The 62,874-nt window shown below is 36.2% G+C and overlaps 4 protein-coding genes across 10 annotated transcripts; all 4 read right to left on the minus strand.

Moving 5' to 3' along the window:
* Positions 1-10,661: 10,661 nt before the first annotated feature.
* On the minus strand, positions 10,662-25,179 carry LOC109238913 (sn1-specific diacylglycerol lipase beta). Of its 4 annotated transcripts, XM_019405405.1 has the most exons (15): positions 24,667-25,179; positions 22,559-22,697; positions 22,148-22,367; positions 21,957-22,057; positions 20,942-21,063; positions 20,777-20,868; positions 19,721-19,826; positions 17,846-18,000; positions 16,891-17,015; positions 14,302-14,411; positions 12,110-12,207; positions 11,770-12,017; positions 11,226-11,622; positions 11,069-11,158; positions 10,662-10,934 (listed from the first exon to the last, which is right to left on the minus strand). In XM_019405405.1, exons 1-14 carry the CDS (start codon positions 25,066-25,068, stop codon positions 11,083-11,085), a joined length of 2,391 nt encoding a protein of 796 aa, XP_019260950.1. In that variant the 5' UTR covers positions 25,069-25,179; the 3' UTR covers positions 10,662-10,934; positions 11,069-11,082. The 4 variants fall into 4 exon arrangements, with proteins under 4 accessions (XP_019260950.1, XP_019260949.1, XP_019260951.1 ...); XM_019405404.1 differs by having other exon boundaries at positions 10,662-11,158; XM_019405406.1 differs by lacking the exon at positions 24,667-25,179 and having other exon boundaries at positions 10,662-11,158; positions 22,546-22,635.
* A 569-nt stretch (positions 25,180-25,748) lies between these two features.
* On the minus strand, positions 25,749-29,204 carry LOC109238915 (V-type proton ATPase subunit e1-like). Of its 4 annotated transcripts, none has more exons than XM_019405412.1 (4): positions 29,066-29,204; positions 28,848-28,977; positions 27,506-27,553; positions 25,749-26,128 (listed from the first exon to the last, which is right to left on the minus strand). In XM_019405412.1, exons 2-4 carry the CDS (start codon positions 28,943-28,945, stop codon positions 26,062-26,064), a joined length of 213 nt encoding a protein of 70 aa, XP_019260957.1. In that variant the 5' UTR covers positions 28,946-28,977; positions 29,066-29,204; the 3' UTR covers positions 25,749-26,061. The 4 variants fall into 4 exon arrangements, with proteins under 4 accessions (XP_019260957.1, XP_019260954.1, XP_019260953.1 ...); XM_019405409.1 differs by having other exon boundaries at positions 29,076-29,203; XM_019405408.1 differs by having other exon boundaries at positions 28,848-28,995; positions 29,076-29,203.
* Positions 29,205-31,868: 2,664 nt separating this feature from the next.
* On the minus strand, positions 31,869-35,303 carry LOC109238916 (CRIB domain-containing protein RIC4-like). The gene is made up of 3 exons (XM_019405413.1): positions 34,953-35,303; positions 34,613-34,744; positions 31,869-32,419 (listed from the first exon to the last, which is right to left on the minus strand). The coding sequence occupies exons 1-3, from the start codon at positions 35,095-35,097 to the stop codon at positions 32,190-32,192; spliced, it is 507 nt and encodes a 168-aa protein (XP_019260958.1). The 5' UTR covers positions 35,098-35,303; the 3' UTR covers positions 31,869-32,189.
* Positions 35,304-52,448: 17,145 nt separating this feature from the next.
* Positions 52,449-59,022, minus strand: LOC109238917 (leucine-rich repeat receptor protein kinase MSP1-like). The gene is made up of 3 exons (XM_019405414.1): positions 58,802-59,022; positions 56,825-56,876; positions 52,449-56,558 (listed from the first exon to the last, which is right to left on the minus strand). Exon 3 carries the CDS (start codon positions 56,507-56,509, stop codon positions 52,691-52,693), a length of 3,819 nt encoding a protein of 1,272 aa, XP_019260959.1. The 5' UTR covers positions 56,510-56,558; positions 56,825-56,876; positions 58,802-59,022; the 3' UTR covers positions 52,449-52,690.
* Between the last annotated feature and the right edge of the window lie 3,852 nt (positions 59,023-62,874).

Below are 62,874 nucleotides of genomic sequence, written 5' to 3' on the forward strand. Positions count from 1 at the left end.
TTTTTTTTTTTTTTTTTTTGACAGTATATATATATATATAAGGGCTAAAGGTTATATTGCTCTCTTGCTTTATAAGCTATATCATTATATTGCTGAGGCATCTGAATTAAGGGCGGCTCAAGTACATGTGTGACCTAATTAAGCTAAAGGTTAATGTGAAGCCTTTTTTTCTTAAAGGTTATAATATATATTTTTATTTGAATCTATCCTTCTATATTTTGAGACGTAAAGTTGTATTTTAATATTTTTATAATTAATTTTTTCAAATAATTCCTTAATTACAACTAATATAGCCAACTCATTTAATCTTTCTTGATATATTATTGATCTTAGCTAAGATTCTATCAATTTAATTTCAAAAAAACTTCTTTCGCTGAGGCATCCGTTATAGGAATTGTAAGCAATATAAGTATTTGGAAAAGAAAAGTTTTTTTTTTAATTGTGTATATCAATTAGAGTAGTATCTTTTACTTGCACTATTTTCCTTGTCAAATCAATTCCAATTCACGCGCTAACTATTCATACTACCCATTTTTAAGTAAGCCAAACGGTTACTTTATTAACATAGCTAAAAGAGATTTCTTTCCTTTATATGAGAAGTCTACTTTTATACTAAAAGTATTAAATATTATTTTTCAAAATACCCGTAAACCTATTATGTCTAAAGAATGGGACCTCCCAAATTTGGGGGCCTAAGACACAAGCCTTACGAACTATAACACTAGAGCCTGCCCTGATTTGAATGCAAGTTAGGTTGTTTTAACCATCTATTAATTTTATTTAGACATTAAATTACTTATCTTAATATGTTCTAACTGGAAAAAGGTCGAACTAAGCACAAATGGAGAGTAGAAATCAAATCCCGCAAGAAAAGGAAATATTAGGAGAAGTAATAACTATTGAACGGCAATTTTAATTTTTTGGTTTGATTTGATCGATAAGAAGGTCTTTTTGGCGCTCTCCAAATATATATCCTTGTAAATCAAGGGAAAATGTTTAATTAAGTCATCCAAATGAAGGAAGGAAAGGTTCAACATGATTAGAGTGAACCTAAATAAGTGAAGAAAAAACAATACAGTTCGCACAAGCACATAATAAAGAGAATTAGTGTTGTCTTTGTGTATATGTACAAATCACTAGTTCAAGTCGTCGAATCAAATCACTGACGTTTGTATCAGAATAAACTAGCTATATCATTCATTCCTTTGGAGTGCGTCCCTAGTTCTCTTACTGTTGACTAGATCTCACAATTAAAGCCACGCTTCCTTTTATAAATTATGCACTAGCATAGTTGCATTAAATTTTAGCGTCTAGACTAAGTTTTCTGAATCTTTAAGAATATTAGTGTTTGGTTAGGTAACTAAAGCATTAGCAAAAAAAAAAGGTAACTAAAGCATGCACATGATCAGAAATTGTATAATTGGCTTAAAAAGAGCTTTCTAGTTTTGTAGAATAATTAAACTTTAGTCTAACAATTGCTGCGTAGTCGCCATAAAAAAAACAAGTTCTAAAGAATAACTAGCATGAGAAATAGATTACCTTTTTCCTAGAATATAAGAATTGGATTTAAAAAAATCCATATATAAGCTCTAGCATTTTGAACCTAGTGCTATTGAGCTAAGCTAGCCCGAAAACACTATCAATATGGTTTATATTATCTGGTTTTGATTAATCCTGCAAGATTTTTTTCTAGAATGTCTCGTATAATTAAAAGCGTCATAGATATTTGATGATAGGCTATAATTAAGTATTTTAGTCGCTTATTACACTCAAAATTTACTACACTTTAATTGAGTTTGAGCTTTAATCGCTAGTGTCTTGCACTAATTGTGTGTTTTATGCCTTGTAGGGGTGATTCTGAGCTATGTAGATGTTATGGAATGAATTCAAGTGATTTGGAGCTTTGAAGTCTGAGTAAAAGCCCAAGGAATTAAGCCGGGATCGTATTCGGGGATCAACGGATGATAAAGCAACAAAACGAAGAATCGAGTAGGCATATTGCGTACTGTCTAGTACAATGCACATAACTTTTAGCTCGGAAATCCATTTGGGATCCACAATATATGGTTGGAAAGTTAACTCAAAGGGTTACAACTTTCATGTTTACATTTTTGCAAATTCCAAATGGAACAGGGTGAAAAACGCGGTCGAAACCGCAACCGTGGACCTGACGCGGACTGAGGCAGTACACTGGAAAGTACCGCGCCCGTACCGCGGCCGCGGACGTCCAAGCCTAGAAACTTGTCCTTTTTCGCGTAGGAGAAGGTATAATTATTTGGGCCCTACCCTACTTGGTATATATACATGGAAAAACCGTATTTTGAGGGGGAGGAGACCAATTTTTGACACAGATTCGACCTAAGGAGGCAGAGACACAATAGGAGCAAGGCGGCAAATTCTTCTACGAGTTTTTCCTTCCTCTTCCTATTTTTTCATTTTTGGTTATGACTTTTAGTATTGTAGTTTTACATACTATTATGAATAGATAATTTGTTATCTAGGGTTTTGATGGAACCTTTTGAAGGATAAATTCTTGTTATGTTTTTATGTAATTGAGCCATAGTATTTTCTCTATTTGTTCAACTATATTATTCTTGCGGTTGATTGAAGGCCCTCAATTAGCTGTTCCTATTTAGTATGTATTACTCGGGAGAGAGTGCATATTTAGGTAGTTGTTGAACAACATCACTCCCGACGTATGTGAGGAATCAATAACCAAGGATTTAAAGGTGGGATTAGGGATAACGAAATCTTGGGTGCGATCTAAGTGAGATGTAATTAAAGCCAGCTAGCATAACTCGGGAGAGTATGTCTAGTAAATTGTTGTAATTACTCGGGAGAGAATGACAACACGCAGAGCGCTCATGATCGGTAGAGAATACTTAGGCGAAATTATAGAAGACATAGCGGGAAGGGTTCCGACAATTGAGGAAATCATAACTCTAGACCTCCTTAATCTTTTCTCCAACCTGTAGTATCTTTAGTGTTAGTTTATTATTTTAATTTGTTAGTTAGTTAGTTAAACACAAGAATCTTAATATCTATAAGTTAGGAATTGTTCAAGCTTGTATTCTTGGTGATAGTGAACAACTGTAGCTAAGTCTTAGTTCTCTGTGGGATTCGACTCCGGACTTGTAAACCGGATTATATTTGCAACGACCGCTTTGTCATTTTTATAAGGCATAGTTGGGCGTGATCAAATTTTGGCGCCGTTGCCGGGGAACTAACGGTGTAGCTGTAGGTGTACATATTTCTAGGTTGCAAGTTTGAACTGTGATTTTTGTTTTCGTGTATTTGATAATTTATTTATTTATAATTTTTTTTTTTATCTAAGAGACATGGCATCATAGAATTATGAGAATTTTGATGTTGGTAATTCTGCTTTTAATCCTCCTTATGCATAATGTGAAGGAAACCACCCAGGACAAAATTATCAAAATATTCCCGAGAGCGAGTTTTGTGCACCAACTCAATCTTATATGTGGAATGTGTGTGATATGTGTGGTGGTCAAGATGGTCACTTTCATGGTTGTGCTTATAATTCTTATCTTCCCTCAACCCCTTACTTTGATGGTTCTTCTTTTTCTTGTGAAGTTAATAGGAACAAAGAACCCAGGGATGATGACCAGAAAAAGATCAAAGATATGTTAAAGTGTTGCATGGAACTATATGATAAGAGAACACGGGAGATACAAAGGCATGAGGCAACTATTCACAACTTGGAGACTCAAGTGAATAAATTAATTGAACCTTGTAAAGCGCAACAAGTTGATATTGTGGATAGTAGCCAATATGAGCATGAATTGGCTGCAGAAATTGCCATTATACTAGAGGATTTAAAAAAATACGACGATGAGCTAGAGGAGAAGGCCAGAGTAGAACACCAACAATCAATCGCACTAGATTTTGAGGTGTTGTAGAAGAGATACTAGAGTCAACCAAGGATATTGAGGATACATATTTAGTTGACTCTATTGTCATTAGTGTTGAGAATGTAGGCAGTCTCAATGTTCATGTAGTTGAGCGTATTGGTCCACACTCCAAGCATTTTTCCACATTGTGTATGGATGATGATATGAAAATAGAGTCGTTCGAGCCACTTTAGGAGTCAAGGAGTAAGGAACAAGATGCCTACATTCTGGAATTCTTCGTTCCAGAAAATCGGGAATATATATCTCATCCAAAGACCAAGAAGTGCAGAATGCTACATTATTTTATTGGGCCAGTCAGATTCGTTCTATCACCCCAGGAGCATGATCACAGAGCAGAATCAAAACTTGGGGTCCAATTTATAAGTTCGAAGTTGAAGCAAAAAGTGATTCGCGTCGTGCCGCGATGTTAAATCAAGCGCTTGTTGGGAGGCAACACAGCTTTACTGATTTGTTTTATTTTTTTGATAATTTCTTTTTATTGTATTATTTTTGTAGTGCCGATTTTTAATTTTCTAGGAGCATGGAAAGAAAAGCTATTGGAAGGATGCAACAGCAAACCAGATGGTTGGAACAAAGTGTGAGGTACCCGCACGAAGGACCAAGCCTGGGAGAAGTCTGAGTATCCCATGAACTGCTAGTGCTTCGGCCTTTGGCCTATCAGGGAGTTTCTCTTACCCTCTTATGGTTATGTTGTGCATTGGGGACAATGCACAATTTTCAATGTGAGGTGAGGAGATTGTATGGGTGACTTTTCATGCTACTTTAGTTGTGTTAGTTTAATTAAATAATATTTTTTTTAAAAAGATTGGACTTTTCCCGACGATGGATCTATTAGACAATTTTCTTGAGGGATTTAAGTCCAAAGAAAAAAAACAAAAAGATTTTTTTTTGTTAGGTAGTGTAGCAATTACTCCTTGGTTTTTCTTTAAGCCACAGTTCTTTTCCAAGGGTTTTGTTTGAACCGGGTGTAGTTAGTTTTTTTTTTTTTGGGAGTAGGAGCCATTGTGTTGTGTTTTGAATTGAAGCAATATCTCTTGACTTTGTTATGCCTTGAGAATAGTGAGTCCTTTGGTTGTGACGTTTAGGCTCAGTTTTTGACTCTTGTATAAGTACCTTAAATTGTATGATTTTAAATTTGCTTAACTGCTTTGAGTAGAGTGTCTTGATGAATCCAATCCTGAATGAGTTATGTGCCATATGTGTGTATAAGGTTTTGTGTTATTCTGTGCGTGCATTTGATACTTAGAACTTGTCATGTGTGTTTGCAAAGCGAAATAGTAGTTTTGTTCAGTCTTGGAAGTGATATAGGCGTTTCTTTGTTGAGCCAGATACGTATATTTTACCCGCCTAATTGTTATGTATCGTAGTTAACCCCTTTGAGCCTGTAATCCTGTTTCTTTGGCAACCACATTACAAGCCTTACCCATTTGTTTGAATTAACTATCTAGTTGAACCACTGTAACCTCTCATGAGCACTTGAATTGTTTATGAACTTTGTAAAAGTTAAAGTGTGGGGTGGTTGGTTTGGCTTTTGAGTGGAACTAATGAAATAAGGAGAAAGGTGCACTATTTTAAAAAAGTAAGAGCCACTTGAATTGAAAAAAAATAGTTGTATTGCTGTAAAAAAAAAGTATTCCTTAATAAGTGGCGGCTCTTGGTGTAATTGTGCTTAAAAAAGTATGGGGTAATATACAATGATGTCAAGGTGGAGTTTGGTTTGACGTAAGTATGGGGTTTGAATGTTAAAGTATATGTATTAAAGTGCTTAGGGAGGTGTAGTCACTCTTATATCTAAATGTATCCTACCCGTCCCGTAGCCTATATTATAACCAAATAAAGTCCTAATTGATCCTAGATTGAATGAGCTTGATTAGTGGAGTAGTACACTACGGGCAAGCTTATGGTGCATCTTTTGTGGTATATGAATGTTATTTCTGAGAGTGAGTGAATTCTTTCTATCTTGAGTTCCTAAGTGTTCTTAAATTTTATTGTGCGGAACTACTCTCTTTTGTTATGTGAGAGCACTTGATTCATGAAGGAAAGGTAATATCAGTGACCTCTATGTTAGAGTAAGTGGGTGAGTTGTGAATAATGCGTGGTACTTGTGAGTCAAATCTTGAGGTGAAGATGTTACGCTTTTGTGCTTAGTCTATTTTAAATACTCTTGGTGTGATGAGTTAGGAGAATTGTTTAAAAAGGTCGTGTCTATAAAAAATGTAGTTTGATTGCTCGAGGACGAGCAATGGTTTAAGTGTGGGGTGTTGATGATAGGCTATAATTACGTATTTTAGTCGCTTATTACACCCAAAATTTATTGCACTTTAATTGAGTTTGAGCTTTAATCGCTAGTGTCTTGCACTAATTGTGTGTTTTATGCCTTGTAGGGGTGATTCCGAGCTATGTAGATATTATGGAATGAATTCAAGTGATTTGGAGCTTTGAAGTCTGAGTAAAAGCCCAAGGAATTAAGCCGGGATTGTATTCGGGGATCAACGGATGATAAAGCAACAAAACGAAGAATCGAGTAGGCATATTGCGCACTGTCTTGTAAAATGTGCATAACTTTTCGCTCAGAACTCCGTTTGGGCTCCACAATATATAGTTGGAAAGCTAACTCAAAGGGCTACCACTTTCATGTTTTACGTTTTCCCAAATTCCAAAAGGAACAGGGTGAAAAACGCGGTCTAAACCGCGACCGCGGACCTGACGCGGACTGAGGCAGTACACTGGGAAAGTACCGCGTACCGCGCCCGGAGCGCGGCCGCGGACGTCCAGGCCTAGAAACTTGTCCTTTTTCGTGCAGGAGAAGGTATAATTGTTTGGGACCGACCCTACTTGGTATATATACATTGAAAAAAGGTATTTTGAGGGGAGGAGACCAATTTTTGACACAGATTCGACCTAAGGAGGCAGAGATACAATAGGAGCAAGGCGGGGAATTCTTATACGAGTTTTTCCTTCCTCTTCCTATTTTTCATTGTTGGTTATGACTTTTAGTATTGTAGTTTTACATACTATTATGAATAGTTAATTTGTTATCTAGGGTTTGATGTAACCTTTTGAAAGATAAATTCTTGTTATGTTTTTATATAATTGAGCCGTAGTATTTTCTCTATTTGTTCAACTATATTATTCTTGTGGTTCATTGAAGGGCCCTCAATTAGTTGTGCCTATTTAGTATGTATTACTAGTGCATACTTAGGTAGTTGTTGAACAACATCACTCCCGACGTATGTGAGGAATCAATAACCAAGGGTCTAAAGGTGGGATTAGGGATAACGAAACTTTGGATGCGATCTAAGTGAGCTGTGATTAAAGCCAGCTAGCGTAACTCGGGAGAGTATGTCTAGTAAATTGTCGTAATTACTCGAGAGAGAATTACAACACGCAGAGCGCTCATGATCGGTAGAGAATACTTAGGCAAAATTATAGAAGACATAGCGGGAAGGGTTCCGACAATTGAGGAAATCATAACTCTAGACCTCCTTAATCTTTTCTCCAACCATTAGTATCTTTAGTGTTAGTTTATTATTTTAATTTGTTAGTTAGTTAGTTAAACACAAGAATCTTAATATCTATAAGTTAGGAATTGTTCAAGCTTGTATTCTTGGTGATAGTGAACAACTGTAGCTAAGCCTTAGTTCTCTGTGGGATTCGACTCCGAACTTATAAACGGGATCATATTTGCAACGACCGCTTTGTCATTTTTATAAGACATAGTTGGGCGTGATCAATATTATATACAGCTTCTTTTAATATGAGATTTTGTTCGAACATCCGACAATCTTCCCACAAAATTAAGTATCACATGATCCAAACCAAAGGTAGTTTACCAACCCGTCGACAAAGTAAACCGACATTCTGTACGGCTTGTTTCTTATTAGCTCACACGATTTTCTCCTAAAATTCTCGCACCATTCACGAGTATTCATAACCTTGTATATAACTTCTATCTGTTATTATTGGATATGGAACTTTATTCTCACGTGGCCAAAGGATGCTTCATTTTGCTAGATTTCAGACATAAATAATTTTATTAATGAAATGACATGTTACAAAATTAAAATGTTTGGTTTAATTTATTTGCTTTTTCCTAGGAAGCTCTTATGCTAGGAGATATTAGAATGACATATTAGAATATTACATGGCCTAAAATTAAAATGACATATTAGAATATTCTCATGCCAAATGACATGAGAATATTCTCTCTTATCTAATCTACCTTTGTGTTCATTCTCAAGTCATTAAAAAATAAAATTAAAAAAATTAAAAAGAATGGGAACATTTTTCTAATTAGGCTGCAGCCCTTGTTCACTCTAATTTCTTAACTGCTACAGTTTGAACATCTGACCAAAGACACCAACATTTTTTGTTTTTGTCCACTCCAAAAGAAACATAAAAATTGCATTTTGAATTGGTCTATGTATTCTTTTTGACGTTATTGGATTTTTGTGTTGGGAAAAGATGCAACAAAAGGGTCCCAATATAGGTAATTTGGTCAATCTCTTTTTGAAATACAGTGGAGAACCATGCAAAATATGCTCATTGGGCATTTGGAAATACAAAAGCCTATAGTCTAAGATGTTATAGCAAGGGTAGAGCCATATGTGAACGTCATTTTTCATATAATTAATGTTGAACATTAAATTATACATCTGGATGTAACTTGTTGGTTACTTTTGAATTAATAAAAATTGGATCGCACATTTGAGTTGATCCTGATCTAGTTAAGAAAGAGTAATAAAGTAAGGTTAAAATTACGAAAAATGATATTGTATAGCCGCTCTCAAAATAATAGCCGAATTATATAAATTTTATATACTTTTTTGGCTACCGAATGTAAATAGTTTTTGGAGCGGGCTAAAAGTGAAGAAAAAAAACCCCAAATTGAAGTTTTCCATGATTGGGATTAATTTGCTAAAATATTACCTCCAACTCCTACTTCTAGCACATAACCTAACAAAGAACCACTTTATATATAACTTAAGAAGGTGTTCAATATTCCAAGAAAGATAATATTTCTCATCATTCAGATCTTCATAGTTTCTTAAATATTTATCATCATAGCTTTTATCCTTAGTAATAGTAAATCATTACACAGGGAAGATAACAAAGCTAACATGAAGAAAAAGAAGAAGTTTGCACACACTCGTTATATATGTTTTATATAGCAATCCTAAAAGTGGCTTCCTGGTGTCATTTTTGTGACATATCACCCATAAGAGACGGTATTAAAACGAGTGAGATGAATTTTTGAAATTATGCCAGACTTTAACTGTTTGTGAAAATAATCACATTCTAAATAGTTCAATGGAAATTATTTATTTATATCATGATACGAAATTTACATTGTTAGAAACTATTGGTCAAGATGTTTTCTTTGGCATATATAAATTTTGTAAATAACGTATAACTAACACGAAAGAAGGTGTGAGAGGTTGGCCATAACGGGTTTGAGGAGAGGTAGAGGCAAACCAAAGAAATATTGGGGGAAGTGATAAGGCGGGACATGATACATCTGCAGCTTACCGAGGATATGACCCTTAATAGGAGGGTGTGAAGGCCGATAATTAAGGTAAAGGGTTAGTAGATAAGCGAGCGTATTTTTTTTTAACTATCTGTAGCATTAATATTATTCTCGCATTTGCTTGTATGTAGATTTCTGTTACTAGTGATTGTTTCTTTTGCTTCGGTTATCTTAGTATATTGTTGTTGTTCTTGCATCTTGTACTGCTTCTTTTCCATGGCTTCTCCATTACTATATCTCTTTTCATCAATGTTCTGACTATGCTTTTCCTGAACCGATAGTCTATCGAAAACAGCCAGCAGTATTTCCTTCGTCATTTAATTTGTTCTCTGATGCCAATCTCGCTCTTGTTACCGAGCTAGAAGCTAATCGAAGCATGCAAAAAAGGTTGTCATCTTTTTTTCTCCCATGCTTTCCGTTGGTCAACAATCAACTAACCCATTTTTTACGACAAGTCTTTCTGAATTGGAAGAACGGGAAACGGAACTAGAAGAATTTTCATTAGAGATGGAAAGATTTCTTGATGATCACATCACATACACTTGGAGTCGAACTTATTCTTTCGATAACTATTTTTTGTGCTTATAAAGTTGTGTCCCCTTACGAAACTTTCGTTTTGGGTTAACCATACACTTAACATGTTTGTAGCGTATTTATTTAATAGTTAGATTGGAATTTACCCCGATGAAATCCTTATGGCTTACGAAAAAAAGATATCATTTCTACCTTAACAAGATAGGAGTAAGGCTTGCGCACACACTACCCTCCTCAGACCTCACTTGTGAAATTTCATAGGGTTTGTTGTTATTATTGTTGTAACGAATAACTAACACGAGGGATGAATTTTCGAAGTTTTGTTATCATTTCATATTTTCGATCAACTTATACAATATTGATTTTAATGCTTCACCTTATTGAAGTGCTTCAGCCAAAGGTGAAAAACTTTACTTGTTTAATTAGGCCTTGAACAGATGTACTTCAAAGAAACTACTTCCAATTTTCTTTAATCAGAACTAGGAAGAAATTGCTGCAAATAGCTAGTTCCTAATATCATTCTTCCGAATGAATAAATCCATACTTTGTGCTATTCTGATGCTCTTCTCTCAATGTTTCTTCGTCCTTTCACAGTTAAAAAGAAAAGAGATGACAAGATCGGCCACTTTTAATTGAACCCTCACAGAAATTAAGGAATCGTTCGACAGTAATCACAAAAGTCTTATATAATTACATAAAATGGTTCAACTGAATTGTTGCGACGCAGTTCTAGGTACGGTTCTTCTGAGGTTGTGATTCATCTAATACAAACAACAACTTATGCAAGGATATTTATGCATCGCATTTGAGGAATACATTGGAAACAATGATAAGCGATCTAATGGTGAATCTTCTTGGAAAAAGTGACATTAGACATGCTTCTGTTGATCTGTTACACCCTTGAAAGTAAATGCTTGTTCATTTAATTGTCCTGGTCATGTCTATGATGATGTTTGTTCAGAACCAAGTGGAGTGAATTGGTTTTCTTTTTAAAAAAATACAATGGAAGTACAAGAGATGGATAAACCATTAAGAACACATCAAGGACTACAAAGTTGACGATGTGACAACTGACCTTACTGTCGGCAATCACACAATTTCAGATGCCTCATCTGGAGTTTGAACGTTTCCGGTCTTCAGTATATTTTCCAATGCATTCTGACATCTGATGAAGTAGATATTAGTATGTCTATGAAAACATCTATTTGCAAAAAGAATGCTAACTCAAATACCTCCAAGGTAGATGGTCCAGGAACATGTATGGCGATACTATTATATCTTTGAATGCTTCTCTTTTCGCTACATAGGCTCTATACCTGCAGCTTCTCTCCCAAGTTCTCCAGCGTTTCCACAATGGTTTATGAAGGCCGTCCTTCTGTGGCACAATATGGATAACAAGACCAGGTAAAAACAACTCTGGGACATTCAATGATGACTTATGTTCAGAAGATGGAACAGCCTCCATAAATTCGGCTAAAGGATCACCAAATGGACTTGAATCAGAAGTAGAACAATTAAAAGGACTGTTGAAACGATTTGATGAATCAGTTGAACGGGTTTTATCATCAGAGCTAAAATTCGTATCTATATCATGCAAAAAAGAGGATCCTGGTTCGTGCTTTGCCAATCCTGCAGAAATAGTTAGCATTTTTGCATGAAAAAGTGAGATAGCTACAAATAGAACAAACTGCAGACAAATACAGTTAACTAAACACAACATGATTAAATGAGGCATGTATTCACATGGAATATTCAAAAAAAAAAGTCCTGTAGTACCATTTTCAAGCTGGCTATGGTTGATTTCGTTCGTACAACTTGACATTGCTGTCAAAGAATTCACTGACGATTCTCCATCGTTCATGCCTTTCTGACAGACACTCAGTGAAGTAAAGTGATGAGCAAGTTTAAAAATTGTTGTAATATCAACAGTGCCATCTTCTGATAGTGCCCTAAGTGCAGCTGCTTGAAGTCTCATAATTGATGCTACTGAAAGGCGCGCTGAAAATTCATCATTGTTTACAATACTGAAAAGATGTCAATAAAGGTGGAAGTTAATTTTATAGCATATGAGCAGCAACACTCAGTTGTGGCAGAGATAATAACACATTGGCAATACCTGGTAATGAATTCTGAACAAGCATCTGCTACCACCAGACCCACACATGGGAGAGCACCATATGTGTAGACGTGTAAATCCGGATATTGTTTGCGCAGCTGCTCAGCAAAATATAGTAATTTGATTTGTAAATAGGCTAGATGTACTAACTCCAGAAATTAATATAATTAAACAAAGAACTGATAGGTAATACATTGAGGTAAGCAAGCACCTTAAGAGATCAAAGTGACCATTAGGAAAATTAGAAGTACAGAGATGAACTTCACATATCTTGACATAACTAGGGTTTGAAACCAGAACAAACAGCAACAACAACAAACCCAGTGTACTCCTACAAAGTGGGGGGGGAGGGGGTAGAGGGGGGTAGTGTTTATGCAGACCTTACCCCTACCTTTGAATGTAGAGAGGCAGTTTCCGACAGACCCCCGGCTCAAGGGAAGATGACAATGAAGCAGAAACAACACTACAAACAACACCAAGATAAGATTTTGAATCCAGAGAGCATAACAATAAAATTCTTTTTTGCTTGAACAAATCTGGAACTGTTAACACAAAAAAGAGTTTATTCAAAAATTCAGGGTGTATAACCAGCAGTTCAGTTACCCATTAGAGAAACGGAAAAGGGCCTAAACTACCCCTATTGTTTGCTAAATGGTTTACTAGTACCCTCCGTCCATCTATCCGTCCGAAAAAGCACACGACGTTAATTCTATTAATAAAAATACCCCCACGTCTAATGGCAGAATTGGAGGGCCTTTCATTTAGTGACGTGGCAATTTTTTACTGGGCCACGTGGCATTTTCATCCAAAAGCCAAATATGGGTCTTATTTCTACCCAATACCTGATCCGACCCAATACCCAACATTGGTGTGACCTGCCATTTTTAACGAGCATTCTCCGAGAAACTCCTACAAATGCCCCTTCGCTGTTCCCAATTGAAGGACCATGGTGTCGAGTAAGTCTCTGTTTCTCCCCTAAAGAGGCCTCGTTAGCATCATGTATTGTATTAATTCTGTTGGTATATTATACAAGAATGTGCAGAAGTTAACTTTTTTAACCCCAAAACCAGGAAATTTTGGTGGATGAAATTTTGGCTAAAGAAATCCTCAATCGCAGAAGCGACGAGTATACTCGTCATAGTAAATCGGAGACACGATGATTTTGATGTTATTTACTGAAAATTTGAAGATTAGCACCTAAACTCGTGATGTGAAGGAGCTGGAGGAAAAGAGCAGGGATTTTGGAAGAAAGGGAGGGATTGAAGGGAAGAGAGAGAAGAGCGATTGTAGCGGCGACGATACTGTGCTGGTGGGGCGGTGGCTTGCGAAGCGAGAAATAAGAGAAGTAAACTGAAAATAATGAAGAAGGAGAGGGAATTGAAAAGCTGTCATTGTTGTTAATTTTCGTTTCAAGATTGGGAGAACAAAATTGGGGAGGGAGGGGGGGGAGTTTTTTTACTCGGGTTTTAACCAGAGGGTTGGATCAGGTATTGGGTAGAAATAAGACCCATATTTGGCTTTTGGATGAAAATGCCACGTGGCCCAGTAAAAAATTGCCACGTCACTAAATGAAAGGCCCACCAATTCTGCCGTTAGATGTGGGGGTATTTTTGTTAATAGAATTAACGTCGTGTGCTTTTTCGGACGGATAGATGGACGGAGGGTACTAGTAAACCATTTAGCAAACAATAGGGGTAGTTTAAGCCCTTTTCCGTTAAAGAAACTGTGTTTTCTACTAGATGGTCTTGCACGTTCAAGTAATATATATTTTGAAGATATGTAGTCCAGTTCAGATCATTCCTTAGGGATAGCTGATGATATCTATTGACATCATATTATTGGAGCTGATTATAATCCATCAAAATATCAAATTACTATATTTAGTTAAAACACTTTACCAAAGTTAGAAAGTGACTTTAACAAAGATGATCAGCTAGATAAACAAAGCAGTGGATTTGATTGGACCATACTCATCTATTATTCTGAATCCAGATGCTTAATGAAGCAAAAATGACACTGACAAAAAACCAATACAATTATCGCGCAATATATTTTTTTCTTTCGTTCTTTGGATACCAAAAGGGGAAGGGGTTGGGGAAAGAAAACGGCAATATATGTCCTATACAAAGAACGCTCAAACATGATGGAAGAAAAGTTCCAAGAATGCATTTCATTAGCTGACAATTGCATACCTTCATTCCTAGTAATGCAGCAATAGCTCCTCCAAGGGAATGCCCCACTATTCGCACACCATATCCCTCACACTCGCATCCTACTCCCAGCAATGACGAGAGAAATCCACCTGATATAGACGAAGCGCACATATATTCACAAATTATCATAGTAGATGTGGGGGATTGATTCAAAGAGGAATAAAGGAGCAATTCACTGCATGATGAACGTGTTTGAGTTTATCTCATAACAAAATATATCATAGCTACATGTGGGCACTCATCAGAGGCAGATAGTTATCAGCTACTAAGCATCTCCTTGAACTAATCAGCATAGGAATCAAGAAAAATAAACTGATAATAGGTGAAACAACTCAACCACAGCTTCCTTGTAAGAAGCAAAATAGAGAAATTTATGACACGCTGCCTAGCCGTCCGTAATAGCACCTTGAGCTCTATAAATTAAACTAGATTTGTGACAAATGGTATAACACTTCATAGGTGAAAAACCTCAAGAAGAATGAGCAAGAACTGATGCAGAGAACAGAAAATAGAAGTTATTTCTGACAGCGTAAGAAGATATTTGTTACCTTTAAAGCTGGAATTATAGCGAAAGAAAAGTTAAAACCAAATTTGCGTCAACCCTTGCAAAATGAATCTTTTATGTTAAAATACTGAAGCAAGTTGAAAGAGGATCACCAACATCATTATAGGTCGGTATTTAGAGAGATAATAGAGGGTACACTTTCAGGCATTAAATTTACTTTTACTTGGAAGAAGAGAATAGAGCCATAATTATTATGTCAGTATTATGTTTGAAATTCTGAAAAAAAATAATATAGGGGATAAAAAAACACCAAATTAAGCAGGAATAAAATATAATTGCCAAGATCCTCGGCGATTTGTTCAAAATTTGGTTTGAGAATAACTATCAACTGTGTTTGGATTGTACTACTTAACATATTATACATGGCCTAGAACTCCTAATATTGTATATTAATAGTCATTTACTACAGGGTAGATTCTCTTCTCCATCTTGTTGTTCTATACAGTCTAACCTAAAGAAAGTTTCACCTTCTTGGGCTTAAGTGACCCATTAGAAGTGTTTAAACATGGTCCCGTCGTGTTTAGACATTCAACCAGTCACTGCAATGTTGCAGTCTGACCCATTATGAGCCATTCCTCTATCTTGCTGGAGAAAAACGAATGTGATTGCTTATTAATCCATTTCGGCATATTTTTTTCAGCCCAATGGTCTTGGCCAAAGGAGGACCCAACTTAAACTTTCTTTCATGTTTTCCAATCCTCTTCGTACAGTAAATCTCTGCAAAACTCAGAGATAGTCGTTACTGGTAGCCATCTTCTCTGGAAGGACCCTCGTCCTTACCAGTCGTCTTCTATGGGAACTCGCTGACCAACTCGTATCCAACACCTCACTCTCATCCATCTCTGCATTGGCATCAGTAGGCATCCTGGTGATTTTGGTGCTCAAATCAAGTAAATCCAAGTTCTACAGCAAATGTATCCATCTTCAGTTAGCATACAACAAGAATTTTACACACCTTTACTTGATAAATTGACTCTTGACCTATGTTAAATAAACTCGTCTATGTCTACGAATTCAATACAGGTGTAGGCATATATCAAGTATGGGACAGTGCAACTTGTTTTCTATTTCTTAGTGCATTTAGAATCTGCATACAGTATCTACATCCATGCACATTTGACACTGGGTACATCAAGACAGATGAAATAATGCTGTAATTAGATCATGATGGGTTACTCGTGTTAATTTCCACATCAAAGAAACCATTGCATAAATTCCCAACTCCCCAAAACAAGTTCAGATGCAATAAGTGAATGGGTCCAACTAAGCTTATCACCACAAAACACTTCTTTTTGCAAGCCTAAACAGCCAGTTTTAGAAGACCCACATGTTGTGGATCATGAATAAATCGCTCATCCACCTCTCCCATTCCATAGCACTCTGTTAGTTTTAGCTTCCAATGGGAATAAAAACAAAGACACCTTCAAGCCTGTTATCAGGTTCCACATGCTAGAAACCCCAGTTACAACAGCTTCCGGAACCCTGTTTGACAGTCAAATCTCCAAATCAGGCATGACTACAGGAAATTTCCAGTGTAGAACTTCACTGATGGATAATCTTCACAGTGAAATACCGTTTTGACAGTCTTCAAGGAGCAATGATGGACGGTGCTCAGCCACCACCTCCCTATACAATTTCATTCCCCCTCATGTTCAGCAGTTCAGGACTTTAAAGTAATACCCATGTGCACAAGAACTTCTAGCTCTTGGTAAGTTTGTTGGAGCATGATGACAACCTTATATAACGGCCTTGGCTACATATACTCCTTATCAAACATATCAACCTGCAATTCTAGCACTAATAACTACTCTCAGTGTACTAGATGCTACGAATGATTTCAGGTCACAAACAAATACTAGCATTTAGCCCGTGCTTTCACCAAAATACAGCAAGAGATTGCTTGTAAGTTGTACAAGTGAAACAACAGTACAAAATTGGATGTTCTAAAATTGTTCCAGAGAAAAACAGGGAAAATAAATAGTACAGAAAACAATGCACTATACCATCTTCAGAATTTCCATCTACTTGCATGTAAAGATCACGTGCGGCCTCAACTACTCCTGAGTGTGCATAGTGTGGTTTGGATGAAACCACCCTTTGACGAATGCACGGGTCAAAATGACTGCCACTGAAAAAGAATGGTGTATTAAAAGAGGGAAAAAAACAGGAGAATCATCAACTAGTGCTGAATGCATAGATCCTATGCAGAAACCAAGTACGGCAAATTTAGGCAGCAATGGAAGCAAAAAGAAAATCACATCACATTACTACAGCGAATGTTCAATCTCTTCCTGGTTCCTCAGTGTAACAAACAGTAATTCTATTATGTGCTTATAGATCATTTTTCCTTCATCTTCTATGGTTTTAGCTTTAGGTTGAACAGTATAAAGTGTTACTACTCATTTGGATTTTATATAACATTGATTCTATAGAGAAAATGGACAATGGACCCAACTCAACTCCAAAAGTTAGCTCAAGAGCAATGATTACCTAAGACTATATAAGGAAATTACATCCTATACACTTAACTGACTTGGGATTCTGACACCTCCCCCTTCTCCGTACTATGAAAGAATCTAAACATCCAACACAAGATCTTTAGGCAATGGGTGGACCGATCCAAACCTTTTTAAAACTGTTTGGAAATTTTTACAGAATTTACGAACAACAATATACTCAATGCTCTCCGGCACGCGTAACTCTATTTTGAGGTTGACATGTGAATTTTAGTGCGGACTTACAGGAATGAACTCTAGCTTACGTAAAACACATTGATAGAAATGTAAAACAGACAAAAAACGATATAATGGTAAAAGGAAGGCAGTCAAAGGATGTCGGAAAGTGATGCCAGAAGCGGATTTGCGTGCATGTGCAACAAGAAAGGACCAAAATGAGAGAGAGAGAGAGAGAGAGAGAGAGAGAGAGGGAGGGAGGGAGGGAGGGAGGGAGAGAGATTACTGTAGCAGGCTATCTAAATCTCCTTCAGTAAGGCAGCATTCCCTGCCTAAACCATCAGTTATGAGGTCTTCAGGGGTCTCAGTTCCCCTCACAGCAATTACAACGGATTTCACATTATGCAAAACTACAATAAAGTATGCTGCTTTACACTTTCCCTGAAAAAGAGATATAGAAGATATTATTTCTCTGAAATGAAAGACAATATTTCTTTTCTGGATAAGAAAAATGAAAGACAATATCTAAGGAACAATAATATACATAACCTATTTCTGCCAAAAAAGAAAAAAAAATCCAAAATAAGACATGTTTTAGTACTCATGGTTCACTTGATTCACAATATTCAAAAAAATAGGCATGGCAAACTTTTGAGGGATGTAGAGGAATTGTTGCCTGGAAATCACTACTATGTTAATCGAAGCCTTTATATCGTCCATTCCTCTACTAAACTTCTTACTGCTCAGACAGATTCCATTCCCTTTTCAGCAGCAAAAAGGGATTAGAAATTTTCACTTGTGAAGTATTAAGTTTTATTAAATAAATGGGAGAGGAAATTCCCGCATACTAGACAAACATAAAAGTTAAAGAAACGTCATAAAAGGAACATTTTTTTGTAAGAGAGAAATGTCATACAAAAACATGATTCTCTACAAAAGTAACATGTCATCGCTGGAAAAAAATATTAAATGTTTATACTAATATTCTGCAAAAGTAAAGCAATATATAGTAAACACCGCTTCCTAGCAGATAGTGCTTCTTGGTCCGCTGGTCTGGGCTTGTAAAGGTCGTTGGTTTGAATCTGTACCTAGACATATTTTTTGAAGATCTTTGAGGAGCTTGTTGTTAAACATTTGAGGCTACGGAGGCTTTTAACTTGAGGTAAAATAATGTTAAATAATACTTTTTTTATTTATGTAAATACGACACCGCTTACAAAAAGTTCTGTGTACGCCCCTGTCTAGTACTAATGGAATGTCATATATGATCCAAGAATGAACATAAAATAAGAAGGTTTACTAATTTATACAAAAGACTCTTCCACTCCTTCAAACTCCCACAAGGAAATTTTTTTGGTATCTTTTCAACTTTTCAGTAACAGAAAGTGTGCACATGAGAGACATGTAATATGTTGGTATGCTAAACAAGGTGCTCTTGATTAGGACCCTCATGTTCCCTAAATATCTTTTCTTCCATCATGTTAACCTTTTCTCCACTTCTCATAACAGATTCCATATAGCAAACTTCGTGCGACGCTCCTAACAGCAGGCCTAGGTAAATCGAAGGAAGTGTTCCTAACACTTATGTTATAGTTCAATGTCGCCGATCTCCTCAACCGGGATAATCTAACACCCCTGCCTTATCTTCTTTCCCCGCATTTTACGATGAGATGGGCTTGCTAAAGACAAAAACAATGTTTTTTTATCTTGAAGTCTTGAGCTTCTCCTGTCTAAGCATACACTTCAGTGAAGTTGCATTGCCTCACACAAGCGGACGCTTTTCAAAACTAGGCTTAAAGCAATTCAAATTTATGAAATTACAGGCCTTAAATGACAAACTGACAGAGTTCAGACCTCACATGGTTTACAAATAACTTAGAATCAAAAATATAGTTCACATGGTAAGGTGATCACATCGTTTCAATATGACCTTAGAAACATACAACCAAATAGATAAGCGGACACAATATCCTGATAAACTGGTTCTTATCAAAAACTGGTGGTGATATTACAAAGGTAACTTGTACAATCAGTAAATAATTACACTAAACTCTATTAGCACCAAAGCTGGATGGTTAGGTGATCACGGATCAGAGCTTAGGAATGTCATTGCAAAATATCAGCAGCTTAAAATAGCCTATAGATCTAAAGCTAGACTTACTTGATTAACACGTCCTTTTCTGAGCATATGTGCTGACAAATGAACATGTTTCAAGAAGGCTGCAGCATGACCTCGCCACCAGTTGTCACCTTCGAGTAAAGGTCGCCTACATCAAAAGAATGTTATTTCAAAAAAGAAAAGAAGAATCAAGTAACCATGATAACAATCAAACAACAATTTGAAAATAACTTAGTGTCACAAAAATAAGGGTTCGTGATTTGTCCAATGAAGCAGATTTAATGAAGTCAATAATCCTTAGCAGGAACCTTCATTTGATTGTGCTGGATCTTAAATTATCAGATCTCTGAATATAAATCAAGAAAGCTAGAAGAATCTAGGTAATTATTCATCCTTTTATGATAAAATCAGTTGCTGGCACCAGTACTAGACTAGACACACATTTGAAGCCCCCCTGAGTGGAGCAAGCAGTTGTTATCATGCACCACGGATCGTACCGTGTATGTATGTCTGATACTCCAACTTGCTTTTAGGATACTTAAGAGTGATGAGCATCTTGATCTTTCAGATTTAAAAAGTCAAAGCAGAGAGTTCCTTTAAACCAAAGCTCTTCGAGGTGATCTGAAGAAGCTTACTTCTTTTACTAGCCACAGTTGGAGCTTGTATATGGTCTATTTAAGGGAATCATCATTTGTTTGTGTCACCAGATAGTGAGGATGAAAAAGCATAAACTACCTCGTTCATGCTCCCTCTATCCACATAGTACAGAGCTCGAGTCCCTTCCATAAAACATTAAACTCATATTTTCTGGCAACTTGTACAAAATTGCCGATCCTTTTTGCTCATAAATTTAGAGCATCTTCTATTTCATATTCCAGATCTTACATCCTGTCAACTCCTAGAGGAGTCCCTTCATTCTTGGTATTTTTCCCCATGTATAATCCAACCATATGCAAGCTTATGACTTGCGGCCAAATGAACTTCTATGTTTTTCCACTGAAACCCTTTCTTTTCAACTTTACAAAGCAAATGTTGCTTCATGCTTTAACAATCCAAAGTTGCTGATCGACAAACAAGATATAGCAATAGGTGTCTTACCTGTTCCATAGCCAGGGAGCAAGAATGCCTTGCCTATAGAGCCATGAACATGAAAAAAGTACAGGATTTCTTCCTATATCAAGTAATAGACCCTGCAATTGACCATTCCACATCAAAATAAGGAGAACGAAAATCAAGTCAAATTGAAATGCCTTGTTGCCATACCGTGTAGGCTGCTTCAGCAAACGGATGAAAGAAAGCAGCCTCGCGCATCCTTTCCATGGGTACGATCATTGACTCTTCATACAATTTAGAGAATGAACGTGGATTCTGCAATAAAGCTAGTCCTGAATATCAAGAAGAGATCATTTTCTTTTACCTTACTGATAGAAAGAGATAAGCTTTTTTCCAAAGTGAATAAGTACGAATCGAGCAAGTAGAAAACAAATCCAATACTTAAAGCACTTCTAGCATTCATCACTACATTTTTACTGTAATGTTGGAGGAGAAATTACCGAAGAAAAGGATCGCAAAACAATACACAAAACCTTGATCATGTCAAATGAACAAGAATTCTCCTCTTAGCTCCCTCTGATTAAAATCTCTAATTTTTTCAAATGACCTTTTTATTCTTTTCCATTTGATTTTCAACAAGAAACTTTGTGACTTCTTGTATAACTATTTCTTAATTAATACACCTTTTTCCTTGTACAAATCATTCCAAACATCTGAATTGCAACATTCTGAAAGAACTGCAGCACCCAAACATCCTAAAGGACCTAAACTAGTTGTGGATAAATGTACATAATCCTATGTCCCTTTTGCCCTTTTTTTGGGTGAGTGAAGGTTTGAGAGCGAGGAAAGAACCCATGATTATTTTATTTCTGTTTCTCTAACATCCCTACTGTCAGATATGCTTGCACAAGAATGCACGTAACAAACTAAAGAGGTATCCTCGTGAGTTTGGAAATTGGGGATACGCTTCTCCAGATATATGTTCAACCAGCATGATTTTGGAAGAGATGTTAGAATACATAATACAATAATAGAACAGCTTTGTTTTTTTAGAACCTTTCATGTCCACAATCAAGTATAAAAGGCATCCAGAAGGATTTTTTAAGGTCTTGCACCACCCTACATATTCTTCAACACTTTCTATAGAATGGTGAACTGTATACTTTACATGTACCAAATAAAGAATACGTAAAAGTAAAACACAGACCCCTACAACAGCACTAACCTGCTAAGAGCTCCAAATGACCTGTCCCAGATGCACGGTAAGTCACAAGATCACCAAGTAACTGTGCCACAGAACAAACTTCATCTTCCTCTAGCACAGTCCTATGCAGGAAACAGAGTAACAAAGAAAGCGGGTTAAACAATCTCAATGACAATTCAAATCCTGCGGTCAACATATGCAGAGAGGCCTACAAGTATTTGAACCGTCCCAGACAGCACAAAGCTTCACGAATGCCATGATCAAATACCTCCCTATAATGTGCCTTCCATGCATTATCTTCTGTTGCATAGAAAGACCTCCATCTCAAGACCTCGGCTCCAGCAAAACATTGTACTGGAGCCACGTAAGATATAATAACCATAAAAAGAATAAGCATGTTGCGTTGCCACCTCGAACCATTTGAGAGAAGCCCTGCAAGATACTTTCACAAGTATTTTCAGTTTGATGACTGAAATAAAAGATGTTGGTTAATTGTGTTATTTACAAACATAGTAGTCAGGTTTAACTAAGCAGGCAATAAAAGAATGAAAAAGCGAAGATAAGGTAAAATATTGTAATTAGATCGAAATTTTCAAGAAGGCACGCATACAATTCCATATCACCTCTCAGACAGTTGCTTGATGTTGTATCACGATGCAAAAGATTTGTGACACTGACCAAAAGAAAAACAGCCCCAAGAAGCTGCACCACTGTAATTACTGAGGCAATTCGGGTCCACAATAACAGTCTCCTATATTTCCTCTGTAATCAGGACGTAAAACCCAAAAATATGTTACAAACAAGAAATGTCTTTCAGAGGACTCTAATGATTTTACACGTAGAGAATACTTGGTAAAGGAGAATAATTTTATCACATGCCCATCACAGCAGATGAATATGTCTTGCCAAAATAAAGTAATAACATACTAAAGCAGCAGGCTGGCATTAAAATCTGTTTAAATCTTAAACAATAAACAAAAGTTGCATATGTCTGGCTAGATGTTGCAATTATAATCTTTATATTAGGAAAAAATCACATGCTCAAATATCTTGATGCCCTCCGATGACAGTGCCATTTCTTTCATCCATAAGATACAGTCCAAATCAACAAACATAAAATAAATACACATGCGAATGCTAAAAACCAGAGGAGAGAAAGAGCAGCAGATCTGTCTAAAAGGCTAATTATGACGTCTGGATCTGTTAAATAAATACTAGGCATGTCTAATCCAGCTGTGTGCGCAAATAAAATTGGGATTATTCAGGTAAAATTTTAAGCAGACCCTACCTTGCAGAAAAAATATAAAGGTGTATAGAAGGTGATACATCCAATTGTGTTAAGATGCCTACATGGAACAGATTCAAGGATCAACTAGCTACTCTAAAATACTCTTGTATAATAGGAAACCAACCGTTTAAATCCCCCTATTTCAAAAGGGAACTACAAGGAACTACCATACAAAGGAATAGACAAGCAACAACTGTGTAGAAACCTTTTAAGTCAAATTCTTTTCTCTCTTTTCTTGGTTTAGTTTTAACCATTATTATCATATCTCATAAAATATGAGTTATGATACAATTCAATACAAGCTGTAATATGCATTTTATGATCAATCCATACACCATGCGACTGACATTCTGAATACTCGTGGATTCACATCTGTATTGGGTCTTGGTGGTGGTGATGCTGATACTGATGATGGAGATGGATAATTAATTTATTCCAAATGTTACTGAATATGTTTTATTATATACAAGTAAGGTAATTTGTACAGTAGAAGCACCACGAATAATGTGCTAAATATCTACATCAAAGTAAAAGACTATAACTCCTTTACATATGCAAAGAGTCTATGAAGTCCAGAAAAGTGTCAAAGTTCATTCACAAGTTTCAGCGAACACAAAAAATTATTAGCCTGTGAACATCTAGACTCAAACAAATTGATGCCTCTGATCCTCCTTCGAAAAACTTGCAATTCCTTTCTTTCTGTGTTACCCAATGACGCACCTAGGCACCGTCATCCATTATGGACTTGAGGCATCACCTCATATGCCCTTGCCAACTAGTTACAGCAGCCTTTTAAGGTGTATGGCAATACTAAAGGAAAGCCACCAGCTTTACATTCTTGTATCCCAGCCAAGATCAAATATTGACTGAAATTTGTGGAACAGTGGAAGTAAATTGCTTTCAATCCAATGACCACCTTTCTTCTCTCATGTAATGCTTTTGTGATAATCTTGTAACATCACCTAAGAAACGAGTAGGTACAAGCCTCTTAACTCTACAATCGCTTTCTTCTTTGGATCAAAGCTATGAAAAAATACATTCAAATTTCTTTCAAAGTCTCATTCCGCATGAAAAATAGCTGAACTTTGATGTAAAGTTCTTCATCAAATAAACTTCTTAAAGACAACAACTACGCTTGAGTCTCAAACAAGTTGGGATCGTCCATATGAATCCTCAGTTTTCCATTTAAACTCAACTCATGTCATCATTTATTAAATAAAAACAAACCACTGCAACATTTTCTTCCACTGTCACTAATATAATCCCTAAACCAACTTTTTCCCATATCTAAGTCAAATTAATGCTTCAATTTCCAATGTTCAGTAAAACACCGCCACATGAAATGAAACATATACCATAATAGTACTAAAAAATTCGCATTTTTCACCATTGCACATAATCAAAACTACTGTAAAAGAAGGAAAAAAAGGTTAATTTTTATACCCGTCTTTGGTGTCGAATAGCAGCTTGAGAATCAGGCAAATCGGACTGAGAAGTTAAAATACTAGAAGCAGTATCTTGTTGAGCAATACCAGTTCCAATCATAGCACCAATTCTTACAAAACTAGCCATCATTATAACAAAAACAGGCGCAATATCCTTTTCTCCACACGAATAACGCGTAATAATTACAATACCAGTTCCCATTATTATTATAAGCGCATTGGAGAGGCCCAATACTAAAGCTGATCTCCTTAATTTCCTAAATTCCGGTGCCTGTAATAAAGGCACCACCATTTTGCGGAATGAATTGATTTTTGAGAATTTCAAAAAGCTTAACCCTAAGCCTTTTGATCTGTTCCGCAATTTTGTTGGATTGGGATACAGAGGGAGAAGAGGAGACATTCAAATGTGAAATTAATTGGACATTTTTAGGAATTCTGATGATTTTTCTGGTCGTTTTTTCTCATTTTTTTCGCCGCTCTGGACTCTAGAGGGAGGTGTCTTTGACGTGACCTCTTTTATTTTTTTATTTTTATTTTTCGAACAGTAAGTCCATGTGGTAAACGCGCCCTATCATTTTGCTTTTTCCTTTTTTTAAAATTGCAGAATTTTTGCATATTTATTATTTTCAGCATTATTATAATTTCTCTGTGACTATTCTGTAACAAACAACCTCTTAAGATTTTATAATTATGGATCTGGTTATTTCATAATATATTGCATTCATAAACTTGCACTTAAACTTGTCATATAATTCTTGTCTTTTTCACATATTTTTTTTATAGTCTTAACAATTTGATAAATTACCTTAGCATTAATATATTGCTAGTAACCTTCAAATATTATATAGGTGATCTGAACAAAAGCTTAATAATATTCTAAAAATTAAACTTCTGAAAAATATTTGAATAGGATTTTCTTCAACTAGAAAAGTGGAAAAATGTGAATTTGCCTTTCATTGACCATGGAAGGCGCCGTCATCTACCCAGTTTGCGTGCAGCTTAACTATTTCACCGAGTACCTTCTACTTTCTACCCGTTCAAATTACCAGGTAACTTTGCCCACAAAGAAGAATATATATGTTCTCTTAAAAGAAAAAAAATAATGCAGATGGAAAATGATTTTATTACAGCAGCAGAGGGTAAGTACTACTAGTTACATCATCCATCTGTTATTTTTGCCATTAGTCCAAAGCTCAGAAAAACATCCCCAAAAGGATTTCGAACTAGAAAACATGTTATGAATCTACAATACGAATGAAAATTACTTCCACCAACTACAAATACACAGAAATTTTGATACAACAGTATCTTCAGCTACTACATGCCACAAAATACTTCTTCCTCTCATCAATCCTCCTTTAATAACGGATGGCTGCTGGATTCCATAAGCATCTCATTCTCCTTCGCTCAAGATTGGTACGATGAGTGGTTTCAACTGTGCAAGATACACAATCGCCCACCTATCCATAAGAACAATAAAAGTGTTAGAAACAGTTAACATTCCATCGAGATGTCACTCATGTTGGTTGAGTGTCATTACTTAAACCTCTCACTTGTTATATCCGAACGCTAGCATACTAAAAGAACTTATGGTAATTCAAGCTGCAAGTAGCAGTAATCCAACTACTACTTTTTAAAGTCCCAAGTGAAAATGACATTATTTCAAGGCTAAGAAAGCATGACAACACCAAACAATAAGTAGTACTTTCTCCAATGCTGTAGGGCAACCAGAACTAGCGACATCTTCAAAAGGTGACTAATCCGTCAACAATACAGCCTTCCAGCAGGAGGAGAATTCCAGTGGCTTGTGCAGAAAACTGACCAAATTACACGGGGCTTTCTATTTAATTCTTTTTTACGCGATGCTTCTTTAACAGAAGAAAAGAGGTATATTCTGGCCATTATCCACTGCTAGAGTTCCATAAAGCAATCAATCTCAAACAAGCTCACAACAAGCCCATATCCACTCATTAAAAGGTTAACATGGCGCACTACCATTTGCAATCATCAGATGATGGAAAAAACCTATAAATGTCCTTATTTCCTCTGATTTCTCAGAAAACAAGCATTTCAAGGGGCTGTGATGAGCATAGAGTTCAACATGATATCAAAGCAAGCATAGGTCCTCAGTTCAAGTTCATAGCCACCCATTATCAAAAGAAACTTTCACGTGCTTGATACACAAAAAAGTATCAAGCGTGCATGTGAGAAGGTGTGTTGAAGACATAATTAAACAAATAAAAGTGTGTTCTCTCAAAAGTTTAAACTTTTAGATGAAATGGTCACAACAGTCATCTATCCTAGAATCATGATTATTGCGCACACAGTTCAATTACATAACCAGCCAACTCCTCAAATGACCATATGTTCTTCATTGTAGCATCAATATCCCAATATCGAAAACTAGAAAAATCAAACAACCCACTGTCTAGTTTATCAAGCGATATATAAAACAAGTAACCAACCAAAATATGTACGTATCAGCGGAAAGGTAGTCTACATAATACATATAATAAATGGGTGATTAACAATACAACCCCTTTAAACATCAAAACTTTTAAACAATGCAATGCGATGTAGAAAATTCAGAATAGGAGTTAACTAGTTTCTCGTTTCAGGTCAAACACGTGAAGTCATGCTTCAACATTCAAGAAATATGGCAATATGTACCATGTCTTGTTTTTTTTATTGACCCCATGCATGTTAAGAGTGTGTTTTCTTTTTCTTTTTTCCTTTTTTGTGTGTGGGGGTTTGTTCGCACTGTGTGTCTGAGTGTGGTGTGTGAATGAGAGAGAGTGAGAGGGGGGGGGGGGGGTGATAGAGATAGAGAGACTCACATCATCCAACAGCATACTGTAGCAGTTATAATCAATGTCAGGTGTAACCTGCACCACCAAACTTCAGTTAGAGATGTAGCAACAGAGCTCAAAGTTACTGTTCAAATGGTTTGTTCTATACTGATCTTCAAATACTTAACTCTGTAAAGAATATGCTTTTTGTTAGTTGCAATCTTAACATTAGGAGGTTTGAGCAAAGAAGTGATTATAATGGGACCATTTAAGCAATTAAACTGATATTTGACTTACTAATAATCATGCAAATTACAAAGTATTCTAAGGAAGCCTTAAAAAAGGGGAATTTAGAAATTTTGTGCTGCCTTTGATCCAATTATAAGCAACACATAAAACATATAGCATTTTGAATTAAACTAACTTAGAACTTAAACATGAGGGACCTCAATGTAAGGAATATTAATGTGTAAAATTTTAAAGCTTAAGTCTTGAAGGTTTATTCAATGTCACGATAGTCAGAAGAGCATGGGTGAAGTCGATGCTCTGACTTTTTCGTATAATATCTCCCCGAGTGTCTGTTATCTCAAACCTATTCAGAAATTCCCAGACTATTCCAAATCAGAGGTGATCAAAGGATCAAAAAAGTTTCAGCATAAATCATTCAACAATCTTGTGCTCAAATCATTATCACCGGATACAGACTCTAAAAATCTAGGTGATTTCCAATCCGCCAAAGTGAATAGTACACTTTGTATGGGTGAAAGGATGCAAGTACTTAGCGGAATAATGGAGCTGCGCTAAAGCTGGCTGGACACCACCATAACAAAGGTAAAAAATGGACAGACTTCTCCAATCAATCTGAGCAACAAACGAAATAGACAACTGATGCAATATCAAAGAAGCATAAAAAAGAAGTACAATATTCTAATTCTATTTCTGATCAATGATATCATATACTCCTCCTTCTTAAAAAGAATGAACCTATTTGACTAGGTAAGGAGTTTAACAAGAGCGGAAGACTTTTAAAACATGTGGTCTAAAACATTTTTGTGGCTGTAAATTATCTCATTAGGGGTAAAATGAGAAGTTTAAAGTTGCAGTTTTTCAAATTTAGAAAAGGATTTCTTTTTTAAATGGACTAAAAATGAAATAGGTTCATTCTTTCTTAAACGGAGGGAGCAATTAATCAACATCAATTAGTTCAGTTAAAACAAAAAAGTTACTAACTTTAGTAAAAAGTGAATCTCTAATACAGTAAACAGACACTAATTTCTGATAATAAAGCTGGTTTAATCAAGCAGCCTGCAGAATAATCAACAACAATAGGCCCAAAAATAAAAAACAATGTGAAGGTAATGTAGACAATGAGGAAGAAATTAGAGCATACAGATTAGTGGAAGGCCCTCTGTTGCAGCAGATTCCAGCACAGAAACATGCAATAACTCCCACCACTACAAATATTAGAGTTGTAACCAAGAACCCCATTTTCCTTCCAATCTCACAACTTTTTATATTTTCTGCAACAATATTATGAGCTGAAAACTGGTTATTTTCTGCAAAAAACATAACATCTCAAAATATAAAAGATAAATAGAAAATAAATACATTATAATACCAAATCCGCAAATGGGTTTTGCAAATGGGAGATAGAGAGAGTCTATGGAGAAAATTTTGTAAAATAGGAGGGGAAATGTCCCCTGGTATTGGATGAAGGAGAAGCGGAAACGGTGATCTGAAAAATATTAGTATAATACTACATTTGTTTTTGCCAAAATTTCAGGGTATAACCGGTTTTCGGACTGGTCAATCAAAAATAGCCAGTGTTTACCAAGTCAATGAAAAATAGCCACCGTTTTGCTGCAATAGAGACCGGTCCAGCATAATATACTGGAGTTCGGTGCACTTGTGTATGAACTCCAGCATATTATGCTGGACCGGTATATTTTGCTGGCTCCAGTATAATATACTGGAGACTGGAGCACTGGTGCTCCAAACTCCAGTATATTATATTGGACCATTATACTTGCTGGAACTATATTATGCTGGAGTTCTAGTGTATTTATGCTGGAACTCCATCATATTATGCTGGAGTTCCAGCATAATATCCTAGAACTCCAGTATAATATGCTGGAGTTCAAGAATACTTATGCTGGAACTCCAGCATAATATACTGGAGTATTTTCCGGGTTTTGAACAGTGTTTTCGCTCAGATTTATCTTTACATAAAAAGTGGCTAAATTTCGATTACTTTTGAAATTGGGCTATTTTTGAACGACCATTTGTAAATCTGGCTATTTTTAAAAATCACCCTTTGTTTTTGGTTTAATCGTATTGGAGTCCGACTATATCAGGATTCATACCATATAGGGCTCAATTCAGGGGATATTCGAATTCGTGCCGCGTAGGACCCATTGAGGAATATCCGGATTCGTACCATGTAGTGTCCCATTTCGGGGAAGTGCTCTCGAAACCACGACCTCTGATTAAGAAAGAAGCAGTCTCATGTATGCTTTGATGGTATAATACTACATGTATTAGTATATACAAGATATAGAAATTAAAAGTGTTTTGTTTTATGAGCAGTAAAAATTAATTTAACAGCAAATTGTTTTGTTGTGATCTATTTTTTAAACTAAATTATGTATGCTTCAATATGTAAATATTTCAAAATAAAATAAAATAAGATAAAACAATAAAATCATCTTTGAAAAAGAATATAACTGCCTTTGACATATTTAAGTCGACTATGATTATATATGGAATTGCCTATATTCATGTACTAATATGTTATAAGAAAGGGATTTTAAAATCGAGATACTTTTGTCTAAAATATTTTGAAAATTGTAGTCTTAATTATGGGTGTTCGTTGGTCGGTACAGTACGGTATTTAGACATTTCGGTTCGGTATTTTCGGTATTCGATTTCTTAATATGCTATACCAATACCGTACCTAATTAAATTCGGTATGGTTCGGTTTTTCTCTTTTTCGTTTCGGTTAATTCGGTTCGGTAATTTCGGTTTATTCGGTTTGAATACTACCAAGTGCATAGAGTCATAAACTATAATATTCTTAATTAAAGTACTCAAAAGTACAAAACAGAAAATGTTTGTTGACAAAAGTTTTGTCTAAAACCAGCAAATATCAACCTAGAGAGAGAAAACTACACATAAAGGAATAAATTTGATCATTAGAAATATCTTCTTACTTGCTTAGAGTTAATTGATGAATTTAGAGAATAAAGAAAAGTAAAATTTCGATTTTTTATATTTATGTTATAATTAATAATATGTGTTTTGTGTAATATAATATATATTTCGGTACGGTATGGATATTTCAGTATTTCATTAAAAAATACCAAATACCATACCTAATACCATATTTTTTTTTAAACTTAAACCAAATACCATACCGAATACCAAATACCAAAATTTTCGATTTCGATACGGTAATTCGGTATTTACCAAATTATGCACGGCCCTAGTCTTAACATCCTTATGTAACTTTTTTTAGAAATTTTAAGTTTGTCAAATTATTTGAAGGTTGTGAAGCAGAAACAACGAGGTTATTTATGTACTTTGTAATATCTCGTATATAATATCTATCCATCATGTAGTATGATCTCTTCCAATCAGGAATAATTTTTTATTGTTGTAATCTATTTTTAAACTAAACTATGTATGGGGAAATAATTAGTAAATGTTTTAAAATAATTAAAATAAGAAAAAGTAATAACATCATCTTTGAGAATGAACCTATGTAATGCTCGAGATCGTCTATTTATATTTCTTAAATCGCTTAAGTATTTTTGGAATCGCCTATTCATGTACTAATATGCTTAAACAAATTTATTTATTTTTAAAAACTTAAGTTTGTCAAATTAATAATTGTAAGGTTGTCAAGTAGAAACAATTAGGTTGTTCATATAACTAGAAGGGGCAACCAACCATGCCGACTTTTGATGGCAACATTATCTACTTTTAGTAGCAACTTTGGTCGCTACAAATGATATATTCTTTTTGTGATGACTTTAATAATAACGCCACTGAAGGAAAATGTCAAAATGAAATAGTTACTTTTAGTCCCGACTAGTAGCCACTAAAGGAAAATATGGCCACCGACTTTTAGGCGACTAGGTCGCTACTTGAAGGGGCGAGACCACGTATGCGGCTTTTGTGGCGATATTTTTTATTTTTAGTAGCAACTTTAGTCGCCACGAAAGATAATTATATAGAGGACCCTCATCGTAATTCTAATTATAAAAATAACTCTTGTATTTTTATATTTTTCCTGAAATTTATATTTTTATTCCTCTTTTTTTGTTTTTTTGCTCATCGTAATTGTATTATTCATCACTTTGTATTATTAAGGCAAAATACATAAACGGCACCTTTAACTTGTCCTCAACAATCAACCGAACACCTCAACTGAGGCCATTTCCAAATCCATTATGACACAAAAAAAAAAAAAAAATCTTCACGATCAAGAAATAAAGAAAACCTAATAAAAAGAAGGGCAGCCCAATACACTAAGCTCCCGTTATGCACGGGCTTCGGGGAAGGACCGGACCACGCAAGGATCTATGTAGCCTTACCTTGTATTTTTACAAGAGCATGTTTACACTGCTCGAACCCGTGACCTCCTAATCACAAGGGAGCAACCTCAAAAAAATCAAAAAAAAAACTTACATGAAGAAAAATGGAAGACAAAGGTAGATCAAATATATCGCTACTAAAACCTAGAGGATCCATTAGCCTGGGAAGCCATAGCATGCTCAAATTGTTTAATGGAGATTGAATTAGGAAAAGAAAGTAATTCAGGTGCTTTTGAATTATCCCAGCCTTTGATAGGGTTAATTATTTTTGTGGATCCATCATATCCTATATGTGTTACATGTTTCACATCTGTTGGATTCCCTATTTCCATCTCCATTTCCACTTCTTCAATCTCTTCTTTGTACACTGCAGGAGACACAAAAAAAGTAACATATGACAATCAAAAAAAAAAAACATGAAAGCTAATATTTGTTTAAATTATTAGCTTACGGTCTTTCAACTTTACATAATTCTAATCTCCAAATTTGAGTTTATATGTTTAAGTTTGGTTGTATTTTTGTTGATTATACTATTTTGACCCCATATGTCATTTTGAGTTCAATATGTTGAGTCAAGTCAATAAACGGCTCATTATTCAATTTGCTTAACTTTGGCGTGTTAGACGAGTTACTAAAAAATGAATTGATTTTGCCACATCCGTATCATTTATAGTATGATATACTTACTTTCTCGTTTTTAGTATCTCAGTATTCTCTTCCAACTATGTATTCTAACTTAGGTAATTATCATTTATTGTCATTTTCTTTCTTATTTTTATCCTTGAGTATACGTCACACTCTTCCAACCACATATGTTAATTCAAGGCCTTAAAGAATAAATTTTATTTGCTCAAGTACATTATATGAATCTTATTCCTTACTGAAAATACAAAAAATAAAAAAGACTCCATATTATTAGGTTTAACTATCATACAAATAATTTAATCGGATGGGTGTTGTTTAAACCCAACTACACGTGTTTTAAAAAAAAAATTATCATAAAAATTAAGGTAAAAAAATTAATATTTATTATTATCTTAACAAACATGAAGATCGTTATGTAATATAATTCTCAAAATGTATAAAATCTATTAACATTTCATGTACTGTGCATTCAGATAAATCATTATAAAAGTGTTTGCAATATTTATTTTTATACGCATATACGTTTTAATTTTTTGATAATATTTAGTGATGGTATTTGAATTCAACTGACTGGATATAATCTCTCTTAATTCACGAATAATTTTGCTGAAATATGATCATTTTAATTATTTTGATGGCTTTATCATGAGAATCTTACTATTAGTATTGATATTTGTCATGAGTTTTATAGTTATATACATAACTAAAGATCATCACGAGCCTAAAAACACACGAAGTATAAAAAGACAACAAAAATCCTAAACCAAGAAATTCTTTTTTAGAATTTCAAACTTTCAAAACTATATTAAAACTAAAATACATAACTAATGGCGTTTGAATCTTTTGATTTAAAGTTTTAAATAATAAACCTACTCTTTGTCCCTCAAATGAGTTCCACACTCGTCAAAGAATATATAATTCATATTATCTCAATATGAAAAGTATGTTAATTTAAATGAGGAAATAATTTAAATAAGGTAAACTTTTATTATTTTTAAAGTCCTAAATATTAAGAGTTCTTATCTATACTATATTAAAAGCACGAAGGCCCTTAGCGAAATGTCGTTTGTCTTTTTTGCCCTTTAAAAATAGAGTTCACATTGGGCAAAATAGTCATTCTAATTAATTTCCTAATATTTAGGAATAGTCATTTAATTATTTCGCTAATATCTAAGAATAGTCATTTAATTTTACTAGAAATCTTTCCTTATTTAAAATATATAAGAACTCTTACAATTTTTATCAAAAATTCATTTCTCGGGCTTAGGACCTCGGAATCTGATTCCGGGCGTACGCCCAGGTCCCATATTTTACTACGGACCTACCGGGACCGTCCAATCACGGGTCCGGGTCTGTTTACTCAAACGTTGACCGAAGTCGACAAAAATTAACTTTTTAGGCCAAAAATTATTATTTCTTCCATTTTTCATATAAAACATTCCGGATGCACGCCCCGACTGTGCATGCAAACCGAGGAGAGATAAAATGAGATTTTTAAGGCCTCGAAATATGGAATCGAATTCTAAAACAGAAGATGACATTTTAGGTCATCACAGTTTGCTCTAAGTTTTTTTGTGTATCTTCATTCTCATCGTTATCGATTCATATTATTTCACGGATAAGATGATTGAAACAATAGTCTTTTTTAATTATTAAAAAATAAACCTGCACGATTGATATGTAACTCGAACAATTGAGATTACATTTTTAAAACTAAATGACTATTCTTAGATATTAGTGAAATAATTAAATGACTATTCCTAAATATTAGGAAATTAATTAGAATGACTATTTTGCCCAATGTGAACTTTATTTTTAAAGGGCAAAAAAGACAAACGACATTTCGCTATGAGCCTTCGTGATTTTAATATAGTATAGATAGATAGTACAGTTGAGTAACCAAGCTGGTACTTACCAAATAATTGAGAGAAACCTTTGAAACTTCTTTTCAACGTCTGCACCCCTTGAGAAAATTGTCGTCTGGCCAAATATCCCCAAAATCCATTTATTTTCACCTTTGATGAACTCTCTTCTCCTACTTGTCTTTCTTAATAACATCCAAATAAACAATGTCAATAATACATAATTATAAAATCACACGCAGTTATTCACTCTTTTAGAACCTATTGTTTCTTGCTCGTACTATGTATACATATGCACTACCAAAAAAAACTGAAATTCGCCATGAGTTCGTCGTTAATCTGTCGCTAAATCAACAATGATTAAACAAATTAACTCAAAGAAAAGAAACATACTTGTTGGAACCTGACTTAATACTGAAATTTTAGTGTTTTCTGCAGGTTGGCTGCTGCTGGTTTTTGCCACGGCAATACTTGACTCAGAACCACAACCTATAGAGAATGGAAACACCACAAACTTCTCCATTGATCTATCCTTCATATTATTTTTTTAAAGTATATTAGAAAAAAATAACACCAAAATGGAAAAAAGCAGAAGAAGAGAGAAATACAAATCGAAGAAACTATGAATAAAGATGAATATAGTTAAAGAGAGTTATATTAGGAGATAGCAATTAATTGGCTTAGTAAAGAAGATAGAATGATTTAAGATATAGAAGAAGATGTAAGAGTTAGACACACAACCAATGAAGAAGGTTGGTGGAATGAGACATATGAGAGAGTGAGACAAACCAAAAAAGAGAATAATATGTGGGGCGGAGCCAAGATTTAAATTTTATGGGTTCAGGATTCTAGTTCTTTGAATTTACTAGGTTCTAACTTAATAATTTGTACGTATTCAATGAATTTCTTAGGACAAATATAAAGTTTGAATCAAAGTTACTGGGTACGGCCGAACCCGTAGCCGAAAGGCTGACTTCGCCCCTGGTGGGGATAGAGTAGTAGTTATAGGTTGTTAAACAGTAGCTAAGACATGCCTAATTTTGGCTGATTAGTTGTCCATTTTAAGAAATATAAACATAGAGCCCACAAACCAACTCAACCTCCTTACTCCTTTCCCATCTCTTTCGTCCTCCAAATGTTCTCATTTTATCTTTAATAATGAACTTTTATATTGTCATACAAATAAGGACAAATCTAGCTCATTACTTATGAGTTCATTCGAAACTGATAATTTGGCTCGAAACGCTGTATATATGCTAAAATATTCACTTAATAAGCATAAATAATATATTTCGAATTCAGTAAAACAAATGCAATATAATAGAATTCCGTACTTGAACTCAGAAATTTTTTGAATCTTGAATCCGCCTCTGACACAAATCTTATGGCATGTTTAGACTACAAATTTTGAAAGTTTTATATATAATTATACAAATGTTATGACATCGCCGATGACATAGTTATGATAGATGAGTCGAGAACCACTGTTAACGAGAGGTTGGAGTTCTGGAGACAGGCTCTTGAGTCTAAGGGTTTCAAGCAGAGCAGGACGAAGACGGAATACCTGGAGTGTTTGTTCAGCACTGAGCCGAGGGAAGTGGGCGTGGTATAATAGTGAGGCTTGAATCACAGGTCATCCCAAGTAGTGACAATTTCAAGTACCTTGGGTCGGTTATCCAGAGGGGATGAGAGATCGACGAGGATGTCACATACCGTATTGGGGTGTGAAGACATGTAATTTATGACCCTCCCAAAGATTTTACATATTTTAGCATTTAAATATTTAGTTTAGGCCTAATATTGCTATTTTAACTAGTTTTAACTATTTTACTTTATTTTATAACAAAAATGAAAATTACAAAAATATTTTCTTTTATTTATCTAATTGATATTTTATCTAGTTACTTTTAGTTTATCTACATTACATAAAATTCAAAAATACAAAAATAGTTCCACTTTATTTTCAAGGATATTAGTATTTTAGTAGTATTATTATTTTAATTTTGCGATGATTTTAATCTAATCCTATCCTATTTTTGGTATAATCTTTGGAAAAAAATATATAAAATAATTTCGTTTTAATTCCATTTCAGTTAAAGTCAATTGTTAATTATATTTTATTATCTATGATACTTTTATTTTACCCTTGAAAAAGATAAATGAATTTTGGGCTAATTTTGTGTCTTGATAGGTCCAATCTTAGGCCAATTTTCGGATTAGCCCATTAAGCCCAATACCCAATACCCACTAACCGTTCCCTAACCCTGGAGACCCTTCTAGAAAAAGTCACCTTCTTCTACACCAAAGACCTGGACTCCACAAAAACAACACAGTCGTTCCCTCTTCTAGGGACACCAACCAACGACCCTTTCTTCATCATCTTCAACCTAAGACCCCAACCCTAGAACCCCATCTCCCAGCCGTCGGCTCTTCTTCTTCAACCAAGACACAAAAACAAAAAACCCTAGAGAACACCCTCCAACCGTCGCCGCCAGCCCAATGCCAAAACCACACACAGCGACCACCGGCGACCCACCCCCATCTTTACCTCCACAACTCACTGTCGCCAAGCTCCTTCACCAACTAAACACACATACACACAGACGCTCCGCCAAAACCCCTCTGATCTCCAGCCGTCGCAGAGAAGCAACGACTACCACGACCACCAGCCGACTCGCCACCATCTCCTCACACCTTTCACCAGTCGTACCACCACCCAGTATAACTAGACCCCCCCCCCTTTCCCCCTATCGCCGACTTCACTTGGAGACTAAATGAAACAAAAAAAATGAAATGAGAAGGGAGGAACGATAGAGAAGAAGAACAGAAACGAACGGAAATTTTTAGTTTATTTCTTATCTCCTTATTTTGGGATTTCATTCTGCCTAAAGTCCAAAAGAAAAATATAAAACAATAAGATTAATTTCTTCTTTTGGAATTTTGTTTTAACGACGGAGTTTGATTGAGGTCGTTTTGGCTTTGAGGTTTCCGGTGCCGATGCGAATTCCTATTCTCGGTTCGTCCAAATTTTGAGTTCAAAACTGCCTCACAATTAATTTTCAGATTCATTTAAGGTTCATTTCTCATTCCTTCTACTCTATTTTGTTTAACATCGTGATCCCATTGTTTCATTAGTATATGCTCGCTCTGTTTCATTGATTGTATGAGTTAGAATATGGTTGCCCTATTCTTGAGTGTCTTGGTGATATTTGGTGTTCTATTCTACTGCTGATTGTTGTTCATATGTTGTCTGATTGTCTGGTGAATTTGTTTGGATGGGTTTGAGGGCTAGAATGGGTTCTTGATTCCATGTTTCACTACTTCATTAAGAGATAAGGCTTTCCAATTAATATTTTGACGACAGAAGAATTTAATTAACTAATTAATTGGATTGGTTGGTGGCTTAAATAGTGAACATGTACCATGGGAATTAGGCTCGGATATTAGAAATTTGGGGTTTAAGAATAAACGTTCATGGGATAATTTAGTTCTTGTTGCTTATTTAATCGGCCCGCTAGGAGCATGCTTAGGCCGACCACATATGGGTAGGCAAGTGATTAGGAAATTTACTTATTTCTTTTTGAGGTAAGAGGTCGCCCCATTAGTTAATTGATTTATCCGGGGAATGCCCCGCGAGATTTGTATATATATTTATCCGGGGTATGCCCCAAAGTATTTGTATTCGCAGGCTGAAAGTAGAACTCTTACTATCTTTATTTTCATTTTTCATTTTTCTTTTTATTAGGTAGGGACAACCTCGAGCCTCTTGTATCTCTATTTTTTTTGTGTTTATTTTTACCTCAATTTGAATATTCTAAAAGCCAACTTGATCATGTACGCAACGTGATTTTCACGGGACTTGGGGAGTGCCTAACACCTTCTCCCCGAGTCAAATGAACTCCCTTACCCGAATCTCTGGTGCAGACTTGGTTTTGGAGTCCCAAGTGTTTTAAAAGGAAAAATTATTTTTTAAAAAAAACGGTGACCTGGCACACCGAAACCAATGTCAGGTGGAGACTTTGAAAAAATCCTTTTGAACACAAATTTTTGTCACCTTCGAGTTTGAAAACCCTTTTGAGCTTTACAAATCTTTTTATTTATTTTTAAGAGCGTTAGTAAAGGTGAAAAAAAGGGTGTGACAGCTCTGGCGACTCTGCTGGGGAGTTGCAGGTCCGAGCTGATACTTGATCTTGGCTTTTAGGATATTCGGTTGAGGCGTTTGTTTTCTTTATTTGCTTTGTTTATTTGTTTTGTTTGTCTTATTTCCTGTTTTGTTGATTATTTGTTTATCGCTTTTCCTTATGTGTTTACCGCTTTATAACTGTCATCATTTGCATAAACATGGGTCTTCGTTCTACAACAAGTCTCAGAGTACATGTCGCGCACACGAACTCTTTGTTGAGTCACCCTTATTTTAGGAGGGGGGCCGTCGGACATATGGAGTGGGTGGAAAGCTTGAGCAGCCACTATCGACCATACGCTCCCCCGAATTGCCTTATTAGTGAACCCCAAACTTAGGTCAGCCTTTAGGTCATTTTTATTTGCATCATGTCATTTAGACCTAGCAGGGCCCGGTCCCAGGTACCGTGTCCCTTTGTAGGAGGCCTATCCAAATTTTTTCAAAATGGGCTCGTGGCCCAAAAAGATATCCAATCATCCCTCCGTGATACATGTTGCATCTTTGAGGGTAGAAAGGTGGCGGACTGATGTTTGGGAAAGAGGGTGAATATAAAGATGAATCAAGTAGGACCCAGTTATATTTTTCTTTCACAACTTTTTCAAGAAAAGACAAAAAAAATGAAAAATAAAAAAATCCAAAAAGATTTTGCATGTTTCATCAATTTTTTTAAAAAAAAAGTCAAAAAATATGTTTTCTCCAAATCACTGTTTTGTTTAATTCTCTGTCGTATCCAATCTTCCCGAACTACGCATACCTGATTCTCGTTTCTCGGGGCGGGATACGTAGGCAGCCCACATAGGGTCCGATCTTCCTAGTGTATCTTAGGTTCTTGGCTTCGGGGGTCGTAGCCAAATCTTACATGTTTAGCCACATTTGGCCACATCGACCATTTTTTGCAAAATAGCGCTATTCTCTCAAAATATTTTGTTATCCCATGTCTTAGAGCCCTAAGTCCACAACAAGGTGTCCTCTTAATTTAAGGTCCACTCCCGTTGAATTTGCATACTTAGCCATTTTTCGGCCACATAGGCCATTTCTGCAAAGTGGGTCATTTTTGTAAAGCAGTTTTAGGGACCGCGATTCCCGAGAGTTTATGGGCGTTAGTGAGGTATTTTCACGTCTTTGAGGTCACCTAGTTGAGTTTGCGCTAATAGCCACTCTTGGCCACGTAGGTTAATTTTCAAATATAGCCCAATCGTGTCTTGCATGTGTCCAATAGGAGGTGTTGTGGTCTCACATAGTGTCTCGAGTCACTAATCTATTTGGTCTTATTTTTCTCATTCAGGTTTGGATCCATTTACCAGAGCTCGAGCATGACAGATACCCCAGGACCACTGCATTCAGGAGCTGCTTAAGGAGCCTTTTTATGTTCTGAGTAGGGGTGTTCACGGTTCGGTTTGGGTCAGTTTTTTCCCTAAAAAGAAACCAAACCAAGTAAGTCGGTTTTTCAAATATTAGAACCAAACCAAACCAATTAATTCGGTTTTTTATCGAGTCGGTTTTTGTCAGTTTTTCGGTTATTTATCGTGTTTTTTCTTAAATATGAGACATACACTACCAAACGCATATTCCGGCGACTACATTTTCAATGTAACACTATCCAATCAATTGCTCTTTGAGAAATCTATCATTTACCAAGATTTATTGATGATAATTGAATCAAATAGTGATGAATAATTTAAGTACTCAATTAAAATTGATTATTTTTAACATGAAATAAATTCTTGTACTTAGCAAAAGAAAACTTCCAATCAAACTATAATGTAAAGGCAAATAATTAGATGATTATAATAGCAAAGAAATAGACTAAAAATGCAAATGACTAATATGTACCATAAAATTTTAGAAACTTTATATAAAAATACACACATATATATAGGTGTAATAATAAATTTAAATAGCTATTTTTATAGTCGGTTTGGTTCAATTTTTTTCGGTTATTTTTTGATTAAAACCAAAACCAAATCAATTTTGATCGGTTTTTAAAATTCAAAACCAAAACCAAACCAAACCTCAAAAAAGTATCGGTTTTTTTGGTCGGTTTGGTTCGGTTTTCGATTTGGTTCAGTTTTTCGGGTTTTTATGAACACCCCTAGTTTTGAGTCTGTTTTTATGTTTGTCTTTCACTTTGTAGTCTTGTCCAATAATATTGCGTCTTTTAGGTGATGTCAGAGACTATCATAGTCTAGTTGAGTTTGTCGAATCTTTTGTTATCGTACTTGCTATTTTGTATTTGAAAAACCAAAAAAAATTATAAATGAAAATCCAAAAAGATTTTTGTTTTTTAGTTTAATTTTTCCATTACTTTTCCAGAACTACGCTTGATCTGATTCATGAGGGACATGATATGTAGACAACCTACATAGGGTTCGATCGAATCATTATTTAAAAAAAAAAAAGAAGAAGAAAAGAAAAAGTGAATGAAGTTGTGGGATGTGAGGGATGAGACAAAGAAAATAGTGACAATTAAAAAGAAAAGAGAGGAAGGAAAATGAGCAAGCCAAGAAGTACTAGAAAAAAAAAGATTGAAATGAACAAAATTGGGATGATACCAAATGACCTTGTGACCCTCGAAGTCATTCTAGAACTGTTAATTGTTGCTAGGGGCATTGCACGCAATGTGATATTTCTATCTGATAAATGCCCTAACGCTAACATGTTGGCTTTGTTTTGCTCGTCTTTGTTACTTTTATTGATATCATAACAGAGGGTGGTTAGTTTGTGGCACTTTGGCAATTCATCCATACAACACAAGGTCAAAGAGCAAGGTAGCCATGGCTAGCAAAGACTTGGACACAGGAGTTGTTGACCCGTCGAGGGAGTTTGTGGAGTCGGAATCTGAATTGAAAGAGGAGGTCCAAAGGTTGAAACAGCAGATGACAGAAATGAATAAGTCTTGGATCATGGGGCATCCTCCACCTTCATTCCCCACTAACTACACTGAAAACCCTACAACTATCCCACCACTATCACAAGCCCAGGTTCCCACTACCGTTGACCTTTCCCCTCAACATGCGTCGGGCTTTACCCCTTACCACAATTACCCTGGCACTTCCTCCCAAACTTTTCACGCTCCACCAGCCAAAACAACCGCATACCCTGCTCCGACATCTGCTCCTATTTTTGTAGCCCCTCTGCGAGCTACCCTCCATCGATCTTCTAATGAACCTGCGTTCCAAGCTCCGGAACCAACTTTCAAAGTCACGGATCCTTATTCCTACACCCCTCACTTTGAACTTCCTGTTGAAATTGAGAAACCACACAAGAATGTGGAGCAGGATGAGATATTCGGAAAGTGAAAAGTTTAGAGCAATCTTTAAGAAACATGCAAGGGATAGGAAGCCAGATGAGTGTGGCTTACAAAGATTTGTGCTTGTTTCCTGACGTCCAACTGCCTGCTGGGTTTAAAATGCTAAAGTTTGATTTGTATGACGGACATGGAGATCCTGTGGCCCATTTGAGAGGATTTTGCAGTAAGATGAGAGGTGCGGGTAGGAAGGACGAATTATTAATGGCATATTTCAGCCAGAGTCTGAGTGGCGCGGCTCTAGAATGGTACACCCGCCATGAGACCAGCAGGTGGTACACATGGGACGATTTGGCTCAGGCTTTTGCTCGGCACTTTCAATACAATATAGACATCGTCCCAGATCGCCTGTCTTTGACCAAGATGGAAAAGAGGCCTATTGAAAGCTTTAGGGAATACGGGCTCAGATGGAGAGAGCAAGCTGCCCGAGTCAATCCCACGATGGAAGAAGCCGAGATGGTTGAGTACTTTCTTCAGGCTCAAGAGCCTACTTACTTTGGGCATTTGATCTCGGCTGTGGGTAAGCTTTTAATGATGTGGTAAAAATGGGAGAAATGGTAGAAGATGGGCTGAAGTCAAGCAAGATCATGAGCTATTCTGCCTTAAAAGCCACAACACAAGCAATATAGAACGACACGGGAAGCTTGTCGGGTCAGAAGAAAAAGGATGATATTGCCATGGTTATCTCAGGATCACGACATGGCCCAACGGGTCCACCTCACCAATATACTCGGCCTCGACCCCGACCCCAACCCCAAACCTATCCTCGATCTCCACATAATCCACCTCAGTATTATCCTCCGAACAACGTCCAGTCATTTGTTCAACCACTGGGTCACTCCTTATGGCGAGCACCAGCACCGCATAATACTCTTTGGACTTCACAACATTTTCGAGCACCCAACAACCCTAGAAAACAGGGGCATAGAGGGGAACAAAGGCAAAGAAATAGTTTCACGCCAATCGGAGAATCCTACACAAGCTTGTTTGAAAAGTTAAAACAGTCTGGCCTGATTGAGCCGCTCCTCGGCTATACTCCGGACCCATATGCAAAAGGTTTTGATCCAACTGTACGGTGCATGTACACTCTAATGTCCAAGGGCATAGCATTGAAGATTGTCGTGCTTTGAAAAGGGAGATAGAAAGAATGATTCAAGAAGGGATAATTGTGGTCCAGGACAGTGACACTCAGAATATCACGCAGAATCCTTTACTTGCACATGATGATGCACACTTTGTGGGGGAGATGCGTGGTGACAGGGAGTATGAGAATCCTCTTGGGAACTTGCTGACCGAAGTTAATGATATTGAAATTGGTGAAGGTCCCAGTAATTTTGATGTGCAATCCAGTGGCTAAGATGTCGAGCTTGGTAATTGGAAAGACACTCTTTTCTTGGCCAGCCAGTGAGGAGTTTTGGTGGTTTATTTTGTTGTCATTTCTGTTTGTCCGGGTTATTTCAGGGTTATAATCCGGATATTGTCTTGTGGCTCAAACCCTCCTTCTTCTTCTTATTTGCCTAGCTCGTTTAGTTGTGGTAATTCGTCTAGTGTTATCTAGGTTTGTTCCAAGGTTGTAACCCATGTCTATTTTGCTTGTTTTGTTCAAACCCTTTTCACCATCTGTCTAAAGCAATCTCCTATTTTCAGTTAGTTCTAATAAGTTTTGTTTAGGTCACTTTTCCTTTTATAGTTCTTTTTATGCCGACTCTAGTGACATGACATGCACGCATAATTCTCAGCCTGGTCTTGAAAGTTAGTCTAATCATGAAGCAATGACATAGTTTTGAATATGATAAAAGATGCACTTGAGGAAACAAGTAAAGATTCATGCATTCTGAGATAGCCTGAAACTTGAATTGAGTGAAATCGAGGCAGTTAGTCTGGAGAATCAAGAGGTTGATTAGAGCATACAATAAGGGAATGTCTCTCAAGTAGTTTGAGGTAGATCAGTCAGTTCTGAAATGCATTCTTCCACATCAAGATAGGGCTGAGTTAAGTCTGCTTCGAACTGGCCAGGGTCATTCATTGGGACAAAGGTATTGCCCATTGGCACTCTTTGTTTGTGTTGATGCCATCAATAGATACTATGTATGATTTCTTTGCTTATCTTCAATTGCATGTTTGTACTTGGCATTTTTAAAGTTTGGTATGACGAAGGCATTTTATTCTGCTACCCAAACACTTATCTTTTGCTACCCCTTTTGAGCCCTAACTTTTTGTTTCATACCCCTCTTTTGGAATCAGAAATAGATTAGGAACTAGAAAAGAAAAAGAAAAAAAGAAAAAGAAGAAAAAAAAGGGAAAAGAGAAAAAGAAGAAAAAGAAAAAAAAAAGAGAAAAGGAGAAAAGGAAAAAAAGAAAGAAAGAAAAGGAAAAGAAAAAGAAAAACCAAAAAAAAACCAACTTTGTGCTTGAACTACGTTCGACCTGATTCTTGTCACCTCAAGATACGTAGGCAGCCTTACGGTTCGGTCACACCAAATAAAATATTTCACAATCCCCCGAAGTCAAGAGTGGGGCAGATTTTCTTAGAAACTGGGGAAATGTTTTAATTTTGTGCAAAAAATCTGATTCCAAAAGTTGTAAATTAGAACCCTTTCATCTTAAATTATTTTGAGCCTTCATGCCACCCTTTCTTTCTAACCTGTCCAAAAGCCTACATTACAGTCCAAAGAAAGACCTTCCGACCAATCTTTGAGGATGGCAAAAAAAAATGTGTGGTAAAAGTATGGTCTTCTTGTATCATGGGTAATACCTTGTTCTCAGCACAAAGAGAGAAAAATAATAAAATGAGAGAGCCTTATCGGTGAAAATCCTCATGGGCACCGTAAGGCGACAGTAAGTTGAGAAAAAGAGCAAAATGAGAGAGGCTTGATGGTGAAAACCCTTCAGGGCACTACAAGTCGATTGAGGATTGTTGATCAAATAGGACAATTGGAGCGCTGAAGCCCAGTTTCACAACTTAGAGGCATAACAAGAGTTGAAGATTAGACTCGCTTGACAGATCAGGGCGCTTAATAAAAAATGCATGTCATGGTCAGTGGAGATGGCCTTCAAATCAGATTAATTTCTACTTTGTTCTTTTTCCTAGGTAAAAATATTTTCTTGTTAGATACCATCTCTTCTTGTTTTTCCCTTGTTTTGTTCCTCTTGTTTTGTTTGAATCCCTTTTGAGTCTGTTTTTTATCGAACAAGTGAGAAATGACTTCAAAATTTGCTACCAGCTTTCCAATTACACAAAGCGGAATCTGGCCTAGCACATCAAGTGGCATAAGTCAGGGAAAAGCGGCATGCGCATTGAGTTGATAACAATTGACATGCTTTGGGATTTATGTGAAATGCAAAGGTTCGGTAAATGTCAATTCATGAGCAGAGTGCAACCGATAGAGGATATTGGGCTCGAATGGATCGGAGGTGTTTTACGTGATAAGGGTTGATAGAAAATGGTTAGTCAATAACAGGCAAGGTCTTCCAAGTCGAAGTCCAAGTTGATCGTAACAAGTGCAAGAGAAATCGCCCTCGTAGTCAAGGCCACAAACTAACCACCATGTTTTAAACTCACAAGTTTTCTTTGTCTGAAACAGGGATGAAGGCTATGTTCATACCAAAGCTTGGAAGCTTGAATTTTTCAGGTGTAATGCTCCAATTCTGCTTACACAAAGGTTATTGAGAAAATCACACATCACCCCTAGGAGACGCACTTCCTAGTTTGTGTCTTTCAGGTTATATTTTTGTTTTAGGAGACACACTTCCTAAATTGAAGTTTTACCCCTAGGAGACGCACTTCCTAGTTTTGGATCATTTAAGTTCATTCCTAGGAGACGCACTTCCTAGTTCGAATCATCGAGGTTTCACCCCTAGGAGACGCACTTCCTAAATTGAGATTTTACCCCTAGGAGCCGCACTTTCTAGTTTTGGGTCATTTAAGTTCATTCCTAGGAGATGCACTTTCCTAGTTTGAATCATCGAAGTTTCACTCCTAGGAGACGCACTTCCTAGTCTGGGTATTTCAGGTTATATTTTTGTTTTAGGAGATGCACTTCCTAGTTTGAGTCATTGAAGTTTCACCCCTTGGAGACGCACTTCCTTGTCTGGGTCTTTCAGGTTATATTTTTGTTTTAGGAGACGCACTTCCTAGTTTGAGTCATTGAAGTTTCGCCCCTAGGAGACACACTTCCTAGTCTGGGTCTTTCAAGTTATATTTTGTTTTAGGAGATGCACTTCCTAAATTGAGATTTTACCCCTAGGAGATGCACTTCCTAGTTTTGGGTCATTTAAGTTCATTCCTAGGAGACGCACTTCCTAGCTTGAGTCATTGAAGTTTCACCCCTAGGAGATGCACTTCCTAGTCTGGGTCTTTCAGGTTATATTTTTGTTTTAGGAGATGAACTTCCTAGTTTGAGTCATTGAGATTTCACCCCTAGGAGACACACTTCCTAGTCTGGGACTTTCAGGTTATATTGTTTAGGAGACGCAGTTCCTAAATTGAGATTTCATCCTTAGGAGACGCACTTCCTAGTTTTGGTTCATTCAAGTTTCACCCCTAAGAGACGCACTTCCTAGTTTGGTTCATTCAAGTTTCTTCCCTAGGAGACGCACTTCCTAGTTTGAGTCGCTTGAATTCATCCCTAGGAGATGCACATCCTAGTCGAGTCTTTAGTTTTACTCTCATCATTGCATCAATAGCATAGGTCATTTATAGTTTTGCTAACAACTCACAAATCTTCCTAGTGCAAACTGGGGCAGAAAATTTTGTTTGTTTTGTTGTTTTGATTGCAGGCACCCACTTGGAGAACGAGGGAAGTCATTTTCAGTTTTCAAGTTCAAGTTAGAGAAGCATCAGGAGCCCACCTGAAGAACAGGGTCAACCTCTAGTCTTTAAGTCAAATCAGAAGTAGCACGAGCCAACTGAGGGACAAGGTTTTCAAGCTCAAGTCTACTCAAATTTCATGTTTATTTCAAGTCGAAGCAGCAGGAGCCTGCCTGAAGAATAGGGACAATTTTTAGTTTTCTTCAAATTCAAGTCAGCAGGATGCTCACCTGAAGAACGGGGTGAATTTTCAGTTTCATGTTGAGGGATCAAGTGGAGATTCAAGGAAGATTCAAGACAAGGAGTAGATAGGATTTTGCAATTTTCTTTTATTTTTGCTGTAATTTTCCTTTTAATTTTGAAGTAATAGCAGGAACCGCGGACCAGAACCCCGACGGTACCTCAATCGGCTCTCCACCTCGGTATACCCCATCGCTCTCCTCATTTCTGAACTATACGTGGCCTGATTCCTTTATAGCCAAGGATATGTAGGCAACTCAGATACAAGGGCTCGATCACATTCTCCTTTCTTTTAGTTTTTGGTCTCTCTAATTAAGGGTGGAGTCAAAAAACCTGTCTCGTCGTTCTTTGTCTGAAAACTCTTCGTGTTTCCGGTCAAAGAGGGGTAGCTGTAGTCATGTAATTTTTTACCCTCCCCAAGATTTTACATATTTTAGCATTTAAATATTTAGTTTAGGCCTAATATCGCTATTTTAACTAGTTTTAACTATTTTACTTTATTTTATAACAAAAATAAAACTACAAAATTATTTTCTTTTATTTGGGTAATTGATATTTTATCTTGTTACTTTTAGCTTAGCTACCTTACATAAAATTCAAAAATACAACAATAATTTTACTTTATTTTAAGNTCCACTTTATTTTCAAGGATATTAGTGTTTTGGTAGTAGTATTATTTTAATTTTGCGATGATTTTAATCTAATCCTATCCTATTTTTGGTATAATCTTTGGAAAAAAAATATAAAATTATTTCGTTTTAATTCCATTTCAGTTAAAGTCAATTGTTAATTATATTTTATTATCTGTGATACTTTTATTTTACCCTTGAAAAAGAAGAATGAATTTTGGATCAATTTTGTGTCTTGATAGGTCCAATCTTAGGTCAATTTTCGGATTAGCCCATTAAGCCCAATACCAAATACCCACTAGCCCTTCCCTAACCCTAGAGACCCTTCTAGAAAAAGTCACCTTCTTCTACACCAAAGACCTAGACTCCACAAAAACAACACAGCCGTTTCCTCTTCTAGGGACACCAACCAACGACCCTTTCTTCATCATCTTCAACCTAAGACCCCAACCCTAGAACCCCATCTCCTAGCCATCGGCTCTTCTTCTTCAACCAAGACACAAAAACAAAAAACCCTAGAGAACACCCTCCAGCCGCCGCCACCAGCCCAACGCCAAAACCACACACAGCGACCACCGGCGACCCACCTCCATCTTCACCACCACAACTCACTGTCGCCGAGCTCCTTTACCAACTAAACACACACACACACAGAGCCGCCGGCACGCTCCGCCAAAACCCCTCTAATCTCCAGCCGTCGCAGAGAAGCAGCGACTACCACGGCCACCAGCCGACTCGCCACCATCTCCTCACACCTCTCACCAGTCGTACCACCACCCAGTATAACCACAACCCCCCCCCCCTTTCCCCCTATTGCTGACTTCACCTGGAGACTAAAAGAAACAAAAAAAAATGAAATGAGAAGGGAGGAACGATAGAGAAGAAGAACAGAAACGAATGGAAGTTTTCAGTTTATTTCTTATCTCCTTATTTTGGGATTTCATTCTGTCTAAAGTCCAAAATAAAAATACAAAACAAAAAGATTAATTTCTTCTTTCGAAATTTTGTTTTAACGACGGAGTTTGATTGAGGTCGTTTTGGCTTCGAGGTTTCCGGTGCCGATTCGAAATTCCTATTAGCGGTTCGTCCAAATTTTGAGTTCAAAACTGCCTCACAATTAATATTCAGATTCATTTCTCATTCCTTCTACTCTATTTTGTTTAACATCGTGATCCCGTTATTTCATTAGTCTATGCTCGCTCTGTTTCGTTGATTGTATGAGTTAGAATATGATTGCCCTATTCTTGAGTGTCTTGGTGATATTTGGTGTTCCATTCTACTGCTGATTGTTGTTCATATGTTGTCTGATTGTCTGGTGAATTTGTTTCGATGGGTTTGAGGGCTAGAATGAGTTCTTGATTCCATGTTTCACTACTTCATTAAGAGATAAGGCTTTCCAGTTAATATTTTGACGAAAGAAGAATTTAATTAACTAATTAATTGGATTGGTTGGTGGCTCAAATAGTGAACATGTACCATGGGAATTCGGCTCGAATATTAGAAATTTGGGGTTTAAGAATAAACGTTCATGAGATAATTTATTTCTTGTTGCTTATTTAAATCGGCCCGCTAGGAGCATGCTTAGGCCGACCACATATGGTAGGCAAATGATTAGGAAATTTACTTATTTCTTTTTTAGGTAAGAGGTCGCCCCATTAGTTAATTCATTTATCCGAGAAATGCCCCGCGAGATTTGTATATATTTTTATCCGGGGTATGCCCCGAAGTATTTGTATTCGGAGGCTGAAAGTAGAACTCTTAGTATCTTTATCTTTATTTTCATTTTTCATTTTTCTTTTATTAGGTAGGGACGACCTCGAGCCTCTTGTGTGTCTATTTTTTTTTGTGTGTTTATTTTTACCTCAATTTGAATATTTTAAAAGCCAACTTGATCATGTACGCAACCGTGATTTTCACGGGACTTGAGGAATGCCTAACACCTTCTCCGAGTCAAATGAACCCCCTTACTCGAATCTCTGGTGCAGACTTGGTTTTGGAGTCCCAAGTGTTTTAAAAGGAAAAATTATTTTAAAAAAAAAATGGTGACCTGGCACACCGAAACCAATGTCAGGTGGCGACTCTGAAAAAATCCTTTTGAACACAAATTTTTGTCACTTTCAAGTTTGAAAACCCTTTTGAGCTTTACAAATATTTTTAATATTTTTAAGAGGGTTAGTGAGGTTGAAAAAAGGGGTGTGACAGGGTGTGGGGTGGATGAAGTGGAGGTTGGCATCTGGAGTCCTATGTGACAAGAGAGCGCCACCGATACTCAAAGGTAAGTTTTACAAAGCGGTGGTTAGACCGGCCATGATGTATGGGGCTAAGTGTTGGCCTGTTAAGAACTCACATATCGAGAAGATGAAAGTAGCAGAAATAAGGATGTGGAGGTGGATGTGCGGGCACACTAGGATGGATAAGATTAGGAATGAAGACATTCGTGAGAAGGTGGGAGTGGCTCCCATTGATGACAAGATGCGGGAAGCGAGACTCAGATGGTTCGAACATGTACAAAGGAGAAGCCCAGATGCTCCGGTAAGGAGGTGTGAGCGGCTGGCTTTGGAGGGCACGAGAAGAGGTAGAGGGACGGCCTAAGAAGTATTGGGGAGAGGTGATCAAACAGGACATGGCGAGACTTCAGATTTCCGAGGACATGGCCCTTGATAGGAAGCTGTGGAGGTCGAGTATTAGGGTTGTAGGTTAGGAGGTAGTTGAGTCTTTCCTTACTTCGTACCTTTTTAAGGCTAGTATGGTAGGGTTTTTGTCGAAGTCAGTTAGTGGCAACGTTGCGTCTTACTACTCTTTCGTTTTTCATAGTGCTGGGTCTATGTATTGTCTATCGCTTTTTTTTCATTTTCATGATGTTATTTTTCTTATGGTTTTATTGGTGATGCTGATATTGTCTCTTTTCGTCTTCTTGAGCCAAGGGTCTTTCGGAAACAGCCTCTCTACTCCATCGGGGTAGGGGTAAGGTCTGCGTACACACTACCCTCCCCAAACCCCACTAGTGAGGTTTTACTGAATCGTTGTTATTGTAAATGTTATGACATATTTAAAAGTACAAATTTTAAAAATTATTGTTCATTTCTTAAACTTGGTATCCACTAAAATTATGTCATATAAATTGAAACGGCATGCAGGAGTATGTGTAGCGATCCAACATGGCATAAGTTTCGGCATGAGAGGGGACTTGAGAATCGTTAAGATCTAAATGTACCTTTTTGAACCATGAAATGACATTCAAATTCAAAGTAAGGTTGATAATAACTCAGCAAAAGTAGAAGTTTGCTCCCAATTCAAAAGAGTAGTCTCTTCACAACTATACGAAAGTACGAAACTAGAGACACAAATGATAAAGGAAGTCAGATTATGATGTTCAGAAAAGTTATTCTTGATGGAAATAATGATCATGAATCGAACCAGATCGAAACATTCAACTGTCGACGGACAAAGCCGGAACGTCGACCGCAAACGAAGGATGGCCAGGCCCCCCCTTTTTTCTTCCCGGTCCAATTTCCATTTGTTCTTGATTCAAGCATTAATTTTTGATGACAAGGATTTTGATATCAATAGTAGGAAAAGTTGTGTGCTAGCTTCACCAGTTTTTGAATTCAAAAATAAGACTTAAAGACAAAGCATAACGGCAAGGATAGATATGCGTGCGACTTATAAATCGCAGTTTACGAATACAACTTATAAATAGTAATTGGTATGTGTCTAAAAAATCACTATTGTGCATGGACTTAAAAATCGCAATTGGTGATTGCAACTTATAAATCACAACTGTGAGTGCGAATTATTAAATTGATGAATGCGACTTATAAATCGCAATGGCTGAATACGTCTTATACAATGTAAGAATGCGACTTATAAAACGCAATCACTGAATGTGACTTATAAATCGCAATCTGTGAATGTGCCTTGACTCGCAGTTGCTGAAGCGACTAGCAGTACGCGAATGTAATCGCAGCGTCGTTATAATCGCAATTCGCAAAGGAGGAATGCGATCTATAATCGCATTTTTTATATTCTTTATTTCCATTAGCAAGCCTGACTAGAAATTCTGGCAGAAACTTTCATATACCACAGTTTTAATACATTTATTGTCGTGCATCTTATTTTTCTTTTATTCTTGCTATGCAATTAAAGCTTTGATCTTAATACTACTTTTTTCCTAACTATTCTCTTTTGATTAAGTAGGCCCCAATATTTCATTCCTTTTCTGTTTGTTTAGATATCAAGTCAGCGAGTCACCCATTGAAAAGATGCTTCTTATAATATTCTCCTAATGTATTTTTCCAATCCCTTTTCTTGGTAGGCAAAGAGTGAAATCTCAAGAGACATTTTTAATATTCAAAATGGTGAAAAACAAAGCAAGGTCAATGAGTTTGGTATACTTCTAATTCTACTTGCACATACTTTTAAGTATTGTCATTTTTCATTCATAACTCAAATCATAACTTCAATTACACTATTTTGTTTATGTTTAATATAAAAGTTAGTATTGTTATTTGTCTCCTTTCTATCATTTTTCCTACTGATTTTTTGTCATTTGTCCTTCAAATATATACACGTGTTAATAGATGAATAGATATGAGCGTTAGTCACTGGTGTTTAATTAACTTTTAGTACCTCAGGGAGATATTAATTTGTATAGACTTAATAAAACTTCATGGAGGGTATAACTGCAAGTTTTCCCTGCTTGTGAAAGCTTATGAAATTACAAGTCACATACATATACTTTTATATTTCCGTTTAAGGGAATAACAGGCTTTTTTCAACTTTTGGTTAAGCATCCACTATATATCTCTACTAACTTACATCAAGACTTCTATGAACTCATAAAACTAGTTTCCATTATACAATAGATAGCTGCATAATATAAAGAACCATGATACTATTAGACAATACATTCATTACCTTTTGTTGAACCTGTAATCTAATCATGTTTTTGAGTTTGGGATTCAATCACCCTCCACAAGAACCATTGCTTTTGGCTTCCTTCAACAGCTTCACCACTTCGAGCATTGTTGGTCGCTTCCATGGCTCATCGTTGGTGCATAACCTTGCAATGGAAAGAACGCGCAGCATTTGATCCTTCCATAATCCTGAACCTGAAAAAAATGGATCCAATGTTTCAATCTCCCTGCCATTCGCGACCATCCACCTCACCCAGCCAACAAGATTGCCTCCCTCAACATCAGCCTGTCCTGTCGGCGCCCTTCCTGTCACCAGTTCCAACATCACCACTCCAAAGCTATATATGTCACCTTTGGTTGTAGCCATCATTGTCTGTCCATACTCGGGTGGTATGTACCCGAATGTACCAGCAAGGATTGTGCTAACATGGCTCTCACATGCACTAATGATCCGAGCCAGGCCAAAGTCCGATACTCGTGGCTCAAAATTCCTGTCCAGGAGTATATTGCTTGACTTGATGTCTCTGTGAATGATGTGTGGAACAAAACCATGGTGTAGAAAGGCAAGTCCGCGAGCTGACCCTAGACAAATCTTGAAACGAGTTGGCCAATCGAGTGCTTCTACTGCATCTGCTTGGTTTCTCAACCAGAAATCAAGACTTCCATTCTCCATGTATTCATATATCAAGAACCTCTCATCAGCAAAGATACAATAGCCAAGCAATGGCACCAGATTTTCATGTTTTACTTTCCCAATTGTTTCCATTTCAGCAAAAAACTCGCGATCACCGTGCACGTGACCTCCATTCAGCCTCTTGACAGCGATAGTCCGGCCTTCAGGCAGTTTGGCTCTGTATACAGTACCAAAGCCACCATCACCAATGATGTAGCTCTTGCTGAAATTCTCAGTGGCTGAGAGAATAGCTGTAGGGTTGATCCGTAACAAAGATTGCTCAAAGGTTGCAATGTTGATGCTCAGAGGCTCCTTTGGCTTCTTAATCAAAAGTTCATCAGTAGATGTGGGGTCACTTGTCTTCCCTAGTTTACCTTTACCTCTGTCAAGAATTACAGCTTCTTGTCTCAGCATTCTCCATCTGAGAACTCCGATGAGCACCACAAGTGAAATGAACGATGCACCAAAGGCGATAGCCAAGACAGATGCATGGCTTAGAAGTGGTGAAGATGCATATTTTTCTTCCCTGGAAGGTAAAACAGGTTCACTTGGTATGCATTTTGTAGCTTTAGTGCAAGCATCAGGTGCTAGGCCAGTGAATTTGTTGCCGGAGAAATTGGTAAAAACAAGGCCTTCTAAGTCACAAATACTACAAGGAAAGGACTTTTGAAAACTGTTGCTGGATAAATCAATATATGTGAGGGAAGCAAGAGCTGAAAGTGATGGCGGCAAGTTGCCTGTAATTGAGTTGCTATGGAGATCTAGTATGGAAAGGGAAGTCATATTAGAGAGAGAATCGTCAAGGGCACCAGAGAGTTGGTTGTTACTAGCATTTAGGGCCAACAAAGAGCTAGAGGATCTAACATCAAAAGACAATGAGCCCGAGAAAGAATTCACGCTGATATCCAAATAGGTCAAACTTTTTACACTAAATACAGAAGGCGGCAATGGACCACTCAACAAGTTATTTGAAAGATCTAGCTTGACTAAACTTGGCATCATAGAGTCAAGATTATCAGGAATAGATCCACTTATCTGGTTACGAGAAAGAATGAGACCTTGTAGGCTTGTCATCGAGAACAACTGAGGAAACACTGGACCTGTCAAGGAATTGAAAGATAGATCAAGCAATGTTAAATTACCAAGCAGAGATATTTCACGAGGAACGCTCCCAGTGAGCTTATTTCGCTGTAGAAGTAGCTCTGTCACAACTATGCAATCTTTAATTGAGCGTGGGATGGAACCTTCTAGTTCATTGTTGGACAAATCAAGCATGCCGTAATGCTGTGTGAACTCAGAGTCAGGTAAAGGCATGTTTTGGAAACCAGCACAAATGTCCTCAGGTATAGGACCAGTAAACTGATTGTCAGATAGAACCAAATTGTCTAGCAATTTCAGCTTAGATATTGATATGGGAATTTCACCTGAAAGATTGTTTGCACCAAGGTTTAAAGATACCAACTTTCTACATTCAAAAAGCTCAAGTGGAATACCTCCACTTAACTTGTTACCATGAAGAGAAAGATTGGTCAGATTCTTCAAGTTACCAATGGTACGCGGTATGCTTCCTTCAAACAGATTATTATCAAGTTGCAATCTCTGAAGGGTTGAAGCTTTTGCAATACTCACTGGAATTGAACCTTCAAGCATATTGTTGCTGAGTGAGATCCCCATTAAAGTTTTCGACTCCCATAGTTCATCTGGTAGCTTTCCAGAGAACTGGTTTTTCGATAGTTCAAGAGTAATGAGCTGAAGTTCCCCTAGATAAGCAGGCAGTTTGCCCGAGAGTTTGTTTCCAGACAACACCAAATCTGTGAGTCTTGAACAGTTCTTGAAAGTACTTTGGATGTCACCAGTGAAATTGTTATCCGACAACTGCAGAATGGTCAATGACTTGGCACGACATATTTCTGAAGGCAACTCACCAGATAGCTTATTGTCACTGACATCAAGAACTGATAGCAAAGGCAAATTAAGTGGTGGTAGAGGTCCACTTAGAAAATTCTTTGGCACCATTATTGACTCCACTTGAGTCCAGTTGGAAATCCACATAGGCAGTGGACCTGATAAGTGGTTCGAATCAAGTACAAGAGATTTAAGTGAATCCAACCCAGAAAGTCCATCAGGTAATGCACCAGAAAATGAGTTGAAGGACAAATTTATTATCTTGAGCCTTTTGCAGTTCCCTAGTTCCGAAGGAATCGTTCCAGACAATCCAGCATTTGGAGCAATAAGGTAAACCAGATTTTCTAACTTTCCAAAGCTTGAAGGAAGCTCTCCATCAAAATCATTCTGTGCTACATTCAAGTATGTCAAGTTGCTCAACGCGGAAATTTCTTCAGGAATACTTCCAATGAATTTGCAGTTTTGGAGATCAAGCACCTCGAGCTGCTTCAGATGGCCAATTGTTTCAGGTATATGTCCAGTCAACATGTTTGATGAGAGATCAAGAATTCTAAGCTTCCTTAGGTTTCCAATTTCTGGAAGTATCAATCCAGTCAAGTTGTTTTGACTAGTATCGATATATAGAAGCTCCATCAAGTTACCTAGACTGGAAGGTAGACTACCAGAGAAGAAATTTGAGCTGAGGTCAAGAGACTGCAACTTCTCCATGTTTCCAATCTCATCAGGAATATTTCCAGATAAAGAGTTGGCATGAACTGATAATTCCCTGAGCTCCTTTAGTTCACCAATTGTTGATGGTAAACTACCTGAAAAACCATTATCGTCGAGCACAAGATGTCTCAGGTTTCTCAGGTTAGATATAGTAAGAGGCAGCTGGCCAGTTAACCTGTTGTCGCTCAAGTCTAGTATCTCCAAATTCTCAAGAGTCCAAACATCCGGAGATATATTATCAGTGAAGGCACAATGGCTAAGGTTTAAGTGCTTAAGGGATCTGAATTTTCCAATGTTTCCAGGAAATGGTACATTTAGTGGTGCAACTCCACATGAAAAATCAATCCGGATAACACGTTCACCTTCACACTTTATGCCAGTCCAATTGCAAGGAGTAGTCTTTGTATCAAACCAAGTTGGGATAACATCCCTTTTCTGGACAACAGAATTTCGGAGAGCCTTTAGTAACTCCATGTCATGGACCAAATAGCTGCCAGTAGTAACAGGTTGTTGTGTAAAGCAGAGAAAGATGATCATTAATAGTACACAAGCCTCCCATTTTGAACCTTTGTTTGCCATTCTTGAGCTACTTCAGGACAATATCTGATATCACTCTCAAAGAATCACTCTGCAAATTGATCCAAAAACAAGATGAAACAAAACCATATAAATAAAAGCAAATGTGCAGCATGATAGGATGACAAAAAGCTATACACAAACATACACATTAATTCATTTTTGTTTAGCAAAGTCATTGATGCTGCTATAAACTTGTCAACTTTGATGTGTTTGGACATGATTTACATAGAATCTTAAACTGGTACATAAATCAGAGAAAACAAACTAAATCTCTTCATATACATAAATGGCAAGGCAGGAACTCAATTAACATACCTTTTGACAGTTGAAACTTGAGTTAGAGTGAACACCTTCAAGTTAAATGCACCTATAATAAAGCAAAAACTTGTATAAGCTTCAAATCTATTATTTCCATAATAGAAAAAAGTGTTGGATATTCTTTTATATTATGAAATGGTGTCAAGAATTGATTTAGAGAAATGAATATCCAAGATCAGTGTATTCTATAGTACCTGGAAAGTACAAACAAAAGGCTTAAAGAAACTAAACACCATGTTAACCATAATATTTATCCATCACCAAAAATTATAGTGCTTCATTTTCTTGTAAAGCTTAAGATTAGTTAATTAATTTGGTTTGAGTACCAAAAATTTTCATTTTTTTGCTTGAATTTCATGTCGATTCAAATTATGTCACATAAATTGGAACGGAGGGAATAATATACTTTGTACAAATACTAAGGGCTTGTTTGGTATCCCGAATTAAATTTAGGATGATTTTGTCCCACGTTTGGTTTGGATAAAATCGTGGTATAACTAATCCGCAGATTGTAGTGCTATTTTTATCTTAAGCTCGCTTATTCCGGGATAACTAATCTCGGATAAATTAATCCTAGAATATAACTTGTTTCCAAACCAAACGACCCCTAAAACTCTTAAAAATAGTAATTTTTGAGTAGAAGAACTGCATATGAAGCCAAGAAAAAGGCCAAAAAGCAAGGTCTAAAGTTATTACACGAAAATGAACAGGTTCACAAAAAGACAAGAGTGAAAAATGAGGAATCTCTGCTTGTTCTCTGAGTGTTAAAACTGTGGAGCAAAAAACTATCCATAAAAAAAGCTGATAGCTTTATAGTATTAGACAACTAGGCATTGGGCTCAAGAAAGATCTGAACAACATTTTAATGATATGCATGTTATTCCCTATAAAAAAAAGCCATAAATATTTAAACCTTTCTCACACGCATTTATTTTACTAAAAATAGCAAAAACTGGTAGAACAAGCAAATGGGTTCCAAACAAAAAGAGAGGAGAAAAACGACAACATTTATGAATCTACACGTTATGTGTGATTTAAAATTATTAAAATGGAACTCTCCCTTAACACACTTCTTAATGTCTTTACTTTCCAAATTTAAGTGAAGTACTTGTAGTTGATAGAAAATTGCCAAAAATAGCACTTTTTTTTTTCAAAAATAAACACCGAGATTTATTCATAACAATCTCATTTTTGTATGGTGTATACACAAGAATAGTATACTATGAAACAGGTCTAAACAACATGTTTAACCAAACAACAAAACCCCCACTTAACGAAAAAAAAGAGCTAAGAAACAATAAAGATGGCAAAGCAAATGAAGTTTTTGAAAAAAAAAACATAAAATCAAAAAAGAAAAAAAAGACAGACCCATAAGCAAAAAATGAGCTAAAATTTTAGGAAAGGTAATAAAAATGGAGTTCTTGGAATCAGGAACCTCAAAAAAGATACCTTTGAGAACAAGAAGAAGAAGCTGTTCCGTACATTTTCTGTGTGTTTTTGAAAACTCAGACATTCAAGAAATTAAAAGCACAAAAAATTGAAACTGATCTAGATGCAACAAACCCCAGTTAACAAAAAAATGAGCTAACAACAAATAGGTATGACAATTTGGAAAAATGGTGTTTTTGAAAGGAACAGCAAACAACAACAAAAAAAAACATAAACAAAAATGAGCTAAAAACTGGGAATGTAATAAATATGCAGTTCTCAGAAATTAAACAAAACAAAAAAACTGAGAAAAAAGCTACCTTTACAGAAGAAGAAGAAGAAGAAGAAGAAGAAGAAGAAGAAGCTGGTGTGATTAGTGATATATTCTGTTCCGTACAGCTCTATGGGGCTGTTTTTTTGAGAAGTAACAATAAATAAATAAAAACAGAACCCTATAAACAAAAAAAATGAGCTAAAAACTGGGAATGTAGTAATAAAAATGCAGTTCTTGGAAATCAAAAAAAACTTAGAAAAAGAGCTGAGTACCTTTTTCAGAAGAAGAACTGAAGAAGAGTGATATTCTGTTCCGTACACTTTTATGGGGCTGTTGTTGTTTTTTATTAAAAGCTAGCTCTCAAAGACTACACTCTGAAACTGAAAATGAAATCTGTAAAAATCTGAAATGATTCTCTCCTTCAGTACTACTACTCATCAATGGTGTGTGTGTGTGTGTGTAGGTGCGAAAGGCGTGAGACTGAAAATGCTGTTTTTTGCTTTTGTATTTCAGTTTCACATAATAATACATCCAAAAATAGGACTGCTGATAAGGACGGTTACGTTCTGGAGCTGACCTCAGCTCAAAACAGAAAGGGATCAGTTTTCTTGCTCTTCTTTTCCACTCATTTTCTCTCTCTCACTTGCAGTTATTTTGCAGACTTTAATTATTACTATTATTATCATTTGTTTAGAAAGTAAGGAGAGGAATGGAAATATAAAAGATTTTTTCTCATCTTGTGTTTGGTTTTGCATTAGAAAAATTAAAGTTGGAAATACTTTTCTGTTCACCCAATTATTACTAATATGGTCTAGACAATATTTGGCTAAAGTAGAAAAAGAAAGTGTTCATTATCAATGGATGTGTTGGGTGGATGGATTCCGTTTCGATAATTAGAGGTCTCGAGTTCAAGTTTTGAAAATAAAGAAATTTTGGATACAAAATAATTTAGCGAATTTGAATTAGTTGGACCATTGAATATCAACATAAGATGATACGCGCACACACACAAAAAAAAAAAAAAAAAAAAAAAGAGAGAGAAAAAATTATTTGAAGTTAAAAATTTAAAAATAAGAGTACTTATTTGAGATAGTTTTGTTTGGAATATGTTAAAAGGAGAGGGAAATAATAGTACTTACTTTAGTATGAAAACATAAGGAAGAAATAAGTTATTTCTTTCCTTATTTGGTTTGAGAAAAAAAATGAATTGGAAATGAAAATTGTGTATCTTCTTTCACATAACACTCAGCATCATGTTTTCTTATGAAATTTTTTAGCTTCTTTAATTACTAGTATTAGTACCCGCGCGGACGCACGAATATTAATCATGTCAAATATTTAAATTATTTGGATTGTATGCAAATAATCTTAAAATTTGTACTTTCTTTATAAATATAGATAATAATTGAATATTTAATACATGAAAAAAATTAACCATTTCTTATATTTTTCTTTTTTGATATCATTCTTGCCGGTATCATTGGATCCTATAAATAGTAACTCATATTTATGGCAAAACAATCAAATGTTGAAACAATGAATGACTCTTTGGATAAGACTTAACTCTTTTACTACTACTTGATCTCCTATTTGGTGTGTTGATATCTCTTAAAAAATATTTCTTTCTTAAAATTTCAGTTTCTAAAACATTATTTTTCAATAATAATTATTTTATAATAATGTAATTGAAAATATTATTCTTAATTCACAACTCATTTTAGTTGGCTATCTAAAAATATAAAAAATTCTTTAGCTAGTGAATTTTTTTTACTCCATTTTGATATTTGACATTAACCATGTTAAATATTTGAGTTATTTGAATTATATGTAAATAACCTAAATATTTAAACCTTATAAATAAATATAGATAATCGTCAGAACACTACATGAAAAAAGACTAACATTTTCTCAATTCTGGTAGTGATAATTTTATATTTGCGCTATTCTCATAGGTGTCATTGGAACCTAAAAATAGCCACAAAGTGAAATAATAACTCATATTTATGGCAAAGCACAAAGGTTGACACGATATAAACGATTCTTTGATTACGATGTGACTCTTATACTACGACTTGAACTCTTATTTGGTATGATTTTATATTTCAAAAAATATTTCTATTTTGAAATTTCGATTTCTAAAACTTTATATATATTATAATAATGATTATCTTTTGATGATGCAAGTGAAGATATTATCCTTAATTTAAAATTCACTTTAAATGACTATCAAAAAATTTAAATGATTCTTTGGCCGAATTTATTTCAGTATGACTCCACTTTAAGTTTATCGATATCTGTAGCCCCAAAATTTAAATTTTTAATACCCAATATATACAAAAAATTTGTTCTTTAAATCATTAAATGTTAAATTAGTTGATTACTGTTATTATAAAACGTTGCATATATTATCTTAAAATTGTCAAGTAGTATCTTGCAAGAAGCTTCAAAACACTGAGGTATGTACCAGATTTCAACTTCCATCCTAGGTGTGACAAATTAAATATCATTCAGCTGGGGTTTGCAGATGACCTATTACTATTCAGCAGAGGTGATACTATCTCCATTCAAATGGTGTACAACTGTTTCATGGAATTTTCAAGGGCATCTCGACTAAGAGCAAACACAACAAAAAGCTCCATTTATTTTGGAGGGGTGCCACAGAATATACAAGAACATATAGTGCAGCTAACTGGATTTAGCAGGGGAGAATTGCCTTTCAAATATCTTGGAGTACCAGTCAGCACTAAGAGGATATCCTTGTTACAATGTCAACCTCTACTGGAGAAGATACTAGGCAAGATCACATCATGGACTTCAAAGTTCTTATCTTATGCAGGCAGGATGCAGCTAATTAAATCAGTCCTATTCTCTATTCAAATCTACTGGTCACAGATTTTTGTCATCCCTAAGAAGATAATGAAGAAGATAGAAACAATATGTAGAACATTCTTGTGGACTGCAGGGACAGAGGCTTCAAAAAGAGCTTTGATATCATGAGAAAAAGTGTGTTCACCAAAATCAGCAGGAGGATTCAATGTTGTGGATGTTCAAATATGGAACAAGGCTGCCATTTGCAAATTATTATGGAACCTATGCAAAAAGAAGGACAAGCTATAGGTCCAATGGATCCATCTATACTATGGGAAGAAGCAGGAAAGCTGGGAAGGTAAATCAAAGAATGCCTCATGGATGGTGCAGAAATAATCAAAGCAAAAAGATACATTGAAGAAGCAGGAGCCAGCATGGAAGAAATAAATGAATGGAACTATTTTTCCATAAAGAAGTTGTCACGACCCAAAATCCACTAAGGGTCGTGGTGGCGCCGGACACCGCTGTCAGGCAAGCCAACTAATTATCCATTGAATTCTCCTTTTAATTATATAGAAATCTTACCACCTGATAAGTTGGTACATGTTGATGATGTTTCCCACAGTGGCCGAGACGATATGATGGGATGCCCGCAGAGGCTTGATTATATTATTTACACCTATACCTATGCATGACACGATATTTATATGCACGTGCATGACATTATAAATGTTTCAGAATTTATAAAGTTATTCAGATTTACATATGGATTTCTTTATTCAATGTTTCATCTATGCCTTTTACGTACAGATTTTCATGCCTTACATACTCAGTACATTTTTCGTATTGACTCCCTATTTTATGGGGCCTGCATTTCATGCCCGCAGGTGCAGGTAGGCAAGGTGACAGTCCCCCTTCTTGGGATCCTTGATTAGCGAAAGTTGGCGTGCTCCACTTGGCCCGAAGCTCTTTTTGATTTTTGTATGATATGTTTGTGTATATATATATATAAGTATGACGTGGCTCAGTCCCGTCTTTGTACAGTTATATTTCTATTAGAGGTCTGTAGACAGTATGTCTAGTTAGATAGTATGTGGCCTTACCGGCTTCCAGTTTTGAGGTACATAGTTGTCTGTAGTAACCTTCTCAGCTCGCCCTACGTATGTTGCACGTATATGTACATATGCCTTTTTGGGCATGTTTCCTTCATGTATATTATTCTCATAATCTAGCAGATGTTATACAGGTTTATATCTTAGACGCATGCGTAGGGGTGTTTGGCAGGTACGACTAGGGCACCCGTCGCGGCCCATCGGTTTGGGTCGTGACATCCCCACTCTCGGAGCCGCTGAAAGAATCCTCATCAATTTTCAGTCTACAATTTTCGTCAAAAATTTTTTACTTGGGCTTGGGACCCCAGAATTCGATTCCGGGCACACGCCAGGTCCCATATATTACTACGGACCTACCGAGACCGTCAAATCACGGGCCCGGGTCCGTTTACTCAAAATGTTGACCGAAGTCCACAAAAATCAAC

The sequence above is a fragment of the Nicotiana attenuata genome, unplaced genomic scaffold (assembly GCF_001879085.1).
Source record: "Nicotiana attenuata strain UT unplaced genomic scaffold, NIATTr2, whole genome shotgun sequence".
NCBI lineage: Eukaryota > Viridiplantae > Streptophyta > Magnoliopsida > Solanales > Solanaceae > Nicotiana > Nicotiana attenuata.

What these genes read in the sequence shown, in the direction of transcription:
- LOC109238913 (XM_019405405.1), bottom strand. Translation starts at nt 25,068, where the DNA reads ATGTCTCCTCTTCTCCCTCTGTATCCCAATCCAACAAAATTGCGGAAC. An exon ending in GATTTAGATAGCCTGCTACA is followed by an intron (nt 17,016 to 17,845) that starts GTAATCTCTCTC and finishes ATTCTTTTTCAG; the next exon opens with TGGCAGTCATTTTGACCCGT. An exon ending in AGATGGAAATTCTGAAGATG is followed by an intron (nt 14,412 to 16,890) that starts GTATAGTGCATT and finishes CGTCTATATCAG; the next exon opens with GTGGATTTCTCTCGTCATTG.
- LOC109238915 (XM_019405412.1), bottom strand. Translation starts at nt 28,945, where the DNA reads ATGGGGTTCTTGGTTACAACTCTAATATTTGTAGTGGTGGGAGTTATT. An exon ending in AGAGGGCCTTCCACTAATCT is followed by an intron (nt 27,554 to 28,847) that starts GTATGCTCTAAT and finishes TTGGTGGTGCAG; the next exon opens with GTTACACCTGACATTGATTA. An exon ending in ACAGTATGCTGTTGGATGAT is followed by an intron (nt 26,129 to 27,505) that starts GTGAGTCTCTCT and finishes TCTTATGGATAG; the next exon opens with GTGGGCGATTGTGTATCTTG.
- LOC109238916 (XM_019405413.1), bottom strand. Translation starts at nt 35,097, where the DNA reads ATGAAGGATAGATCAATGGAGAAGTTTGTGGTGTTTCCATTCTCTATA. An exon ending in ATTAAGTCAGGTTCCAACAA is followed by an intron (nt 34,745 to 34,952) that starts GTATGTTTCTTT and finishes GATGTTATTAAG; the next exon opens with AAAGACAAGTAGGAGAAGAG. An exon ending in AGGTTTCTCTCAATTATTTG is followed by an intron (nt 32,420 to 34,612) that starts GTAAGTACCAGC and finishes TGTCTCCTGCAG; the next exon opens with TGTACAAAGAAGAGATTGAA.
- LOC109238917 (XM_019405414.1), bottom strand. Translation starts at nt 56,509, where the DNA reads ATGGCAAACAAAGGTTCAAAATGGGAGGCTTGTGTACTATTAATGATC.